General features: G+C 48.7%; 3 protein-coding genes and 2 long non-coding RNA genes across 12 annotated transcripts in view; 3 read left to right on the top strand and 2 right to left on the bottom strand.

Annotated features, from left to right (window-relative positions):
- Window positions 1-13,592, top strand: part of SLAMF8 (SLAM family member 8) — a 24,561-nt gene extending 10,969 nt beyond the window's left edge. Inside the window, exon 6 of one of the 2 annotated variants that reach the window (XR_005215196.1) lies at window positions 11,805-13,592. The gene's annotated coding sequence lies outside the window, so the exon portion shown is untranslated. Of the gene's footprint in view, window positions 498-11,804 lie in introns of those variants that run through there. The other variant, XR_005215195.1, reaches the window with a different exon arrangement.
- Window positions 13,593-15,620: 2,028 nt separating this feature from the next.
- On the bottom strand, window positions 15,621-23,658 carry VSIG8 (V-set and immunoglobulin domain containing 8). The gene is made up of 7 exons (XM_037825607.1): window positions 23,465-23,658; window positions 19,600-19,775; window positions 18,976-19,177; window positions 18,631-18,852; window positions 17,732-17,854; window positions 17,246-17,453; window positions 15,621-16,348 (listed from the first exon to the last, which is right to left on the bottom strand). The coding sequence occupies exons 1-7, from the start codon at window positions 23,511-23,513 to the stop codon at window positions 16,066-16,068; spliced, it is 1,263 nt and encodes a 420-aa protein (XP_037681535.1). The 5' UTR covers window positions 23,514-23,658; the 3' UTR covers window positions 15,621-16,065.
- On the top strand, window positions 17,209-31,536 carry LOC119526487. Of its 3 annotated transcripts, XR_005215193.1 has the most exons (7): window positions 17,209-17,501; window positions 19,286-19,346; window positions 21,650-21,924; window positions 25,296-25,434; window positions 27,015-27,123; window positions 27,492-27,714; window positions 30,880-31,536. It is a non-coding gene; the product is annotated as an uncharacterized LOC119526487 (long non-coding RNA). The 3 variants fall into 3 exon arrangements; XR_005215192.1 differs by lacking the exons at window positions 17,209-17,501; window positions 19,286-19,346; window positions 21,650-21,924 and adding an exon at window positions 21,931-23,169 and having other exon boundaries at window positions 24,713-25,434; window positions 26,987-27,123; XR_005215191.1 differs by lacking the exons at window positions 17,209-17,501; window positions 19,286-19,346; window positions 21,650-21,924; window positions 25,296-25,434 and having other exon boundaries at window positions 25,852-27,123.
- Window positions 29,486-67,220, bottom strand: CFAP45 (cilia and flagella associated protein 45). Of its 5 annotated transcripts, XR_005215190.1 has the most exons (13): window positions 56,667-56,765; window positions 51,421-51,546; window positions 49,020-49,162; window positions 46,948-47,092; window positions 46,422-46,592; window positions 45,025-45,203; window positions 43,218-43,347; window positions 39,435-39,581; window positions 36,864-36,977; window positions 36,084-36,277; window positions 32,661-32,885; window positions 32,220-32,356; window positions 29,486-30,967 (listed from the first exon to the last, which is right to left on the bottom strand). XR_005215190.1 is itself a non-coding variant. In XM_037825604.1 (12 exons), the coding sequence occupies exons 2-12, from the start codon at window positions 51,460-51,462 to the stop codon at window positions 32,278-32,280; spliced, it is 1,569 nt and encodes a 522-aa protein (XP_037681532.1). In that variant the 5' UTR covers window positions 51,463-51,546; window positions 65,746-67,220; the 3' UTR covers window positions 32,154-32,277. The 5 variants fall into 5 exon arrangements, 4 of the variants coding, with proteins under 4 accessions (XP_037681532.1, XP_037681534.1, XP_037681531.1 ...); XM_037825604.1 differs by lacking the exons at window positions 29,486-30,967; window positions 56,667-56,765 and adding an exon at window positions 65,746-67,220 and having other exon boundaries at window positions 32,154-32,356; XM_037825606.1 differs by lacking the exons at window positions 29,486-30,967; window positions 56,667-56,765 and adding an exon at window positions 57,577-57,774 and having other exon boundaries at window positions 32,154-32,356; window positions 51,421-51,496.
- LOC119526488 lies at window positions 49,867-54,499 on the top strand. Its single transcript, XR_005215194.1, has 3 exons — window positions 49,867-50,253; window positions 53,695-53,978; window positions 54,372-54,499. It is a non-coding gene; the product is annotated as an uncharacterized LOC119526488 (long non-coding RNA).
- Window positions 67,221-69,374: the final 2,154 nt, after the last annotated feature.

Raw genomic sequence — 69,374 nt, 5'->3', positions numbered from 1 at the left:
GAGCCCTAAGGAAATGCAAAGGCGCTGAAGCGGGGCATGGTTCGTGTTTACAAAGAATTGTGTGGAGACAAGGTGGCTGGATCAAAACAAGGCAGGAGAGAGCAGAAGGAGCGCTGTCAGGGAGAGAGCACGAGCCTGACTGTACGGGACCTTGCAGTCTTCAGAATGCCCTCTCCTTGGGATCGGGGTGGCAGGAGAGACCCACGTGTCAGATGGAGGACTGGGCCTCGGCTCCTCCTGGGATGGCTGTTGTCGCTGGTAGACTCCACGTGATCAGACTTTAGAACTCTCTCCAGATCTGCTTTTGCTTTTGCTTGTTTTCATTTTGTTTTCCTTGGCAACAGCCTTTGTACCCATCCTTCTGCACAGAGGACAAATACAAGAGCTGCTAGAGCAAAGGGGTCATGTGACGTGATATCAGCAAGAATGAGGAGGGGCACAGCAAGAAAGAAAGGTTAGAGAGGACATTTTTTTTTTCATCGATGAAAATATGAATACCCAGTGCCTTATTAAAAAAAAAAAAAACTACTGCAAACATTAATGAAATCTTCTGTAAAGCTTCCATGTTTATTAAGAAGTAGCACCTGTTCAGTTAATTAGCACTTGGTTACTTACTGGTCCTTTGAGGGAAGTACTATCTCCTTCCAGATTTGACTCCGTGACTCCCTGCATCTGTTCTGCATGTAGCCTGAAAGACTTCTAGAACTGCAAAATACAACCATCCCCAGATTACAGGAAAGCTTTAGTGGGTGCCCCTCCTGGGGCTGTGCATTGGCTAACATGGGTTCCTCTCTCTCAGCCAGGAGGGGCAGGCTGAGCACATGGGTGACTGGTGGGGATACTCCCCGTGCATGAGCAGCCTGCATCCAGTTCTGGGAGCCACACTTCCAGGGACATACTGGAAAATTTGAGTATCCAGAAGAGAGTGACTAGAATGGTGAAAAGTTTGGACATCTTATCCTATGGGAAATGATGAAAGAAACTGGTCATTTTTAGCCCAGAACAAAAACCACAGAGTGGCATAGATCCTTAAATATTTTAAGGCTATCAGGTAAGCCCATATAGCATAACTAGAACCAGTGGAATGTGTCCCCTAGAGGCAGATATTGACTTTTATGAATAACATGATTTGGGAGCTCAAAGGAAAGTTTGTGGTTACTCAGTTCAAGTTTTTCATTTCCCAAGTTGACAAGAGATTGTAATTCCACTAAAATTATATGATTAGTCAATGGCAGGTCATTTAAATCGTCCAGCCCCTTATGCTCAACCATGCCACTGAGGGAGAACTTTCTATCTAACAAAGGGAAAAATCCAAATCTAAAGTAAACTGTTTTAATGGATGTGCTCAATCAGAAACCAACTCAGAGCAATACTATAGATTAGAGATTCCTCAAATTAAGTGGGAGGTTGTATTAAACCAGTAATAACAGATATGTAGCACATATATCCAGACTTCTGTTTTCCAGGACCATGTCAGATGTAGCTAATTAATTATGACACACTTTTCCAAATGAGTCCAGATGTAGCATGACACTCAAGTAACTCCTACCAATCAATTGAAGTTGGGAGCCAAGATGAAATCTATTTGCCATTCCTGCTCTAGATGGTATATAAGATCCTTCCAACATTAAGAATGAATTATAAATTAAAGAATGAATGAGTGAATAAGAGTGGAACAAAAGAGAATGATGAAAGGATTCTGTAAGCATGTCAGAAACAAGGCAGGCTTCCTACAAAAAAGACTCATGCAGGCTTCCTTTCTTCTGCCATTTTCTCAGTGTGTTGCACAGGGAATGTATCAGAACTATAAAAAGAGAGAGATTGATGGGAACTGGTGGTACAATTATCCAGAAACCACAAAACAAAGGATATCAGTCAAATACATGAATCTAATATATATATAGCCATTAACTATCATAATCTTTAGAATATTTCAGAATAGTGGGGAAACACTTGCATCAGTTAAGGTTCTTTGGATGCAACTCAGGTTTTAACTAAAGCCAAAGAAGAAATTTATTGGAAAGTTGTGGGTAGCTCAAAGAACCAAAGAAAATGTTGACAAACCAGGCCTCAGAAAGGACAAAACCAGGTGGTTTGGGGGGTACAGGCCTCAGGACAACCTCCTCAGGCACTGCTGTGGAATAAATCTGTTCTGTTTTCTGTCCCCATCTTGCTCACTGAAGATTCAGATTCCCAACAAACAGAGCTTGTTTGGCCTGGCAGGGATCAAGGACCCTCCTTTTTGGGAAGTGGGGAGAAACTGCAGGATATCCAGTCAGATGAGGCAGTTAGTTTAATACGATAAGGCACCAAAAAAAAGTTTGAACTGGAGCCTGTAAAACAGGAAATTCTTGCATCTGTTCATTCAGTAAGCATTTACTGAACACCTACTGTGTGCCAGCACCAAGTGGGAAACACGCAGTTCCTGCCCTCAAAGAGCTCACAATCTAGTGGGGAGGCAATGTGTCAACAAACAATTCCAGTGAGTAAACAGGGACACAGCCCCCGGGGTGAGCGCAAAGATAGCTCTTGGCCTTTGAGACGCTGTTCCCAAGGAGGGCCAGTGGGAAGGGGGATGGAGGCTCTGGCTGGAAATAAGCTCCAGCTGTCAGGAACTGAAGGAAGTATGGCACGGATGCTGTTTTCCTGGGGCAGGTCTTCCCACAGCAGCACCAGTGTTTCCTTTAACTGTGTTCCCAGAGCACCCAGACCTTTCAGTCTGGAGGTTGTCTTCAGATTCAACTGTAGTTGGTACAGAAAAGGGAGACCAATCCACTCACAAGTGCTGGGGGCTGGTGCCACCCTCCTGGGTGGGGGGTCCTGGCTGGGATGCCTGGGCTGAGTTCTGATCTGCTCAGCCCAGCCCCTCAGCCCACCATATTGGCCTTCAGGCCGGCACCCCTTGGCTGGGGTTGCTGCAACCCCTCAGGAAGCCTTCCAAAGTTAGGAAAAGGGTTCTGCCTACCAGGCCCAGGGATCCATGCCATCCCCTCATCCCACCCACCCACCCACCCGTAAAGCAGCCGCAATCAGCTGTGAGTCTGACACCCTCTCTTCCCTGCTATGCTCTGGGATGACAACAACCTTACAGCCTAACATTCCCAGAAAATCTCTTAACAATTCCCCACACGCCCAGGACATTCGTTTCCTCCTGAGTACTGAGCACAGATCCCCATGCACGGTGGTGCCTTAGAGGGAGAACATGAGAGACGCAGATGGTGGGCGGACTGACCGCAGGCCTGGTCACCACACCTGGTGTCCTGCCACCTGGGCTGTCAGGAGGAGGGAGTAGGGTTCTCATCCATGCCCTCATCTGAGAGGAACTTCTACACCAAGGCCAGAGCTCCCAGCCAGGGTCTCGGCCAACTCCAAGTAGCAGTAAATGGAGAGTTTGCTCTTCTGGAGGCTGTGTCCGAAAAGGAAAACCCCAGCAGGATGTCTGTCAGCATGCCCCGTTACCCCCAGGAAGCCACATATGACAAGGACAGACAGTACCCAATCCTCACACCATGGAAAGACAGCTTCAGCCCTGGGCCCATCTGCTCTGGCTCTCCTCCACAGGCCAAGGAGCCATGGGTATACCCACCTGGAGCTCATTCTCTACCCTCTAGACCACACTCCAGGAATCAGAATCCTGAAACTCCCTGCCTAAATGGGAATTCTGGGGCTTATATGACCCTCTTTCCTGGGGCCATCCTCCAAAGATGGGCCAGACCAGCTATATGTGCACCCCTAGGTCTGAAGGCAGCTTTGGGGGTATGGAAGGAACTTGGAAATGAAGCCAGAATGTGCACATGTGTGTGTGCACAAGATCCTTCACAGTGTGGGACGGGGCTGTCAGTGAGAAGAGAAGGGGTCGGGCCTCAGGCCTGGGCAGGAGCTGGTTCTTCCCATGCTGCCATGTTCTGGTATAAAATTCCAAGAATTCCAATATTCAAACCTAGCCTTCCAGATCATTTTGAAGATATTTTATCTTCAAGGTAGGAAGATAGAACATATTTTATGCCACAGTTTGTTAGCTTGATTTTTAACTAAAAATGTTAAAGGTAGACCTCAATCTGGGACTGCTGTCCCTGGACCTTTTCCTATCATGATTCCTATCTACCCCCTGGACCTGAGACACACACACACACACACACACACACCAATGACTAAGAGCAACCCCCCAGCTCTAACTGCAGCTTAGAAGTAGCACAGTGTAGCGGGTCTCAACTCAAACCAAGGACAATAGTCCCTGATTTTCCTGGTGTACTGAGCTGTCTGCCTTCAACGTTCATTCACTTAGCACGTGTTTAATGAGTGCCAACTACATGCCAGAGACACTGAGAGTACAGCTGCGAATAAGACAGACAGGCCCCTGCACTCATGAGGCTTACAATCCAGTTGGAGGAGACAGACATTAAATAGATGAATACAAATGTTTAATTAAAACTATGCTAAGCTCTATGGAGTAAAATGCATGGAAAGTATGAGAAAAGCAAAGGGAGTGAAATGTAGAGGGTGAGGTGGGGTGGGGCAGAGGGATGATCCTATGGGCCTCTCTGAAGAAGGAACACTAAAGCTAAAACCAGCAGGAAGGGCACGAGTGAGTAAAGCCAAGAGCTGGGAGGGCATGGCATGCTGAGAAATGAACACAGGTGAAAGCCCTTCTGGAAAGATCTTGGCATATGTGGAAGTCTGCAGGATGGACCCCATGGCCAGGGGGTAATGAGCAGGGGGTACTGCAGGAGGAGATAACAGCAGAGGTTGGATCATGCAGGGTCTGGTAGGAGGACATGGTCAGATTTAAATTTTAATTCTAAATGTAAAAGGGAGCTGCAGAGGAGTTTTAAGAGGAGAAATGACATGATCGGACTTGCATTTTTTTTTATTTTTATTTTTTATTTTTTTTAGCTTAAAGCAATGAAAATTTATTTTCTCACTAGTTGTGGAGGTTAGAAGTCCAAAGTCAAAGTGTCATCAGGGCCATGTTCCCTCTGAAACCTGTAGGGGAAAATCCTTCTTGTCTCTTCTTTCTTCTTTCTTTTTTTTTTTTTTTTTTATTAAATTCAGTTTTATTTGAAATACATTCACACACCATACAATCATCCATGGTATACAATCCACTGTCCACAGTATGATCACATAGTTATGCGTTCATCACCACAATCTATCTCTGAACATTTTCCTCACATCAGAAAGAACCAGAACAAGAATAAAAAATAAAAGTGAAAAAAGAACACCTAAATCATCCCCCCTTCCCACCCCATTTGTCCTTTAGTTTTTATCCCCATTTTTCTACTCATCCATACACTAGATAAAGGGGGTGTGATCCACAAGGTCTTCACAATCACACTGTCACCCCTTATAATCTACATTATTATATAATTGTCTTCAGGAGTCCAGACTGCTGGGTTGGAGTTTGGTAGTTTCAGGTATTTACTTCTAGCTATTCCAATACATTAAAGCCTAAGAGGTGTTGTCTATATAGTGCATAAGAATGTCCACCAGAGTGACCTCTCAACTCCATTTGAAATCTCTCAGCCACTGAAACTATTTCGTCTCATTTTGCATCCCCTTTTTGGTCAAGAAGATACTCTCAGTCCCACGATGCCAGGTCCACATTCATCCCCGGGAGTCATACTCTGCATTGCCAGGGAGATTTACACCCCTGGGAGTCGGGTCCCACGTAGGGGGGAGGGCAGCGAGTTCACCTGTTGAGATGGCTCAGAGAGAGAGAGAGGGCCACATCTGAGCAACAAAGAGGTACTCAGGGGGAGACTCTTAGGCACCATTACATGCAAGTTTAGACTCTCCTTTGTGGTAATGAGCTTCATAAGGGCAAGTCCCATGCTCGAGGGCTCAGCACATCAAACCGCCAGTCGGACTTGCATTTTTAAAGGATCACTCTCATGGCTGTATGGGGAATGGATTGAAGGGGGCAAGAGTGAAAGCAGGAAGATGAAGTCATTGCAGTAATCCTAGCAAGAAACTATGAGAGCCTGGGATTAAGGTGGAGGCAGAGGTGGGAAGCTCGAGAAGCAAGTGGATTCAAGAAATATTTTGGAAGTAGAACAGACAAGACTTAGTTTTGGCTATGGAGAAGGTGATGAGGAAGGGGTCAAGGATGACACTGAGGTGTCTGCCCTGAGTAACTAGGTCAATGGAAGTGCTGTTTATTGAAACTGGATATACAAAAAGAAAAGCAAGTCTTAGAGTAAAGGCAAGAGTTCATTGGTCTTTAATTATCAAGGAACAAGGACTTTAAAAGGAACAAATATTTGGAGTCTGAGCAATATATTAGGTTGAACCATATGAAAATACTTAATTTTTAAAATAAAAACTGGCCAACTAAGGTAAATTTCAGATGTCTCAACCTAATAATCTAGATGTAAGTTGATTCAAGGAAGAAAAGCCACCTCTTCTTCTGCCCCCTCCACTCCCACCCAGAGAGCTGAGACACACCTGTGGCCATGTAGCTGTTGGCAGCCCAGGGGGTCATTCAACATGAACTTGAGGATGGAGGGGCCGCAAGACATCCACCATGTGTCCACAGCACCCTTGGCCTGAATTGGTCCAGGCCTATCGTATCCCAGTCGGCTTCCCTGCCAGTTGGCCTGAACCCTACTAGCCAGCTCCAGAAAGCCCCATGACATTCAGGTCCCAAGGTTAATAATGGCAGGGAGCCCCAGAGCTGCCCTGGGAGCCATGATGGGCTCCTTTGGGCTTAACCCAAACCCACTCTGACTCCAACCCACCTCATGCCCACTCCTGCGACATTCAGAGTCCCACCCAGATTATCTGGGTGGAAACTCCAATGCGGTCTCACAGGATCCTTTCAAGGAGTGACTTGGTCAGGTAGACCTGGTCAGACACAGAGCAAAGCACATCAGTTGCTCCGAAGGAGCTGGTGTGTCAGACACTGGGTGACTGAAGGAGTCAGACGTGAGTTGCTCCAGCCAGGTCAGAGTCTCTGGGAACTCTCTCTGCAGCAGCCCTTTGGGGAAAGGACATCAAGAGGACCTGGCTTGGGGTCAGGCTGGCTGGCAAAAGGAGATTCCCATGTGCCCTTGCTGGGCAGTAAAGAGGGTGCAGCTTCCTGGGGTGGAGACTAGCACCTGTGGGAGGCTCTTGGCCACACAGCTGGAGTCAAGCTGAAGCAGATAATGCCTCTGGCTATTCAGCTACTGTGGACTGTAGATGTCCAGTATTCTTCTGAGGACCAATGGATTGCCTGGAGCGGGGGGGCAGACAGCAAAGAGTCAAGACCTTGGGGGTGGTGGACTTCTTAAGCCTGCAGAGAAGGGTGTTAGTGGTTTGTTGGGTTCTATCCCTTGAAGCTTGTGGCCCTCTGGCCATCACTGACCCCAGTAAAGTCCTACCCATTCACTATACAGCTTCCTGTGATTAGAGGTCATCTAATCACCTAGTTTGAGGGACATCCATCACCCCTTTGCCTCAGGGGACCAGCCTGCAATGCTGCCATTAGAGCAGGGCCTCATTCCTGGAAGACTGAGTCAGCCGGGTCTCATGATAAAGAGAAAAGGAGCTGTCATGTACTCTCTGGGTCAGAGAAGTCTGGAGAAGATGGAGAGGAAGCCAGAGCCACCAAAGGATGGGGCCTCATTGGATATTTTTTAGTGGAAGAAAGAAGGGCCCACAGACTGGGGCATGGAGGAGAGAACATCCCCCTTCACCCTCACCCACACCGCCTACTGAGGAGTATTCCAGCTGGCACACACATCTTACATCCCCACTGCCCCTATTTTTGGGGGGCCTTAAGATGGAGAGGACTCAGCACTTAGCGGCCCCAACTCACACCCAAACAGGCCAGCTCTTTTCTGTTCCCGGAACCTGACAAGCTCATGCCCTTTGCACCTTTACCCAGGCATTCCCCTACCTCTCAGCCTGGAATATACCCCTTTACCAATCTTACTCTCCAGTCAAAAGCTTCAAGGCCCAGCCCCAGGCACTCGCAGAAGCTTTCCCTCAAGTGGTTTCATAGCACCCACTCTCCCAATGCCTTGCATGACGCTGAATCCACAATCATGTGCATCATTCTTTAATTTTCCAAATGGGGTTAATGATCTCCCTAGGGAGACTGGGAGCTCCTGGAAGGTTCAGGTATTAATACTTAATGAGAGACATACAAGTGGACAACAAATGACTCTTCTTCAAACATCTCTTCTGCTGAGAAAGCCAAGAGCATGAAGTTTCAGATCGGGAGATTTCATATCTGAATTTCTCACTTTCAGGCAGCTAATCCATTGTCTGGACTCGAAGAACGTTCAGAGGTTGTCCACAAGGAGATCGGCTGTTTCTTACTCACTTCCCACCTTCTGAGGGGCCCTGGGGCAGGAGGTTAACTCCTCCTGCTGCAGTTTGTCTGTCTCCTCCCATCCTCTTTCATTCTTTGAAACAATATTTATTGAGTGTCTACTATATGCCTGGCATTTTTAGGAGCTTAGATACATCGGTGAATAAAACAGATCAGGATCCTTGCCCTTTTGTAGCTTATAGTGTGAGAGAAGAGGGAGATCCAGCAATAATCATAACAAATAAATGATATAGCAAGTTGGAAGGTGTAAGTGCCATGGAGTAAAGAAAAACTAGAGGGGGATAAAAGGAGTATGGAGTACTGGCAGAAGGGAACTGAGAAATAGGTGGCTGTCTTAGTTTGCCAGGGCTGCTCTAACAACTACTACAGACTGACTGGCTTAAACAACAGGAATTTATTGTCTCCTAGTTTGGGGAGCTAGAAGTCCAAAATCAAGGTGTCAATAGGTCCTGCTTTCTCTGAAATCTGTGGCATTCTGGTGGTGGCTTGCTGGCAACCCATAACTCAATCTCTACCTCCATCACATGGCCATCTGTTTTCTTCTGTCTCTCCTCACTCCTACTCTGTGTCCAAATTTCCTCTGCTTATAAGGACTCCAGTCATATTGGATTAAAGCCCACCCTGATTTACTTTGGCCTCACCCTAGGTAAGCTCCTATGTACAAATGAGTTCACATCCACAGGACCAGGGGTTGGGACTTGAAAGTGTCTTCCTAGGGACATGACTCAATCCATAACAGCAGCCACAGTAGACTTCACTGGAAAGGAGACGGTTGAGCAAAGACTTGAAGGAGGTAAGGGATTTAGCTGTTGGGAGAAAAACCATTCCAGGCAAAAAAAAAAAAGAAAACCAATCAGGGCAAAGACCTCAACATGCTCAAGAAGCAGTCCAGACCCATTGTGGCTCAAGTAGAGCGAGCCAAGGGCAGAAGAGTGGTAGATTGGGTCAGAGAGGTGACTGTCAGGCCTGGAGGACCAGAAAAAGGACCTTGACTTTGGCTCTCAGTAAAATGTGGGACCATTTCAGGATTCTGAGCAGAAGAATGATTTAGCTATCACCCTGGCTACTCTGTTGAGAATGAACTGTAGGTGGGCAAGGGAGGAAGCAGGGAGTTGAGTTGGGATGTTATTGGTGTAACCCAGGCAAGAAAGGATGGTGGCTCAGAGCTGGGAGGTAACCGTGGAGGAGGGGAGAGCATTAGATTCTGGATCTATTCTGAAGGATCTCCTGCTGGATTGGATGCGGTGGTGGCTGTGGTGAGAGAAAGAAAGGAACCGAGGAAGGACAGTGTTGCCAACAACCAAGATGGGGGAGGCAGTGGGTAGGGCAGATTTAGGGGAAGACCATGGCAGTGTTTAGGGCATGCTAAATTTCAGGTATCTGTTAAACATCTAAGCAGGAAAATGGGTGCAGAATATATGAGAGAGGTCTGGGCTGGGTGCATATTTCAAGGGATGTTGGCATAGAGGGGTGGGTGTGGGTAGGAGATAATTCTCATCCTCCTGCCTCACTTTCTCAGACTGTGTGCCACATTCCTGGAAAGGCTGATATTTATTGAAAGGAAGGAATCAGATTCTCCTCCAGGAACAATGTTATAATAGCAAGTTAGGCTCCTGACCAAGGACCTGTTTGTTGCTTAATTTTTCAACGGCAGGGATCACAAACACGGCATTTCCTCAAGTCTTTAATGAACTAGGAATGAGAAGCCTGCATGCTGTACAAGTCAGAGCTTTCTAAAGAGCCTATTAGTCAAAGGAACAGGGGCGCCAAGACCTGTCCCACAGAGCCATGGCTGATGTGGCCCATTACGCTGGTCCTGGGAGGTCCAGAGGGCCAGTGAGACTGCTCCAGAGACTGGCCTGACTCTGCTCATGGAGGGCAATTTTTACACATGTGTACACACACACACACATACCTGCATGGACATTCTTTTGAGAAGGATTTGAGGGCATATGTGTGCCTTTTTCCATCACATTTCCCTGAAACGATCACAGGCATTGGTTACAGCCATCATCCCAAATGGGGGAGAAGAGAAGAGTCCCTAGTACAAATTTTATCCATCACACTAATTTTGGGGAAGGTCAGCTGAGGGAGAGCCTCTGGACTCTTATAGGTAGTAGATGCTGAGAAAGGAGAAGACATTGCCCCTGCCCTCAAAAAGTTCCCAGTCTATAAGGGGAGACAGGGCTCTGATGAGGGTGGGAGGGTCACAGGACACAGAAGGAAGTAAACACCATTTTCCCCTTGTCTAGAAGCAGGATAGAGACTGGGATAATGGAATAAGTGTGGCCAGTCTGCCTGCCTGGAGAATGATGCAAGCTGAGAAAGAGGACAAGAAGAGAGAGGAAGGAGGGTTTTATAGGTGAGGGAAACAGTCTGGCAAAGTGGCTGAGATGAGGTGTGACTGGGGTTGGGGCAGAAATTGGGATCCTAAATCCCAACATCCGGAGAGTCATGGGAGGGAGTCAGGTGAGTCACGGCAGGGAGAGGCCGCAAGGCTCCCCCAGCATCCAGGCAGGCAGAGAAGGGGTCGGGAGTGAACCAGAAGGGGGTGTCTGTGGGGACTGACAGGAGGGGACGGTCACTTCTCCAGGCCAGAACTGGCAGGAAGTGGGGTCTGTAGTGGGCTGAAGGAGCTGAGCTCCAAAACTGAGTTGGTTCTCCCAAAAATGTTTATGAAAATCTATGTGACTCCTACCGGGAGTACCCCCTCCTCAGCTTTGGGATTGCTGGAGACGTCCACCTGGAAGGGACTGTCAAAGTCAGTGCTACAGAGGGCACCACAGTGGGCAAAAGACATGGTCCTGAGTGGCAGGAGCTGAGAGAGGGAGACGCACAAGTGAGGTGATTTCATCTAGCCCAGGGAGGCGTCCCTGAGGATTCTGGAGGCTTGTCCCCAAGCCTGACTCTGCTGAGCTTGTGTTTCAGGTGCTTCCTGTTATTACTAGTATCACTATTACTAATGAGGATTGTCCTCAATATTAATAACTGCACATGGATTCCAGGACTCAGAGGCAAGTCCTGGTTTTCCTACTTCTCTACCTGCTGCACCCTGTACTCCTTGCCTCTTCCCCCAAATGGTGAGCCACCTCCAAGGTCAATCCTTAGGCTTTCTTCTCACTCCATCGCCCTTTCTGTGACCTTGCTCTCCCTCCAGCCCAACCTCTGTGTGGTTAGATGTGTGCCTCCAGGGCTGCACTCTTGTGGGAGATGAAATTGCAAACTGGGGAAGTTGGGGGGTTGGGGAGAATCATTTACTGAGCCGCTACTATGTAATGGGCTCTGTGATAGCACTTCATCTGAAATAGCCCTGTTACTCTTCCCATTTTACAGATGAAGAAACTGAGGGCTTGGGAGTTTATTAAATAACTATGAACCCAGATCAGTTGGACTCCAACACTGAGGACTTTTCCCTTTGCATCTGTGAACATGGCTAACTCACAAATATTTATTACAAGTTTTCTTCCTCCATTCTTTTCTCTTTCAGGATGCCCATATAGGGATCCATCGTCACCTGAAACTCAGCTTCTATAAAAATGAGCTCAGTGATTTTGCCTCAGTTTCCCACTCGATGTCCTGCTTTTGTCAAGGGCTTCAGTCGCCTCCCTAGTGCTGGGTGTCCATCCTGCCTGTCCTTCTAAAATGCATCCAAGAAGCTGCTGAGTGCAATGGACACCGAGGGGTGGTAGAAGGCCATCTTGTACACTCCCCACCTGCAGTCCCAGGGACCACTCCCAAGCTCGTCCAGATTTCCTTGCCGGTGCAGTCCCTGGTCTCACACTCTTCCCTTCAGCACATTCTTTGTAATCTAACAACAGTTTTGTTTTCACGCACTAGGAATAAATGAAATAAGTACTCAAGATGTACTGGATGGATAAAGAGTGTAAACTCCAGAGCAGGGGGTTTCCCAGACTCCCACCAAGTGAGGGGAGCAAGCCGTGAGGAGGCTCCATTTCCTAGGAATCTTCTGGGGACAAGGTTAAAGTTCCAATCCAGTCCCCGATCTTCAGGAAAGCCACAGCATAAACCCATACATGTCAAGTAGTTTCATAACCCTGGAAGGACAGTGGTTGGGTAATTCCCAAAACTCCCTTTTTTCCAGTGAGGTGAAAGAACTGATCTCCACCCCCTCAGAGTCACCACACTCTGACTAGACCTAGAGTAATTGAAATGTGTCAGAGCAGCATGCATGCTAGTAGTTATTCCAATCAGAGTACATAAAAGAAAATTCATTGTGACTCCATGCCACTTATGGTCTTGAGAATTAGGGTCTTAAAAGATGATGACTAGAAGATGACTTCCTTAAGCCTGGGAAGGAGGATCAGAGAAGAAACTGAGTCAGTGAGGACTCAGAAGAGTCTCCTGAGGCTGGGTGCCCTCAGAGACAGATTCAGGGAAATTCTACAGATGCCAAGTTAGGTTTCTGATGCCCACTACTACAGTGGCCTAGAACCAAGGAGATATAAATTATCTAACTAATTTTTTGGTAACCAGGAACTAGAAGTCAGCTTCAGCAAGACTGGAAAGAGATGCAAACAGCATAACCAGGAAAAGGAATCGAGACAAACAACTTTGTGATGTTTGTGTCTCTAGGAAAAATAAAGAAAAATCAGGACTGTACTTGTGTTTCCATCTCTTGAGGGAGCCCTTGTGTGCACAGACTTCTTTTGTCTGATGACATGTTCGAACTAAATTTTCCAAGCTGGTTTTTAAATACAGCCATTATTAAAGATTAAATCCTATCAACTTACAATGAAATGAATCATATTAAACACAAAGGTGATAAACACTCAAAACTCCTCATTTCCTATTTATTTGACTACTGTTTACTATTATCTAAGCTCTTGAGTTTATTTCCTTCCATTGTGCCTGTATTACGGAAATACCATACAATGGTGAGCTGCTGCATATTTCTTCCAAGTCAACACCAGACATCATGTCATAGCTTGAAATCAGCCATGATGGGAGTATTTATATCATGGAAATTGGCAAATGCTACAAATCAGGGCTTCCCCTCTCCCTCATCAAAAGCCAACAGTTGTTGATCACCATACTGTGACTGCTAGAAGAATTTCCTTATTCTTGGAAAATACATACTGAAGTATTTATGAGAAAAAGGCCAATAGGTATGCAACTTACTTTCAAATCATTCAGAAAAAAAATAGAGAGAGAGAATAATAAAACAAATGGGATAAAATGTTGATGACAGGAGATTCTGGGTAAAGGGTATATAGTTTTGTTTTGTTTTGTTTTTTTTGTACTATTCTTATTCTTGCAAATTGTAAGAGTTTGAAATTATTTCCAAATAAAAAATATTAAAAAAAAAAAAAAAGCCAACTGTTAAACATTTACCACCACAGGTGTTCTTTCAACATTGGACAAGGATTTCTGCAAGAGACATGAACAAAAAGGACCAGGGTGAACCTGAACCAAAATCATTAGAGCAGAAGCTTCATCACCCTGGGGTGGTGAGTGCAATGATAATGGCTATGATCCCATCTTTGGATTTAGGAATTTCTCTGGTTTCCCTGTTGAGTCACCTTAACAGGAAATTGTTTCCAGAGTCTCTCTGAAATCTCTCTCGCTGCATTTTAACAAGCTTTTCTTGCCAGAGCCTCTGTCCTCCCCCTCCAAGCGAATACTAACTCTGAGCATGGTTCTCTGGTTTGTGGAATGAGGAAGATAATCTTGCAGAGCTAGCTGGCTGCCTCTGTCCCTCCCACCTTGCAGAGGACTGAACTGGAGGCTCCTCAGGCTGGGAGGGCCCTCCCAACATCATCCTATTCAGTCCTCTGCCTTAGGGCAAAAGTGTGCCAGGCCCAGTGCCCTGCTGAAGAGCTAGCTCTCCATCTGTGAACAAGCCACCTTATAGGATGCATGGTTCCTGGAGTTCTCTGCTCCCCTCAGCTGTTTAATCCTCTTACCTCCTGCACTCCCACCATCCCAGAGAAATCCACAGGATGAAAGGGTCCCTTCCCAACTCCCCACCCCGCAAGACAATTTTCTCTGGCTCCCTCTGTCCCACCATCATCTCTCCTTTCTCTTCCCAAGCTCTAACAAGGCAGAGATGGCAATGCCGTCACCCCTTTGCAAATTCCAAGTCAACCAGAAGGGCTTCCTTATTATGCATAACCAAGCAGGGTTTCAGGGCTTCTTCAGTTAGGAAATTTGAAACCCAGATACTTTGAGGCTCATCTATACCCATACCTAACCTGGCCCCAGGATAGGGGCAGGAAGAATTAGGAAGACCAGCTTCTCCTCAAGAGAAAAGAGACAAGTAGAGAAGGAAGAGTCTGCTGAACAGAACAGAGAGACCTTGAACTACTGTGGTCTTCAGACCTCCAGCCCCTAGAGCAGACATGCTTCCAGCTGCATGCCTGTTGCAGCTGTCCTGTATGAAGTATGACCACTCGGTGCACTAAGGGCAGCTGACTTAGAAATGTGATGCTCTGGGTTCTCTAGGAGCAGAACTTGGATCGAAAAGCTATATGGGGAATTGGGCTCAACAGAAAAAATGTGTCTCTGACAGTCAGAGCCAGAATGGACTGCTTTGGAAGGTAGTGAGCTGCCACCAGACGACACCAAGAAGTTGGAAGATCCCTTGTCAGGAATGCTGTAGAAAGAATTCAAATATCAGAGAAACAGCCTGATGTCCTGGAGTCAAGCATGCCTGGATCTTATCTTGAATTACTATTTTTGTGGCTTTGGTCAAGATACCCAATCCCTCTAAGCCTAGTTTCTTCATCTGAATAATGAGGACAATGCACAACCTCACAGGACTGAAATAAAGATTAAATAAGACAAAATATCTGAAAGCATCTAGCACATAGTTGGTGCCCAATAAACGTTAATCCCCTTCCCATAAACAGAAGATGGACCTTAAATGTCTTTCTGCCCCAGAGAGTATGGCTCTGCAATCCTTCTTGGCTGCTGAGAAAGAAGGCATACATACATCTGGGAGAGATAAAGAAGTCAGTGCAGGTAGATGAAGGTTGGAGGAAAGGGGATGCTGAGAATGGTCAGGGAACCATCCCGCACAGCTCCCTCTCCGCTCCTCTGACCTTCTTGAAAGAAAGAGAAAACCAGGATTCCGATATAAAGTTCAGCCTGTGGATTCTGTTTCCCTCTGTACAGTGAAGGAGTAGAATTAGAGTGTCCCTCCCAGCTATGGATCTAAGGAGGGAAGGGAGGAGGTGGTGCCTGGTTGAGGGGGTGCAACAGGAGGGACCTCCCCCATCCCTGAGCAGGGCCCTCCACCCCCGCCCCACGCTCAACCCTCCTTGGAACCTCAGCCACCACAGTCTCAAGTCTTACAGTTTCTTTATTGTGCTAACATTGCAGCCTGGGAGCTCAGATCTCACACACAGAACAATTCACTCCAGATCCCCACCCGTCCGGCCCCTCGGGGCCCTCTGCCTTGGCTGGGGATAACGGGCCTCCGGCCTCAGCAGCTCTCTCACACTCACACCGCTCCTCCTCCCACCCTCCCTCCTCCGGAGCCTCGGGACCCCGGGACTCCGGACAGCCTTTCTCTGCCTTCCCCACCCCCTCCTATTTTAAGGGAGGAAGCGCTACCTCTCTGTGCATTTCCCGAGGGAAATGCCTTCAGCCCCCAGCCGCGGGACGGCTTAGGGCAAGCAAGACCCGCGCGGGCCCGAACGTGTCCGCAGCTGCAGGCAGAGAGCCCCGCGCCCTCCTCCCGGCCGGGGCACAGCCCGGCACAGCCCCGCGCGGCGCGGCGAACGCGCTCACACCAAGAGGCCATCCTTGACCGGCAGCGGCCCCTGGGTGCAGTCGGCGGGCTCGGCGCTCTTGACCTTGACGTAGACCGGGGAGGGGCCCGCTTCGCAGGCGGCAGAGGCGGCGGCGGCGGCGCAGGGCGTCAGGGCCACGTCCTCGGGGCCGCCGCAGGGCGGGGGCGCGTACTTGCGGCGCAGGGAGCGGCTGACGTTCTGCGTCGGGTGCCCCAGGAGGTGGTTGACGCGGCTGCCGCGCCCGCTGGCCTTGCACCCGGGCGCCACGGCGTCCTCTCTGTGGGAAACAACAGGCGGGCGGGTGAGCGGGCTCCTCCGCGGCGCGGCGTGGGCACGGCCTGGGCAGAGCTGGGGGCTCTTGGCAACCTCTCGTCTCCCACGCCTCCCTCCACGTGCCCCTCGCTTCTCTCCCTCGGCCTCGACTGCTCTCCTTTCTGCCCCTTCCTGGGTCTGCGCCCCCGCGGCTGTCCCCGGAGAACCAGCATCCCCAAGCCTTCAGACAGGCTCGGCCACAGCTGTCCGGACCACACTGCAGGCAGCCCCCTCCAGGCGCCCTCCAGATCCTTTCCGATGTTTTCGCGGAATCACCACCTCCAACAGGGAGGGAGCCTTAGAGATCTAGAAGGAGCTGCTTTCCCTTTCCTTCTTTCCTTCACTAACCCTGACCTTGCCCTCTCTTTCTCTCTTCTCACCTCCGTCTTCTCCATCTTTTCCAACATCTCCAAGGCAATGCAGTTATTAGCACTGCTAGTCTTGTTCTATTTTTATTTCTAGTTTATTTCTAATATGTGATTAGCACTACTTAACTCTCTTAAAGAAGCATGTCCAGAGTTCTCACCGGCGCAGTACAGGGAATACAAGGGAAAAACAAAACAAAACAAAACAAAAACACAGGCCCTGCCCTCCAGGAGCTTACAGTCTAGACAAGGCAGATTGACAGAGAAGTGCCTAGACATGGAGGAGCAGAAGTGAAGACTGGGGATGGAGAAGGGGAAAGACACAAAAGCCATGCGACGAGGGGCAGGTCGACATGCTGCGGTCCCAACACTCCGTGGCGATGGCGGGCAGGGTTGGGGTGGGGAGGTCCCAGCCGGCCGGTGGCAGGCAGGGGTGGGGAGAGGCAGGGCGCCGGTCCCCTGCCGCACAGCAGCATGCAGCATGCATCAGGTTTTACCTGATCTCACTAGCCATGTCGCAGACCCCTCCGCCGGCCCCTCTGTCGACCCCGCCGCGGGTGCCGAAGCCGAAGGAGTCGCGGGCGCCGCCAGCCCCGGAGCCCCCGCAGCAGCAGCAGACGAGCCCCCAGATGCCCATCATCACGCAGGCCAGCATGAGCAAAGAGCCCAGCACGGCGCCGATGATCATGCCCACGCGCCTGGTGTCTGTGGGGAGAAGTGGAGGCTGGTCAGGCTTCCCCACAGCCCGGCAAGGTGCCTGAGTACCAGGGCAGGGGATCTGTGGGGAAGAGGGCCAGGCTCCAGGGGGTTATGGGCGGGACACCCAAAGAGGAGGCTGTGGGGAGAGGTGTGCCTATTTCTCCCAGGGCTTCTCAGGCTGTCCTGGGCAGAGGCCTGAGGACTAGTGGCAGTGGGATGGAGGCCCAGGTGCCCCCCATCCAACCCTCCCAGTCAGTGGGGCCCCTTGGGCACACCACACCTACCTGAGACCTTCACCTCCACCACACACACACTGTAGCCCACGTGGTTGGCCACTGTGCACTGGTACAGCCCATCGTCCTCAGGGGAGATGTGCTTCAACAGCAGGTCACCATTGTTCAGGAGGCCTGAAGGGGCATTAGATGGCAGTGATGAGACTGAGGGTCCTGGTCTCAGAGCTCCCACCCCAGCTTAGGTCCCCATGAGTTGGGGGCTGATGACACCCAGTCTGGAAGGAGGGAAGGTATATGTGCACTGCCCCCCCACACACACACCCACATACAGGTCCACTCCATTCTACAGGTGAGTCACCTCCCTAATGAGGCAGAGGCAAGGAAAGGCACCTCAGGAATTAGCAAGACAGAGCCATCATTAATTCATTATGTGACCTTAGGGACACTGTCTTGCTGAACCTAGGTCTCCTTATTCGTACATGGTTAGACCAGAGGAACTCAGGAGCCCTTCTAGTTCTGACATTCTTCACTTGATTGTGAGTACTAATGCAGTTTCTCCATGTCCCAGTTAATCCTCACATGCCCACGGAAGGAAGATATTATTATTCCTTTTTCATAGGAAGAAACCAAGCCACAGAGAGGTTAAGCAACTTGCCTGAGTCTTGGAGCCAGTCAGTGGCTCAGCCAGGATTCAAGCCCAGTTCTGTCTATCTCAGATTGTGCTCTTTCCAAATTAACCAGACTGCTTTCCACTGACTCCTCGCTTTTGTGTGCCTCCTCTTCCCTCAATAGCAACTGCTGGGAAAAGGCCTGGAAGAAGGGTCTCCCACAGGGGTTCCAACAGGCTTGACTTGTTGATGCCAATGACCCGGGGAAGCCCCAGCAGGTCCCTGAGTCCCTGATCTTCATTCCACTCATACCCACTCTCCCTGCCCCAACATCCACCTCACCTTGATTAATGGAGCTGTGAAAAGATTCCTGGTAGGAGAGCTCAGTGTGGAAGCTGTGCTGGGAGTGGTAAGACCCAGCCCGGTAGGGGTGGGTGTGCCCACTGATCTTGGCCCACCTGTAGGAGAGGGGCTGGGAGCCCCCACTGGCAAAACACTTCAGCACCAGGTCATTGCCACGCGTCATATGGCCCTCGCTCCAGCACATGGGCACTGCAGGCCGGGCTGCAGGAAAGCAGGCAGTTGTAAGCCAGGGCCCAGCCAAGAGGCAGAGCCAGGCTCACAGTGGCCCAGCTGCCCCTGGCTCTGAAGTCTGGGGAAGGGTTGCCCAGAGGAGTCTGGCCATACCTTGGACGGTGACAATGACCCTCCGGCTGGCCATGGTGGTCTTCTTGACCCGGCACTCATAGGTGGCTGTGTCAGATACCTGCAGGTCCATGAGGTTAATGGAGGCATCGTACTGGCTGGGGTCCGGGGCTACAAAGCGGACCCTCTGCCGCAGATGGGGGAGGTTGCCATGGTTGATCCGCTTGTCCTGGTAGCTAAGGAACTGGGAAGAAGAAAGGAAAATAGAAGTGAGGCAGGCAGAGCCAAGGAGGGCCGGGTGGGTTGGCTGCCCCAGGCAATTCACTGAACTGCTCTGAAACCATTTTCTCAGCTGGAGAATAGGAGTGATGGTGCCTGATCTGCTGACCTCTTACAGAATGTGTGAAGATCAGGTAAGATCAAGGTCAGGCTGGGAACTTGTAGAGGGCAGGGACCGTTGGACTTCTTCCCTTTGGTCTGGGGTGGGAAGAGGTGAACTGGCTGGCTGGCTTGATTCACGATTGCAGAGTTGTCGTCCCTGTTGCCCCACTCCCTGTGAGGCCTTGGTTTCCTTTTCTGTCCTCCTTCTCCCCACAGGGTGTTGGCTGCCCAACAGGAGAACACCATAAAGTGTAGGAAAAAGGGAATCTTGGGCCCAGCACTCACCACATTCTCCTGATGGGCGGGGTCTGAGTTGACCTGCATCCACTCGATGTCCAACCCATTGGGACCATAGTCCTCTGGGTCCAGGATGTAGGGGCAGCCCAGCCTCACATTATCACCTTCCGCCAGGTACAGAACCTCCTGGCCATCCCCGTTGATCCTCACAGCAGACAGTAGTGCTGGGGGAAGGGCAGGGCAGGTGAGGTGAGGGGAGCAGAACTGGGGTTTGGGTGGTCAGCTCCAGCCTCTCCCTCCCACCATTCTTTATCAGCTGCAACCCAGCTGTATTCAGTGGGGATTCAAAGACAGGAGGGGTTGCTCCTAGTGTGTGGATGTGCTGTATGTGTGTGCATGTGAGTTGGTATATGCATATCTGTGCATACTTGTGTACACTTGTGTATGCACGTACCTGGGTATGCATGAATATTCATGTGCTAGTGTCTGTGCATGCTGGTGTACACATGTAGACTATAATTGTATAAGAATGCATCTAAATACTGTTTGTATGTATATGGCTGTTGTGCATGCTTATATATATATGTGATTTTATTTATGCATGCATGAACATGTACACACATGTGCATTGTATGCTTTTGATTACTGTGACTGCTAAGTGAACTATAAGGATATGCACGCACATGACAAGATAGGGTGTCTTATTTATTTATATGGTAGTGTGGATGTGCTATTGTGTGTCTATGTCTGTGTCTGAAAGCATATGGAGCACAAGGAATTGTTAAATGTCCTAAAGGAAGAGCCTAGCTGGTTAAAAGCAGCCTCTGACTGGGCTGAGTGAGGTGTTCCTGCTCGGAGGCAGGAGGATGGACACAGTGTCCTCTGGGGTCCCTTTCCAGGCTGCAGAGCTGAAGATTGGGTGTATCTGTGTGTACCAGTGTGTGTGACTGTTTGTGTATCTTTGTAGGACAGTGCATGTCTGTGCTGTATGCCTGGGTGTGGTAGTGTGTGATGGTGTAAGACCATGTGTGCCAATGTCTGTGCAAGTGGTCCGAGTGATCGTGCATGCCTGGGCATGGACAGCTGTGACCTGGGTCACAGCCTGGGTGTGTTCGCGTGTGATGGTGAACAGTGGTGCAGACCTAAGACTGAGGCCACACATACGTGTGGGATGTATGAGCCTTGCATAACTGTGTATGGCGATGTGAATTTTGTCCTTCTCGTGTGATTGTGTGGCTCAGGTACAGCCACCCTCATGTGCTCACTCCCATCAGGGTCCCCTCCCACTGCTGCTCCCTAGGAGCTCCCCAGCCACCCTGGCATTGCCATACACCCTCTGGGTGGCACAGACAGCCTCTGTGGGCTTCCTTGGTGGATCAGCAGGCAGCCCCTGGGTGAGGAGCCAGGATCTGGAAGCTCAGGACTGAGCTCCTCAACCCCTACCCTGAAGCCCCAGGCAAGCACAAGCCCCAACCGGTTAGACCTAAGAAGGAAGACCAAGGTGGGGTGTGCCTGTGGCCCCACCCTCAGCATGCAGGGCTCCGCCTTCCATTCTCCAGAACACCTCCCTCCACAGGGCCTGCCCCCACCCTCAGGCCCCTCACCCTGCTAGGCTCACTCTTCTGCACTTTTGGTTAAGGTCAACAAGTTCTTTGGAATCCCAGCCCCAAGTTTCGCAACTCACTGCTTTTTCCTTCTCTGGCTTTCTCCTGAGGCCACATGCACGCTTAGAGAGCGTCTCACACACACAGTTACTCGCTGTCATAGCCAAACAAACTGACACATAGACACACTCTTACAAGCCTTTACAATGTCAAAATACCTATGCAGAGCCCCCTTCCTACATACACAGACACTGTTGGATCCAGACAGTCTGCACACAAACACAGATCTATATGAATCCAAAAGACACACCCATTGTACACTCACATCATTCCCCTGTGTGTGTTTATTCAAAACCAGACACACCTGCAGAAGCCCTGCCTGGCAGGCTTTGCCTGGCCGGGTTCTAGAGAGGCCAGCAGGAGCCCCATCAACACCCCAACACTTGCCCCTCAGAACCCCGGCTCAGCCATCCGCCATGCCCTAACTCCACCAGGCTCCAGGGAGACCCAGAGCACTCTGGCTGGCTGACTGCAGCTCTAACGGGACCTGGTGAGGCCTTACCCAGCCCCAGGCCAGGAGAACACCCTCTCATTCCTGAGATAAGGATCCTGATGCCACTGCCAGATCCTGCGGTGACACAAGGCAAGCCAGGGATGAGCCAGAACCAGCGTAGAGCAGAGTCTACACCCTGGGGAACTGCGGCTGGAAGCAACTCAGAACAAGGAGCACACTCTTCCCCACACCGAGGGGGTTCAGCTGGGCTGGAGGGTAAGTATTCAGAGAAAGGGGCTTGGGGAAGGGGGGACTGAAGCTGGAAGAAAGGTGCCTCCACCCTGCACCTGGCTGAGTGTCTTCAATTGTCCCAGGCCAGGGAGCCGCACCCCAGCTTTTCAGTCTCCTTAGAAGCTTTCACGGTAACCCCCCCCCAAGGTTCCAGCCACTTTCCACCCCCTCACTCTCCTCAGGAAGTTGTTCCTGGTGTCTCACCTTGATTGCTGTGGCACTGAGGAAGTACTTCCAGGGAACGTAAGAGAAGAAAGAAGCTGGAGAGAGAGAAAGCTGGGTGGAGAGAGGGCCCGGGAAGTCCCAATGAGCCACCAAGGAAGAGAACAGTGGGGACTCATTGTCTCAGGAGGGGCTGTCATCTCAATAGTAGTGTCTACTCTCAGCTTGTACCTCCTTTCTAAATTGGTAAACTGCTTCCAGAGCTCCTAACCCCTGGAGAGGAGGGAAGGGGAAGGAAAGAATGGGAGAAAAGGTGGTTCCTACAAGAGGGTATTGGTGCATGGAAACACACAGCACTGAGCGTGTCCTCACACACCCACAGACACACGCCACGCCCATGGAGATGTCCGAGTCCCCACAGCACAGCCAGAACTTCCTAAGTGGGCTCTGCCAGAAGGAATCTCAAACAGAGAGGGTGTCATAGGCAACCACCAAGGATTTAAGCTCATGTGCACACACACGGGCTGCAAATGCTCTCTCCTCCCTGTACTCGTCTCCCATACTCCCTCACCTCAAGTCCCGACCCCAGGAGGGACTCAGAAGCCATTTCCAGCGAGGCTTGCCCAAAACAGCCCTTACTGGGGACTTGTCCCAAGCTGAGTAGGCCGCCACAATGTCCAAACCTGAGCCCGGCCCTCAAGGAGTGTCCCCAGTGGACTGAGGGGGCTCTGGGAGTTGCCGTCCCTGACCCCCTTGGATCTCTCCTGGAGGGGGGTGCTACCTGGTGCTCTCACGGCACAGGGTCCCAGAGCAGAGGTCTCCAGCCTCAGCCCTCACTGGCTGCGATGGAACCAATCTCCCAGATTTATACCATCCCTCATCTCTCGCCCTTCCAAGGCAATCAGCCTCCCTGCTCCTTGGCTCTGGCCTGGGTGGAGGAGGGCGCTCGCACGGGGAGCAGGAACACAGATGATCTAGTGAAACTGATCCTTCCCGGACTCCTCCTCAGCCCCCACCCAGCTCTACTGCTCACCCGGCTCTCTCCTTCCCCACCTCCAGTTCCCACAGGTAACTCCCATTCGCAGGCGTGTGCACGCAGGACACCTGCACATGTGTGAGAGCCCACACAGTGCTCACGGGCTCAGGGGTTAACCACCCAAAGACCTCCACACCCACCAATACGTGCCCCAGTCCTTCAGGCACAGGGCTCCCCTGGGGAGAGGGCCCCCCAGCAGTGCTCCGAACCAGGGTGGCAGCAGGGTGAGGGTGGGAGGTGCCCTGCCAGGGCATCTCAGACCACCTTTGAGGCTCCTCGGTGAGCGCCTCGCTGCCCCTTTCCCTTCCCATCTGGCCAGCCCCATACCTGGGCTCAGGCACACAAGTAGAAGGTGGAGCGCTCCTCGAACTCCCATGTCTCTAGGCTCGGTGTTTCCTCCGCCTGGGCTGGGTGTCCCTGGGGCCGGTGGCCGAGGGGCCAGTGGTGGTGGGTGTGAGGGGGCAGGTGGAGGGAGGGGGAGCTGAGGGCCCACACACTGCCCCGGGGTGGCAGGAAGGTGCAGTGAGTGTCCGGCTGAGGAGCAGCTGGGGTTATTTCTATGGGAGGGAGGGGGCCTGGTCCCCGCCTTGGGGAGGAGTCCCGGGAACCCTAATTACTGGGGTGATGGGGTAGCCTACCCAGGCATTACCCAGCCCTCGCCCAAGCTCTTCCCTATCCCCAGAGTGGTGCATGGTGGCCAGTGGGACTTGTAATTAGGCACCTGTCAAACCAACACTTCCTCCTGGCCCCATCCTTGGAGTAACAACAGTCACCCCATTTTACGGCGTCCACGGAGCTCCCCTCACCACTCATTTGTTGCCTGTTTCCCTTGGGGAAGTGGGGAACAGGAAGGAAAGCCAGGCTTGGGGAGGAAGGGGGGCCGGGCCTTGAGGGGTTAACACTGACCCCAGGATGCAGCCTCTGACACACCCTCCCATGCAGGGGAGAGCATTCTAAATCCTCCCCTCCCTGAACCTCTAGGGGGGCTCAAAAATAAAGCAAGGGTATCCATAGGTTGAGATCTGTGGGAAATGGCACCAGGGAAGGGGGTATTTCCCCACTGCTGGGACCCTGGGGCTGGAGGCCCAGGCAGATAAAAGGGACCCAGGAACGCCCAGCCCACCTTCCCCCTGAGGACTCTGGTCCTTCAAAGGGAGTCACTCCTCTTGAGCTGGAAGAGGGGGAGTTAGGGTGTGGGTGGGAACAGGGTCTTCCCGTGACTGTCCCCTCTGGAACTGCACTCCCCGCCCCAACAAGTGTAGGGGATGCCTGGGAACCAGGAGGTGTTATAGGGGATCTAGCCCCCTCCTCCCACACAGGACCGAAACCAGTTCAGTGAGGCCTGAGAGGAGCATGACCAGGGTGTGCGAGGGGGTGAGGTCAGTGGATGGGGTGGGTGAGGGAACTGTCATGTGTGAGGCAATGACTGAGAGAAGGTGCCAGGAGGACTGGGGAAGCAGTGTGCCTGTGGGAGCGCGTCCACACCGCCTGGGGGGTGTGTGTGTGGGAGGGAGGCGGGGTGTTGCTGCGGCTCTGTTCAGGAGGGCTGAGCCCCTCTTTGTGTATTTCTTCTAGGGATCACTGTGTATCCTTGTTTCTATGCAGAAGAAGGGAGGCCAAGGACCCTCATGACCTGAACTGGTTGTGGTCAGGTTGGAGCAGGCCTGGAGAGGGTCCTGGAGGACAGAGGGAGATGGTGGAGGGCCAGCCCCTCTGGGTTGGTCCAGGGGGTTCCAGAAGAGACCTCTTGCTCCACCTCTGGGCTCCTGGATTGCCCCACACATGGTGGTAGGGATCAGGCCATGAGTGGTCCCGTTCAACAGCTTGACTCCCTCGGGGCCCTCGCCCATGCCCTCCTCCTGGCCTGACATGAGGCACATGAAGGGAAAGGAGAGAAGAGTCTTGGGGAGAGTTATGGGGCTTAGGGATGCTCCCAGGACCCACCCCTCCAGGAAAAATAAGACAGAACAATAGGGAAGCACAAGGAGTCCACGCATCTCTGCGTTCCAAACCCCTCCACCCGCACTCCCGACAATAACAGGGTGCTCTCGGGCCTACCAGATGTACACAATGAGTATCCTTATTTCTTTATTTGTTGTAATGTTTCTGGAGTTGTCCTGCAATCTGGAGAGCAGGGATCATTATCCCCATTTTACAGATGAGGAAACGGAGTCCTGGAGAAACATGGGGATTCAGCTGCAGTGATGCTGCTGGGCCCTGACTGAGTTGGGTAGAACACAGACATCCTGACTTTCAGCCCAGAGTGGTCCAAGAAAAGGGCCCACCCATGAAAAAAGGTTAGTGATGGGTGGAGGAGAGGACAGGTGGGACTAGGAAATGTGAGACTGAAAAGAAAGGCACAAAAGTTGTGGTTCCATTAAACCAAAATGTAGGATTGGGGTTTAATTAGGTTCCAGATGTGAACTAACGTTAGAGCTGGGGTGAAGGCTGGAGCTAGGGTTAAGGTTGAGGTTAGTTGCAATTAGAAATGAGATTGCAGTTAGAGTTGAAGTTGGAATTGGAATTAAGGTTAGGATTAAAATTAGAATTATAGCTATACTGAGGTTAGAGTTTATGGCTGGAATATGTGTTATGGCTATGCTTGGGAATACATTAGAGCTAAATGGGTTGAAATTGATTTAGGATTGGGGTTACAACTGGATTAGAATTGAGTTTGGGGATTTGAGTTAGACTATGGTTAGGATTTGAACGTGGGTTAAATATATAAGGGCGGGAGGGCGGTTAATGAGATCAAAGATGAGGTTTTATTTATTTTAGCTCTGTCTGTTAAATCTGCATTTGGCTAGAATTTTCATCCCTTAACTCAGGAAGAATATCAACAGCACATGTTGATTGGGGTCCCAAGATTTGGGGGAGGGGTCCAAAAGTACCTGAACCCATTTTGGGGGTATAAAGCAACTTAATCCCGTAACATATGAAACTTCTGAAATCCCTCCTGACAACCTAAGCTCATCACCTGGTCTAACTGCATGAAAGGCATTTGGAGAAGGGGATGCAAGGAGTCAATGGCAGTGAGTGGGGCTCTGGCTCCAAAGTGAACTAGAAAACACAGTCCATCAGAGGGAGTCTTACGGGGGTGGGAGGTCTTGGAGATGGGCCTTGGAGGACACTGAAGGCCTTGATGCTCTGAGAACAGCCACTTTGGAGGGCCCCACACTGGTCCTCAAAGCCTGAAGAGCCAGGACACCCTTGTTGCTCCCCCTTGACCCACTGAGGACTAATTGCCACCTCCTTGCAATTTGGGGCCTATAAATGAAGGCTTCCGGCCCTGTGCTCTGAGCCCTGCAGGGATTTTTGGAGGGCCGTGATGGGGTGAGAGCACTGGGATATCAGCATGGTTGTCCTTGCATAGGTCCAGCCCACGGTCCCTCCCTCTGGGATTGGCCCACAGCCTGCATTTCTCCGGATTCCATCCTCTGCAGAGGAAGAGGGCCTCATTCCTGGGAGGTCCCCTACCCTGACTCCTCCCTCTCCTTTTCCCCTCCCAGTCTCTACCCCATTTCTCCACCCACTTCCTTTTCAGGTTCCATAAAGGTCCAGACAGATCCAGGAGACTATTGGGGTACCCTTGTTCCCCATAGAGAGAAAGAAAGAGACTGGGAGAGGTAATGACTAGTAAAGGAGCTGAGAGAGAGACTAGGACAGAGTTAGAAAAACATGACATCCAAATGGCCCATCCAGAGGTTGAGAGAGAGACAGAGGAGGCAGAGGGGCCAGGCCATGGTTGAAGACCCAACCAGCAGATTTCCAGAAGGGCCCCTTTGCTGTTCCCTGAGAAATTTGTAGCTCTCCAGGGAAGGGTGGCCCTTCTTTTATGCACACCTCCAGTTTGGGTGGTATTTGCCACTATTCTAAGACAGAAGATCAAAGACAGAGACCTGGAAAGAAATGAACGGAGACATAGAACAGGAGAGAAGAGGCAGTACAAGAATCCAGAGAAGTCCAGAAGCTGCTTCTGAGATAAGGTGCGGCCCAACTCCAGAACATTTTGGAGTAGGACAGGTAGAGACCTTGGCCTGCCCTACTCTTCCTCTGAAGTACCCTTCACAGCAACTCCATGCAAGCCCCTTGGCCCTACCCTAACCTGCCCAGGGTCCCCCACCCTCCTCCGTGGAGTCAGGCCCAATTTCCCCATCTCTCCCTCCCAAGCTCTGGGACTGCCATTTGGCCCTTTCCAAAACCCTCCCCACAGTGTCGGCAGGTCCCCAACCCCCTCTCCCAAGTCCTCCTGTAGACCCAGGCTCTCTGAGGTGGTTTAGGTTGGCTTATGAGGTAGTGAGCTCCCTGTTACTGAGGCTGTCCAACCATTTGACTAGAGTCCTCCAACACCCAGGAAGGTGAGCAGCAGGCCTGGGGAGTTGCCCTGCAGAGAATACCTCTGAGGATAGTGTCTGGGAGCAGGAGTCATGAACAACCAGGGACAGACAACTTCATACTTATTCTGAAAGGGAACGAACAGAGGCACCACGGAGGCCAACAAAGAAGCCAAGAAGCTGCTGCAGCTCCTGTCATTCCACCCTGCTTTCAGTGAAAGTTTGGGATTGGAGGACTGTCAGGTGAGGCCATGGTTAGGTGGAAAGGGCTGGGGACTTAAAGGTGATAAAGGTGGTATGATAAGAGAGCTTTTCCCTGATGGGAGAAGGTTGAGGTCTGGTAAGGAAGGATTAGATTTACAAATAGAAAGAGGGATGAGTTTAATGCTTGGGGTTGAGTTTGAGGATGTGGGTTGGGGTTAGGGATTGAGGCCTGTATCAGGGCTGGCAGGCAGAAGCTTCAGATACATGTGGCCTGGGGACTCCCTGAGCCCTTTTGCAAACTTCCCAAGCCTCAGTGGTTCCTACTGACCCACCTCAGAAGGAGAGGACCCAGGAAGGAGCCTGGTTATGCCCTAATCTCTCTCATCCAGTGTGACCTGTAGCTGATCCAGATTCTTAAGAACAATCCTGAGATGGTTTGGATTGCCAATGAAGTAACGAGCTCCCTGTCTCTCAGGGTATGCAAGTTCAGGCTGTACAACCATTTGGCCAGAGTTTGCAAAGGAGATTCAAGCACCAGAGGGTCTCTGAGGTCCCTTCTGGCCTTGTGATTCTAGGATTTGATGCTTACCCTAGGGGCCATTTAGAAAGGCTCGTTAGCTCTGGGCAATTTCTTCCTGCCCCCTACTCCCACACACCCTCCTGACTCCCCTTTCCTGGAGTCTCCGGAGAAACCACCCAAAATCTTAACCCTGTCCCTGTCCCAGCCTCAAAGTCATCAATGGGTATTGATGTGATTGCTATTCCCTCTCCCAAGGGGGCAGGAAGAAAAGCTGAGCTTGCACCTCAGGGAGAAGATCCAAGGTGGGAAAGCTATGAGCTATGGGAACTGAGGACAGAGGGAAGGAAGATCTGAGGTACTTAGACCCAAGCAAGTAAAAGACAATTTGGCCTTTTCTGAGGCCCAAGATGTCTATGTTGTTTGAAATGAGATCTTCCAGGTAACTCTGGCATGATTTCCTGGCATATCTCTCAGAGGGAGGAGGAGGGAGAGGAGGGAAAAGGAGGCAGGTCACCTTGGACAGCACCCTAGAATGGGGAGGAGACCTCTGGTCTGGAGTGAGCCACCCCTTACCCCCCACCCCATGCCAGGGCTCCCACTCTGCAGAAGGAGCAGCTGGGAAGGATGAGAGTGGGAAAACTTACCTCCACACTCCTGACCTTTTATGCCCTCTTGACCCAGCCTTCTTGTCTGAGACACCAGTGTCTCCCCATCACAGTCACCTAAACAGCTGCCACCCTTCCTCACCCCAAAACCCCTGTCTTTGAACTCTCTAAGCCCCTTTCATTCCAAGCTTAATCAAAGTGCTTTTACTGAGACCAATTAATACCCGCTGTGGCCTGAGTCACAGATGGGGTACTGAGGCTTTCAAGAGTGGTAGAGGATATCCCAGTACCCCGCTGAGTCAGGGTCAGCCTGGCTCAGCCACCAGGACAGGCTGCTGAGTCATGCCCAACTGGTGCTGCTACTGCAGCAGACACAGAGGTTCTGAGACCGCCTCCAAGGCACAGCAGAGCGTGGCGCGGGCAGCAGGGCATCAGGCACATGTGGGCAGGTAAGGCATGGAGACCAGCCAGGAGCCTGGAGGACACGTGCCCAGGAGGCCCTGCCGGCAGATCTGACTCAGTGCTCCCAGGTGGAGCCCAACCACTTGCTTTTCCAGGCAGGATCAGCCCAGTCTGACACTGCAAGGACTGGAAGACCCAAGGGACAGAGGAAAGAAGGGTTGATAGGTACCTTTAAACATAAAATCATGTTAAAATAAGATACAAAGGAATCAGGTTACCACACAACAAAGTCAATAGCTTTCAGCACTTTTTTTTTTGCAAGCTTCTAAGATGTTGACAAAGACAATGCATCAAGCAGTACTTCCTACACATTTCCAGATTTCCCCAGCACGATTCTTCCCCTTTGCAGCCTCCCAGCCACCCCTGAATTGATTCCGTGGCTTCGAAGGGAAACACAGCTCATTTCTACCTCTGAGCACTGCCCACCCAAAGGTCCAGCCTCTAGCAGCAGGACTGAAGCCGATCATTCCTGAGCCCAGGGCCCATTAGAGTCCTCAAAGAATACAGATTTTCTCTCTTTGTTTCCACCCCCACTCTGCAAGCTGGGTTCACAAAGTCCTCTGTTTGCCCTGGCCCCAGTGCCATATAGTTTGACCCCACCAGCCCCACTTAAAGCCAGGGACTTTCCCCTGTAATTATTCCTACTTCCATTCCTGAGTAAGAGTAGTAGAGGGATAATAGATCCAGATATACTTAGGTAGCTTCAGACCCCAGCTGCCTATCCAGCTCTCAGGATGGTTCCACTTCTAAGAACAAGGTTCCTGCTGATGAGTCAGGCCAGCCATGGAGCCCACAGAAGACTGTACGGGGCTTTTCAGGAATCCTGAGAGAAGAAAGCAAACCCCTCCTCATTTCTCCTGTGATGAGTCAGATGGAGGTGAGCATCAGGGGCCAATTCCAAGACAGAGAATCCATTAAGGGAATGGCGGGAGACAGGATGAACAGGACAGGCATGGCAACACCAGGGACAGAACTCTGGGATTCGCTCCCAGACCATTTTCACCTGCTCAGACACAGCTATATGCTCCTTTCACCAAAGCCAGACATCTATTCACATAACCGATAACTGCCTATGTCCAAGCCTGTCAGACGGTCTTACTTTTAGGCCTTGGGAACTGCCAGGTCCCCAGACCTGCATTTTCACCAGCAGAGTTCTGACCAAATGTTTGCTTTGCTTTCAACCTGTCAACTTGGCTCATTTTTCTTTCCAGGGGCTTGGAGGTTAGGAATGGTCATAGAACCCCCTTTCTTCTTGATCTGCATTCCAGAGCTGATCATTCCTCCCAGGCCTGAGATGAATGACTTTGGTATGGAGTTGGGTAAACTCCAAGTGCCCTAGGTTCTTTCTGGCTTTCCTGGAAAAGCGGGACCCCTGAAATAAGGACTCACTCCTTGGTCCCTGCAGGTTTAACTGAGCAACAGGTGGTGTTCAGATAGAACCTGAGCCAGTGTGCCAGCTGCGGAAGGGGGCCAGCCGCCTCAGTGCCATTGCTGGGTCTTCTCTCTCATCCTAGGCAGGCTATCAGGTCTTCCAGAGAGGCAGGTACCAGGCAGGTATCAGTTTCCATAGGGAGGAGGCTTGCTGTTACTGGCACTGACATTGTCCTCCCAACGCAGCTGGTGGGGCCGCCCACCGGGCTGGGCAGGGCAGCGGCCTTCACTGGTGGGGAAGGTGGAGAAGATGCCTGGGGAAGCTGTGGCTGTCCTGAGGAAGAGGAAACACAGGAAACAGCTTGCTGACTCTCCTGGACCCTGTGAAAGGAGGACTCTTGCCCGAAGCCCTTGTAACCTGGCATTGTAAACACCAAAGACGCACCCAGCTGCAGTCCTCTGCCTCCGTAGGACCCATCAAGGGACACAAGACCAGACTCAGGATTTGAGAAATAGAACACCAAGGTGGTGGGGTGAGGAGGTGAGGGGGGTGGAAGGAGGCCTCCTTTCCCCCCAAGTCATACAAAAACTGGGAAGTGGCTCCATCCCTGGTAGCTGTGTTATCAGGGTTCTTGTCACAAGTACAAGAAGTTTGTTCAGGAGCAGCTGGGGGCAGAAAGCAGGAACAGGCTGGCACGAATGAGAAGTTTCCATGAGGGTAGAACCAGGTCTGCTGTATTCACTAAGTGCCTGTAAGTTACCTGGCACGTGGAAAGCACTCAATAAATATTTAAATGACTGAACAAATGAATAAAGAGCAGTTTGGGACAAAGTAAAGAAAGCTAAAACAAATAAAAATAGCTTTGGAGAGCCACACTTATTGCAATGAAGTAGACTGAGGAGAATCCGGCTCTTTGGGTGTGTTTGGAAGGGGCCAGCTGGGTTGGGGTGAGGGAACTGAGAGGGCAGGATGAGGAGGGCTGGGCCCTGGGCGTGCCCTGATCAGGCGGTGAGGCAGGTGTCTGTTGCGGCACAGTATGGAGTTGAAAGAGCTCCTGCAGAAGAGGGCTGGGACAAGAGGCATGAGCCCTAGGTTCAAACCCCACCCCCTCCAGAGATGTGGTCTGAGTCAAGGCGTGAGCCCTGGAACCAGGCCCTGGTACCTCCTTCCCCAGCTCCACCCAGCCCAGCCCTTGCACCAGCCCATCCCTGAGAGACTCTCTAGCTCCTTGCCTCAGTGTCCTGAATTGCCCCTGATTCGGGCGGGGCAGACACTGTGCTGGAAGTGGACATGAAAGCAGCCTCCCAAGGGATCACAGAAAGGCCAGGAGGCACTTGGACAAAGGGGCACCTCGCTTATGAGGGGCGATCTTGAGAGTGACTCCTCCCAGAAGTGTGCTCCAGCACCACTCCCTGCCGCTGAGCGTCACCCTGCCACTGCCTGGGCCTCTCATTCCCAGTTTAGCTCCACACCAGTACCCAGTAGCAGCCAGTTGCCCACAAAAAAGCTAGGCTGTTCCTTAGAGAAGTAGAATAGATTTAATATGTGACTATGAAACATCTAGGTTAGCAGCAAATATAAACACCGAGAAACTGGGCAGAATCTGTCCCCCAAAGGCATCCCCAGGGCTCAGAGGCTCCCCGTCATTTCACAGAGGTGGCTGGCAGGATGTTAGCTTTGCGCTCAGCTTCAAGGCAGTACTTCTCAGGAAGGCCAGTGGCTCTGCAGGGGAAACACGGGGCAAGTTTAAGAAAGGAGATGTCGAACCAGAAGGGGAGCAGCAGGAAGTCAGTACTGCTCCTATAGTCCATCCCCCAGCATCCCACCAAGAAGCTCCCAGAGAGCCAGGAAGACCAGATGGCCCAGTCTCAGAACCTTCTGCTGGAGCTGCTCGGCAGGCAACAGCCCATGGGAACCTCAACACGAGAGCACGGGCCCTCCTCCCTGAGCACCTTGGTCACGGTCCCTCCCAGCCTCAGAATCCCACACTTCCCAGCCTTGGGAAGAGGAAGAGATGCCAGCGCACCTCAGCTCTTCAATCTTTTTCTTCTTGATGTCATCGATGCGCTCACGCCGCTTCTGGGCCTCCTCTTTGAGGCGCCGGCCCTCCTCGAAAATAGCGATGCGGTCCTGCACCTCCTTCTGCTGGTTCTCGCGCACCTGGCGCCGGAGCTCATTGGCATGCTGTAAGCGCTGGGCAGCCTTTTTGTCCTTGTCCTGCCGCTCCTTCTCAATCTGCTCTCGCTGGGCCCTGCAGGAGGGACACAGGGAATCGAGTGGGCTAGGCTGAGCTGGTGCAGCCAGGGAAAGGCACTGGAGGAGCCCCCTTGGTGGGCAACCCCACAGGACGTGCTTCACAGACCACAGCTCACCGTGCTCCAGCCCTCTTTTTCTATGGCTCAGAGATCATCTCAAAACTGCCTGCCCTTCTTGGCAGCCACCATGCACACTCCCCCTCCCACCCAGCCAGGGCTGGCTTCGTGGGTGGCTGTGCAGCCTGCGCCGTCACACAGGCCCCGGTGATTAGAAGGGTCCCAGGTTTGGTTTAATGCTCTGCTGTAACCAGTTTGAAATTCTTAATAACTTTTAAACAAGAGACCCCACATTGCCATTTTGTACTGGGCCCTGTAAATTATGTAGCTTGTCCTGCATCCTGCGTTTCACCCACTAGGAGCCAGTTTCTACTCTCCTTCTCTGTTGTAACAACACATTACTCCTTTCCAGCTGTTCTGAGATTTATTGTATGCTTGCTTGCTTGCTTGCTTGCCCTACTAACAAAAACAAAAACATTAACAAAACCAATAAAGACAGATTTGAAAAGTGGTAAAGTCTGCAATACTAGCTCTCGATTGCTGGAAGAAGGAAGGAGCAAGGCCTGACAGCTCTTAGTGCTCTTATTGAACCATGCCTCCTAGTTCCCCTTGGTAGCCAAGATCCCTCATGGACCCTGAGATTAGGGAGAAAATTGCTAATGGTGACCAAATAAAGCTCAGAAAAACACAAATGAAATGTATTCACATCCCAGAGGAAATGCAGTCATAGGCCATCTTGAGCTAGTATCTTAATTCCCGTCTCAAAGTAATGAAACACAAAAGCAAAATGTAAAATCGTCTTAGGCAAGGATCTTCCACCTGTCCTTCTCCCCTTGGCTCACTTGTACCCCAATAAAGTTACTGAAAGCACTGCTTCACTTGCTCATTTCCCTCTAGCCATCTTCCAGAATCCACCACATGTGGGATATCCTCTGAACTCCAGCAACTCTTTTCCATCATTCAACCGTATCCTAAAATTCTACATTTTCTGCAGAGCCTTCCTGATTTATCAGAAGAGAACTGCTGGCTTCCTTGTCCCTCCATATTTAGACCCAAATCCCCACTGCTCAGACACATCTATGATAGCAGGAAGACCCTCCTCTTTGTTTTGTCATTGTTTTCCTATGAGTAGACCAGTTTTCTGTTATTTCACATCCTGCTGGGTGGAGGGGTAAGGATGGAAATGGGGGACCTGTATGTGCCACTAGAAAGCCACTGGGGTGGCAGGTGGTTGAAATTATGAAGGAGGAAGAAGCCTGGTCATCCCGCAGGATGAGGACAGTGATCATGGAGCCTGGATACATATTACAATCATATTAGAATACTGATGCCTGGGCTTCACCCCAGACCAATTAAATCAGAAACTGTGGAGGTAGAGCCTTGTCTTCAGCTCTGTGGCATTTCTGTGAACCACTGGGTAATGTAGATTGGCTATCTCGGCTTGGTCAATGGGCCAAGATTGAAAAGTCACCCCTCGTTCCAGAAGCAGGAAGCCCATATATAAGCTACACAGAAAGACATGCTTCTGAAGTAGGAAAAGTTGGATTGCTGGCTGTGGCAGAGATGCTCCTAGAGAAAAGACACTCACCACAGCAGTCACATGGCCCTGGAGACACTAGATCTAGAGGCTAACCTAGAACAACAGGCAAAGTTGAACTTCTCCAAAGGGCTGGCCTATTTTTAATCACTGGCTAGTGTGTATATGCTTCAGGCAAACAAAACAAAGAAGAGACAAATGGGTCAGCAGCAAAAGTAGGACTTTAATTCCATTCCATCAACATTCATTAGTGCCTGCTAATGGCAACACAGATGTCCAAGGACACAGAGGCCTGGGAGGGAAGGGGAGACATCTGAAAGATAGTCTAGAGCCCAGGGGCAGAATCTCCAGGGCCATTTACTTCTTATCATGTGTCCAGAGACTATAGCCTGACCCTTAAGGGCAAGAAAAACTACAGAGCCAAAGGGCTTTGTGGATATAGGCTAAGGGCCCACAGTCCAATAAAAGATCAGGAATCTGGTTCTGGCAAGGACTGATATTCCTATAGCTCTGCTCTGCCTCTGGCTAGGGGTCTGGGTGGCCTGGTCTGCCATGTGACTAACGGAGGTAGCACCAAGAAGGGGGTCCTAGAGAGTGCAGACCAAGAGAGCTGGGCCATACTGTCCAATCTTCACTTGTCTGAAGCATAATTTAAGTACTTTTGTATCCTCACCCTGCCCCAATTTAAATTTTGTTTGGTTTGTTTCCCTTTGAAAAATTCTGATCTTATAGAGTCTGAACCAAAGCAAGAAGGGAGTCATTCCTAGTAAGGCAAGAACACTTAAAGCAAGTGGAGCACCCCCAGAAGCCAGCTTTGGTAGTGGCAGATCTGGCTGGTAAAAGGTAGAGCGGAGAGGAAAACCAATGGCGCTGTGCCTGCTAACTAGTTACCTAGCTCCCTTGCAGGGATGGGGGGAGTGAGGACCAGTGAGGGATGTGAACGCTTAGCTTCTACTTGTGTGCTGGAAATATCACTGAGCCACAAGAAAGAACAAAAATGAAAAAGAACAAAAATGAAACGCTAAAGCTGGCAAGGAAGGAAGAAAATATGAGTAAATATAGATGAGGCCCATCCAAATATGGGTCTTCAACATCCTTCCTGCATGAATGGGTATGGGCAGTGCTTTATTTAACTCCAATATCTCCCATAGCATACAGCACAGAGCCTGAAATCTATGTGCTTAATATATATTTGTTGTATGAATGGCAAAGACCTCTTTTGAAGACCTCATAACTCTCAGTGTCTGAATTTCTGTCTCTCCTAAACCTCACCTACTGCAGTTTCATGCCTAACTTGTGTGTGTTGTGGAGTGGGAATGGAGGGTTACGTCTACACCATCACTTGTATCATGACGGCTCCAGGATAAATAATTCCAGTAAACCCCAATTCCTTTAACATTTCCAGCTGCTATTTTCCAATTCTCTAATCTTAAAATTCTTGGCTCAAGTGGCCTTGAAGTATTTTAGCCATCCATCTAGGTAGAAGGCGGCCAGTCAAGACGGATGAGCACCTGTCTGTAAACATGTGAGAAGGTCCGATATGGACCACCCCTGCTGCAGTCCAAGGGAAGAGAAGCCAAGGCCCCCAGGCCCCTCCTACCGAAGAATCCTCTCGAACTCATCCCGGTCCCGTTGCACCTGAACGGCCAGAGTGTGCTCCTTGAAAGCCACCTGTTCTAGCCGACTTTTCCGCAGCTCGGCCTCGGTTTCCATCTTCTTCTGTGCATTTTCCTTTTCCTTTCTGCGCCACTCTCTGTCTGCAACCTCCTGGTTGCGCTTGGCCCGCAAGGCATCCTGGGGAAGGACAGACCAGTGAGGCTGCAAAACAACCTCAGGCGCCAACCAGGTGTCTTTAGGAAGACACCTACTTACAGACTGACATATTCTGCTTGAGAAGCACCGTGAAATTCTCTGGCAGTAAGTTATTCTAGGAAAAAATAAATGGAATCCTGTCACAGTCTTTTCAGGCTGGAAGATACCCTGCGGGGTCATCTTGTCCTTCCACCTCACTCATCCGGATTCTTTCCCTGTACCTCAAACGCCTCCAGGCAGCCCTGCGATGGCTTCTAATTTTAAAAACTGCTAGTGATGGGGATGCTGCAGTTTCCTCTCATGATAGACTTCAGTGGTTAAGGTCTAAAGTCCTTCAAGTAGTTTCCAAAAACCTTCTCTTGAACCTAAGTACCTAATGCATTGCTCAGTCCTTGCTGCCACAGACACTGGGAGCAGGCCCACCGCATAGCTCTCAAACTACTGAAGTTTAGATAACTTGCATCTTTTCTTCTATATCTCCTCTCTGGAGGCCATTTAATGAGCTGTCAAATAGTTATGGGGTTGGAAGAGGCTAAGGGAAGCTGAGATGATGAGATGAAGTGGGTACCTGTTCTGCCCGGTAATCTTGGACCTTCTCCTGCATGGCCCTCAGGCGGGTGATCTCCTTCTCCTTCTCTCTCCGGGTTCTCTCCTGCTCAGCCTCAAACTCTGCTTCTCGAGCCTGGCAGGAAGAAAAAGCCTTATAGAAAAGCTCCCATTACCCCAGCCTTCCAGAGATCAAGTCCCTGCAAAGGTCTTTCCGATATCTCCTCTACCACTTCCTGACTCCTTTTAAGCTAGGGCAAAAACGCATAAACATAAAAACAATTAACATTTGTAAAATGCTTCACTTTTCACAACAATGTATTATATCAGAGGGTCCTCACAACATCTCATAAGATAGATATTATAGATGAGGAAACTCACGTTCATAGAGCTCAAGGGTCTTGCCCAAGATTACACAGCTAGGAAGCTACCAAACAGGATTTGAACACAGTTGCCCTGAGCCAGATTCCATGCTCCTTCCACTACCTCACACACAATTTCCAAGTTGCAAGGCTACTGGGCCACATTTCTAGAAGTGACACCTGTGGCTCCCTTCCTGGCTTGTAAAGCACAGCAGGTAGAAGTTATCTCATTAGTCCCCAGGCAAACGGCTAACCATACTTTGGGCACTCCCACAGCATTTAGCAGACACCTAGGAAGTGAGCCGTCAAAATCAGCTCCCTTTACCACTTCTCTAAAAGAACATGCATGTCTCTAAAAGCTTCCCAAACCCACCTTCCCAGCTACCATTCTTGGGCAATCATAGACTAGTGGAGCAGATTTGGGTGGAAATCTCCCAATTCCATAAAGAACGCTCCTTTCACCCTTGTTCTACCTGCCCAGACTTTTGTGTAGCGCAGTGAGTTGCCTGGTTGTGCATGGCTGTGGCTTGAGCTGGCCCCTCTTCCACTTTGCCCTAGATGGCAGGGCCGGGAAGTCTAGATGCTTCTATAACCAAACCCTGCCTGTAATGTTGAAGCAGCAGCCCCAGTGGAACAGAGAAGACAGTGAGATTGGGGAAGGGCCTCTGATACATTTGGATACTTACAGTGGGCTGTGGCCATGCCCAAGTGCCTGATCCTTTTGCCAGTCTCCAGCTCTCCCAGCTCCACCCCACCAATGTCCTTTCCATGTTCCAAAACAAGACACATTCTTCTGCTCAGAAATCTATAAAGATTGGTCAAGGTTTGAGGCCTCTCCCAAAATTGCTCAAGGTTTGAGGCCTCTCCCAAAATTGCTCTCAGCTCTGTCATCTCACCACCCTCACTGCTTATCATGCCCCCCACAGACTGCTGTAGTCAGCAAGCCTGCTCACCAGCTCCAACACATTACTGGGTTATCACCACCCTCACCCAGTCAGGGAAATAGTTACTGAGTGCCGTACAATCTACATAACCATTACTGAGCTCTCTGGAAAATGAGGATGGTGGAATTCTTACCTAGTCTGATACTGGACACACATTGAAACATTCTAGGTATTTTGAATCAATAATGATGACTTCATATGGTTGTAGGGATTAAATGAGATAACCCATGTAAAGCTCTTAGTAGAAAGCCTGTGCACAGACCAGGAGCTCAATAAGTGGTACTTATGTAATTGTTATTATGCACGGAGCATCTATGTCCCCAGTCTTGCTTTTTCATTCTGTTGCCTGCATATCACTCCCATCCAATAAGAAAGCCAACCAAAATAACAGCATTGTTGAGCTTTATTTTCTGTGGTTTGTATTTGTAATAAACAGGTATAGCAAATAAGCCTTTCCGAACTATACCCACACCCTCCCCCTGCTTCATTCAGAATTGCCACTATAGAGGTGCATAAGGAAGTGTGCTGTAGTTTCTGTCGTCATGGAACTTCAAAATTAGTGGGACAGACAGGATTGATGCATGAATGGTTTAATACCTTTCCCATCACCTTGAGAGCTTTCTCCTCTCTAAGTAAATCCCTATCCACTCCTAAAATGTGCCTAAAAACTCATCTTCTTTTAACCTCCATTTCCCACCTAACCCAATCATTTCATTACTGAATTTTGCCTCAGAATGCGTCTACATATTCATGAGTTACATTTCTGTGTACATGTTGGTGGGTACTGCTCTCTGCTCCACAGGGCTTTGTTAGGTCCTACAGTGGGGGGTGGGAAAGGGATTTATTTTCTGAGTCTAGCACCCAATACAGGATGCCCAATATGGGAGTTTTCACAAGAAATTCATGAGGCAGCTGATTCATGAATACTGGGGATACAATTATCCAGGTCATGAGGAATCCACAAAAACTTTACTTTCACCAATAGTTTTAATTTTCTTCCCTGTCTGTACATGATCCTCATCTCAACTTCTAATCAAAGGTGTTACTGAGGATAATAAAACACTAATTTGGCTGTCCTTTCTAGGCCTCTCTCTGTTAAGTAGCAAGTGGACTGGCCAAGATGAAGAGAAAAAGAAGCCAGGCTCTTGAACTAAGGATGTGAATTTGAGAATGAAGACATTACTGCCATTCTGTTGGAGTTTCCTTAGTTCTCAGGCCAGCCTCTCCCTGTGACAGATATTCCACTCCTGACCAGAAATCTCATGGCATGAGCAACCAGTTCCCTACCATCTTCTTCTTGGTGAACTCCATCACCATCTGGTCTGCCAGCTTCTCCTGAGCCAGCATCTCTGCTTTCCGTTTCTGGTTCTCGTCATTGATGCGCTTAATCTCAGCTTGCATCTTCAATTTATCCTGGTGCCTTCGTTCCATGTCCTGCCAGAAAAAGGAAGAGAGGCTCAGAGCAGAGGGAGACAAGATGGCAAGATACTGGCATCTGGGGATAGGGACCCTGAGAGAGGCAGTGAGACAAATGTACTGCCTGCAGTCTGGCTGTTCTTTCAAGGGTTGTCAATGAACTCTTCTAACTAAATGGCCTCTTTCCAGTCACCATCCAACTTGACTTCTTGGCAGCACCCAACGCTGTTGACATCTACATACTTTCAGGAAGTGGAGACTCTTAAAATTCTACTCAATGTCCCCCACATCTGCTAAGTCCTATCCTTGCTTTTTTCATGCTGCCTTCCTCCTGCCTTAAATTCCCTTCTCCTATTTAGTTTCCATTCAGTAGTGATGATTAAAATAACAAGTATTTTCCTAATTGAGTACTTTCAGACCATTGGGCACTTTACATATACCTAATACCTAAATACAACCAAAATCCTGAAAGGCAGGCCTTCTTTCTCTCTTGTCCAAGTGCGGAGACTGAGCCCCAGAGTTTATGTAACTTGCTTAGGGCAACTAATAAACTCCAGAGCCTGAATTTTGAAACGTTGTCTGTCTAACTTAAAGCTCCAACCTCCCTGAAAGTTTCACTTGACTACTCCAACTTTCATCTCTCCACCGTGGATTCCCGCTGTGCTTGAGTTGGTGCCACCCCTTCTCCCATCCCCATCCCTGATATTTGATTATATACTCTCTTGCAGGTCTCCACTCTTTTCGTATGTGCACACTCTGTCCTGGCTGGAGGACATATATCACACTTCCTCTCTTCCCCAATAGCACGTAGCCCAGTGTGAGGAAAACAGCAAATACTCAATAAACTTCTACCACATGAGGCAAGGAAGGTGGGGCCAATATGAGTGGCATGTGAGAAAGAGAAAAAAGAGGTCTTAGACACAAAGAAACACAATGACAGACGGCAATCAGAGTACCAGTGTGACCCCAAGTGACAAGATCCCTCTTAGGGAAGGAGCCCCTGCCTTTCCCAGCCCCCAAACTTGGGAAGCTCGAAGTGATCAGACCCCTTCTGAGCCCAATCACATGCTCAGATCACAATGTGAATGGGCATTCATTCTTGTATAGCTGACCTCCCTATCACCTCCATATCCAACTCGCAGTTCTTGCTTCAAACTCCTTTATCAATTGACTCATCCCACTCCCACAATGTTTCCAGCTCCCTCCGTTTCTCCAAAGACTAAATCCCTCTCTGGTCTCCCAGCTCCTCCCCAGCCCAGCTTTCTGCCCTGTTTTATCAGCCAAGGTGACTCTGCTGTGTCTTCCTCTTGGGCACACTCCCCACCCCATCCCCACCCCCACATTGGCTCACTACCTAGTTCAGACCTCCTTCCTCCAGGAAGCCTTCTGAGCTAGATCAGCACTGCACTATATGCTTCTTAGCTGGGTCTATATAAGTTTGAACTTCTTCCCTAGGAGGAGGCAAGAAGGCAGTCTATGGTGCATTAGTCACAGCCACCGGCATTCCACCTCTCACCATACTTACTTCTTTGTTCACTCTGCTTCCCCCCTTTTGCCACTCCAAGTCTCACTCCTTCTTATCCCTTGGTGTGCTATTAGTACCCCAGACATTGTTTAGTCCCACTGACCTTCAAAAGAATCTGCTGACCTCTGACCTAATACATACCCAATCACGCGTTTATTTACTTCTTTATTTTTTTTATTTGTTGGTTTTATTAGGTGCTTGTTGTTGCTATTTTGGTTCATTTCATTTCCAAGAAACCAAAAGACTTCCTGTTTCTCATCTTTGAAGCCCTTCCAAAGCAAGCCCAAACTCCCTCCAATCTTCTCCACCTTGCTAGCAAGGTAGGAAGTGAAGGGAAACTTGACCTTGCAACACCTGAGATGATAAGGCAAATCAAAAGATAAGGAGGAACAGATCTCTATCTTAAGATTGCCTGATACCTCCTGAAGACTCAGGGAGTGCCTGTTTGAAGGACATCAAAAGGACAATGACACAACATCAGTTGAGATTTGGAACTTTCTCCTGGGAGTTTCAGTGAGCCCACCAATTCCCACTCTCCACAATCTAGCTGGAGTTTCCAGTCATCATTTCTCACCCCCTTCCCTGCATATTTGCCCTCTGCCTCTACTTCCTGGCATTTTCCCCCTCTCTCCTAAGCCAGAAACTGAATTGGCATGGCCCAACTTCTCTGTCTTTTGGCCCTATTAGTCCCGTTCTCAAGCCGTGCTTCCTCTCCTTCCTTAATTATCCAAGTGACCTCTAACACCTCGCATCACAGGTGCTCCGAGAAGCATCCATAATTACAAGTCTGCCCACCTGTGAGACCCCAGGGCACCCCACCCCTTGTCACTCACCACCATCAAATGCTGATGACAAAGCAATCATCCATAAACATGGGGAAGGGGGAGAAAAAGAAAAGTATTTACACAGTAAATGGCACCATGAGGAAAAAGACAAATGGAGAGTGTGGCATATTCTTCAAGGCAACTAGCCTCGTGCCTCAAAATAAAAAAATAAAAAAAATCAGTGTTGTAAACATAAACAAATGAGGGAACGCTTCTGGATCAAAACAGATTAAAGAGACTTAACTGAATGCAATGTGTGAATCTTGATTTGATCCTAGTTTGGAAAAAAGAAAACAAGCTGAAAAGACCTTCTTGGAATGTTTGGGAACATTTGAATGTAGAATGAATGAATAGTGGATGATATTATAGAATCATTGGATTCGATTTATTTGGAAAGGGGGTATGATGATATTGTTGACTTGGATGAGAATGTCCTTGTTCTACAGAAATGCAGGCTAAAGCATTTAGTGGTAAAGTGTCATGATGTCTGTAACTTATTTTCAGATAGTTTAACAACAACCAAATATGTATACATGTCTAGAAAGAAACAAGCATCTAAGGCAAATTGTTAACAATTGTTAAGTCTAGGTGAAGGGTTTATGGGTTTGGTACAATTCTTTCAACTTTCTTTGTGTATGCATGAAAATTTTCAAGATAAAAAGTTAGGGGGACATAAAACGAATAAATGCTCCAAATGACTGCCACATCCCACACTGTGTTAGGGGCTTTTGTATGCTGCAGCAGACCAACTAAGGCAAAGAGAAGAGGTTTTTTAAAGTCTATTTAGTTTGAGCAGGTATGTAATCATTTATTTTGCAATGATCTGTCTACTAATTTTATTTAGGCTAAGAGGAAAAAAAGGTTGGCTTCTCAACACAATTAATAACATTGGAATGCTACCAAATTTGAATGAGGTAGCAGCAGGGAGCCTAGAACTAAGACACTGCTTCTGTTCACCTATACTATCCCTAGTCAATTGAGGGAAGACTATAAAACATCCATATAATTATTTATGCAAAGCAGCAGCCATAGATTTCCTTTCTGTGTCCTTCCACACTGATATGTCGGTCTCAAACTCCAAGTCCCGGGGAGGCAGGACCAGTATCTTTAAATCGCGGCTCATCCCCCTGCATGGCGCCACGGACAAATAAATGTTTAACATGGCAATAAAAAGTTGATGGTGGTGATGTTGTGAAATGAGTATGTGCCTGACACAAAATCAGTCCACACCCTGGAACCCCAAAATCTTGGAAGGCTTTGTCACCATGCCGGTGGAACTCGGCATCATTTGTCCAGCTCTGTTACCCTTAGATCCTCCTCTTGGAGCTGCTCCATATATTCTAGCATCTGTTCTTTCTCCTGCTCCCGCTGCTCAGCAAGCAGAGATCGCTCCTCCTGGTTCTTTTCCATCTGTTTCACAATGTGCCGTCTTCCTCTGGGAGGGAACAATGCCACAGTGTCTTAGAAACCAACCTCCATCCAAATAAGCCCCAAGATGGGGTGCATCCTGAGAATAATTTGACAAATACCCCCTGGGGGGACCACTCTCTCTTCTGAACCCCTGGTTCTGGCGCTCACTATTTCCTGAAATTCCTTTCCTTCATGAGTTTGCACAAAACTGCACCCCACATCACGATATACCTTCTGCCTTCCAGCGTGTAAAGAGCTCCTGAAAGCCTACCCCCTCCCAAGTCTTCCCAGAGTAATCATAGCCGCCCTGCTAGTTAAAAAATCCAGGAATTCTAATTCCTCCAGGGCTTCTGCTCTCACCCAATTTAACTATTCTTCCCACCCCTCCTCCCTAGTTTGGTGACTGTCTCTCTTATATCCTATCTCCGTCAGCTGCTGGTGGACAGGGGCTGAGTCTAAGGAAGTCTCTCCACCCAGCACACCACACAGTGCCCTGGCCCAAACCAGGTTCTAGAATCGGTGTTGCTGTGATTTCCTATGTGTTGCTGGGGGATGTCAGTAAACATGGAAGTATCCAGAGGAGATAAGATTCCATGATATATGGGTAAATGAGAGAAGACACATAGGGTAGGAAACAAGGGGAAGGAGGATGAAATTCTCACTCAGGTAGAGTACCTGAATGGCCTCAGGACTCCAGAAGAAATAAATGGGATGAATGAGTAAAAGTTACATGGAAGCAGACTTGGATTCAATATAAGTATCAGTTCAAGTCATTAGAGCTGCCTAGTGAGGCAGAGACTTTCCCATCACTGTTCTTGTTTAGACAGAAGATGGACAGTCACTTAGTCACTAAATAAACTTTTATTAAGATCCTACTATAGTCTACAAGTATCTGGCTAGAGTTACAGGGATGAATGGGACAAGAGAACACGAATATAGGTGAGGAGAAAGAAAAGCCATCCAAAAGGGAACAAGAAGTATCTATAGAGGTAATTCATGTACGTTATGGTTGGTGTTCTAAATCCAGAATACGATTCTATAATTTCCCTTCCCTGGGACTTGTCCTCTCCTGCAAAATGGAGGGGACTGAATTTATTCATTCTAGCATTTATTAAGCACCTACTACAGGCCAAACACTGTGCTAGGCTCTGGAGCTACAGAAATGAATGAGACCTTGTCCACAATCAGGGTCAGGGATGCCCATGTAAAGAGATGCAAGACAGTGCAGGAAGTGGTGTGCCGGAGTGTAAACACCATGTGTCAGGGACAGAGGAGGGAGCCACCAACCCTATCTGGTGAGCTTAGGGAGGTTTCTCAGGGGGGTGACAGCAAAGCTACAGAATAATGGAAGAGACAGCATTTTCCAGAGAGAAGAAAGAGAAGGGTATCAAAGCAAAGGAAACAGCAAAGGTCATGAACTTGTGACAAGGCCTGGAATATTGGGGGCATGTTATGGCAGGAAGAGTGAGAAACGAGGCTGAACTGGGGTCAACTTGTAAAGCACCTGTTATGATCTTGGTAATCATCTCTAAGGGTTTACCCTCAAGCATTAAAAAAGTTCTGTGATTTGCAAATGACTTCATAAAGGTTTTGAGATGGTAGGAATGATAGTTTCTCATCTCTTCCCTCTCTGCCTGTCTACCTGGACCTAAAGGTTCATGGAAATGATTTAGAGAGGAAGATCCTATGACTGCCTCTTTACCGGATTCTTTCCTCCCTCCTCTTCCTGTCCAACTCCTCCTGCCTTTGAATGGATTTCTGCCGCTCTACTTCCATCATCTGATCCAAACGCTTCTCTTCTGTTTCCAGTTCTTTTTGGATCAGTTGCTTCTCCAGAATTTGGGCATCCCGAATGGCATGGCACTTGGCATTGAGGATGATCTAGGAAGTGGAAATGAAATTGTGGCATTAGAGCTAGGGGTGAGAATAGGGAGGGATGCTCTAAGGAAGTATGGAAGGTCGAGAGGGCAGAATACTATTGAGTGTGCTGAAAGTGTGCATGGCTGCTCAGAAGCCCAGAAAGCAAAAGCATTCTTATATTCACAGTTTCACTTAAACATTCACTGAGCTCCAACTGGGTGCTAGCACCCAGGCAAGGAGAGGCCCAGAATAGCATCATTCAGGGCATTGGGTCTTGGTGTTTTGGGGGTCATGGATCACTTTTTGGGAATCTGATGAAAATTAAGTGTCCTCTCCTCCAAAAATTATTCATATATATATACACACACACACAAAATTTCCATAAAACTTCAGAGGTTCATGGTCCCCCTTGGGGATCCATGAACCCCAAGTTAAGACCCCCTACTTCTACTCCTCAGGGAAACTAAGACATCCTTGCAGAGGCCAAGCCACTAGATTTTTAAGCTGGAAGAGCCCCATATGATGCAAAAGAAGATGAAAAACCATGGACCCATCAATAAGAACCAAGAATTAAAAGCTTTGGAAAATAAATGGAGGTATAGGTAGAGAAGATTTAAATCTGAGAGACAGAAATTGGAGATGAAGAGGTTGGAGAGTCAGCACTTTTCATTTGGTCTGGAAATGAACCACATGCAAATGAGTTCAATAGAATTCAAATCTTCCTCTGGTCTTAATGCTCTTGACTAAGGGAAAAACTTGGGGCACTTTAGAGAGAATTCAATTGCCTGGACTACCACGTATGGCTAGAATTGAACGAGCAGGATAAAAATAATAAAAGTATTACTAAGGATAAAAATTAATACCTTCATATTTATTTATCAATCCACAGTTCACAAGGGCTTTCCCCTATATTAGCTTATTTAATCCCACCAAGAATTCGAAGTAGTTTTTCCATCCTCATTTACAAATGAAGGAATTGAGGTTCAGAGAAGGCAATTGACTTGCTCAGGGTCACACAGCTAGCAAGTGGAAGAGCCAGTCCTCCCTCTGATCCCAGCAACTACCATGGCAGGTTCAGGTCTCACTCACCAGTCCCTCACCTCTCACCTTTCCATGCCCCATTTCCAGATGGGGCCAAAGCTATGCGATCAGTGTGAGAGTAAGAGGAGGTAAGCATCAGGGAGGGAAGAATGAGAGGCAGCAAGTCACAGAGGGAGGGAACAAAGGCAAAGCACGCACCTTGCTCATGTCCTTGAGCTCCTCCTCCTGCTCCATCCGCAGCTTGTTGGCTCTCTGCAGGAGGTTCTGTGCCCTCTCTTTTGCCACCTCCTCCAGGTCACTGAGCTTCTTGTTGTTCTTCCACACCATTTCTTTCTGCTTCATGATCTTCTTGCACGTTGTCACTGCATCCTAAGGGAGACTGGCCTGGATGAGTGGGACATTATTCCCTGTGCTCTGCGCCCTGGGTGTTAGCCTGGCTATCGCAGGTGACCCAATATGATTTTCACCTTAGCCCGTCATGCCATCAAAACCCAGAAAATGACAGTCTGCCTTCATTCTCACCCCTCCCTTTGCCCTTCAGTTGCTGCCACATCTCAGCTATTTCTCTCTGACATCAATCAGCAACATTTCTTCCCTAAGTACACACTCACTCCTTGCTTCCCCCCAGCTGGAGTTTCTGTCTGTGTGAAAAGCTGAGCTCTCCCCAGCACATGTCTATTCTGCCATGCACCTGTAGGGATCAGGGCTTAGGGAGGTTAGCTACCATGATGGCTTCCTTCTCCTTCTTGAAGGCCTGCTCTTTGGCCTCGAGTTCTTCACTGGTCAGGACGTGGGATGCCCATTTGATTCGCTCAAACTCCTCAGGGGTGATGACGAGGGATTCCCCAGAAGGATCTTCTGTGGGAACACTGACACAAGGAATGGGCAAAGTTAGGGAGAGAACACTTCAGCCCCGCACTTCAGGCTTCTCTGCTTCTCTACCCTCCCCTCAGCATTGCCAACCCTCTGGCGCGGACTCAGCCAAGGGCAGGAGAAGCTGCCAACCACACTATGGGTCCACCAGCCATAAGGGGTCCCAGATGAGGGTAAGGTAGCACCAGAGGTTTAAAAGAAGCATGTTAAGTACTTTTTCTATGATATTCCACTCCTATGTTACCTTCTTTATGTAGCTGTGCATGACGCTCCCCCACAGACCCAATACATCGCCTCCTCTGAGCCGCCACTGCTCTTAGTTCTCACTGCCTGATCTATGGCCAATCGTGCGGCATCTGCTCTCCCGGTAGAATACAAGCCCCTTCAATACACAGACTGTCTTTACCACATAAGTAGCTTAGTCTCTGGTACAATGTGTGGCACAGAGAGAGAACTCAAAATAAAGCTGTTGGATTAGATTTTTTAAATAGATTATTTCTCAAGGATGACATAAAAAGGGCAAGGGACGCCAGACAAGGTTGAAATGGATGCCAGCAGGAAACCTAAACATCCCTGTCCATCCAGCCCAGAGAGAAGCTTTGTACCCTAAATATTAATTAAAATCTCTGATCAACAACTGTTGGAGACATGTCTATAGACCTCTCCTTTCTAGCTGCCCAATGCATTCAACAAACCAATAGCTAATTATAATCATTACAAACAAATGACATACATTAAAGATGGGGGAGGGAGTAGTTGGTGGGGGTGGTGATAAAGCTGCTTCTGGGTGAGGCAATTTAACAGGTATATGGCAACAAGACGCAGAAAGTCTGAGGCAGGAAGTGAAGCTTCATCTAATAAAGCTAGTGGGGGGTGGGGGAGAGATTCCATTCCAGGAGGCAGACAGAATGAGTGAGTGCATCTGGGGCTTAGCCAAGATCTTGTAGTTCACTGAGTGGCGTGGCCCAAAATAGCCTTTAGATCTGAAATGACTGGGAATAATCTGAATCTGAAACAGCTTTCAACAGCCCTGAAAAACAACCAGCAACTTCACTTCTGATTTGTTTTCAAGACTGAACCACTCCAAGAAGGAACTTTTTTCTCAGGCCCCTGGGGTTGCCACAGGGCTGCTGACCAAGTCTGGCGGCCTCTTGATGCCAGAGTTGACCAGATGGTGCTCAACGAGGGCTTCGGTCAAGCCCGGCTCCCAGACCCGTGCCCCAGCTGTGCCTCCCTGGCTCATGGCACAGGCAACATTTCCTGGGAATCCAAGCTTCTAGCAGGGGGAGCCAGACTAGGGAGAACGGTTCCAGAGTTCAGTCCTGGCAGTGTTGGCTCATTTCGCACTGCTGAGCTAGGCCTAAACCCCACAGGAGGGGGCCCAAGCCATGGGGCAGCTCCATTCAGGAAGTGGTGCTGAGCTAATCCCAAAGCACCCAAGGAGCCCTTATGAATTTTCTCTTATGGCCTTAGAGTCTGGGAAGAAGCCGGGCAGCTAATTAGGCAGCTGGTCAGTTTCCCTTTGCTTCAGATTCTTCATGCAGCAGAAAGGTTCTGACTCATCCGGATCATTTCCTTTGACCCAGTGCACTGATGGGGGGAGGGAAGACTTAGGGAGAGGATCAACTAAGCACCTCCCTTCTACCAGCCCTGCATACCCTACAGTCAGCCAAAAGAGAGGACAAAGAGGCTGGATCTAAAGGGCAGCCTCAAAAATAGATTCAAGATGGGGAGAAACAAGAGAGGCCAAGATGGAGAAGAAAGGAGAACCAGGAAACAGAAATGGAAGAAATGAGTAGGAAAGGAGTAGGGCTGGGGACTGACAGAATGAAACCAGGTGGGTTTTCCATTTCCCTGCAAATTCCCTCACCAGAAGGGCAGTTTGAGCAAGGGAGGGCGGGGGACCTTACCCTCCATACTCACATGAGCTCCCGGACCATGTCCCGGGTGATGAGCTGGATGGTCTCTGGCTTGCGGTCCAGGCCCAGGGCAGTGGGAGTTTTCTGAATGGTATGCTTATCCCGGAGCAGCACGATGGGGCTGTCACTGTGGGCCTGTGTCAGGGGCTGTGAGGTAAGGTGGGGAAGGGCAGCTTAATAGCTAGCCACCCCACTTCCTGCCTTGCCCAGTCTGGGACTTCCACCCCAACCAGTAGCCAGGGGAGGCTGGCTGGGGCCCAGACTGCAGATGCATCAAGAGCAGCCAGGGCACTGAGAAAGCAGCCTGGGGCTCTGCATCTGAACCTGGCTGAAGTGTCCTGGACTGACCTGCTCTTCTGAGAACAAGGCCTGTCTGATAAGATGGACACTCCTGGTGAGATGGGGGCTGAGGGTTGCCAGAGTGAGCTTATCCCTAGTCTAAAACCATTAGGAATGAAAAATAAATTTCCAGTCTCTAGGTTCTCCTCGTCCATGATTTATGAAAGATGAAATCATTCTCTCTCCGGGACCCCACTGTGGGTTTGAAGCAATGCAATTTGTTACTGACTAATCCCACCTGTGATGCTGGTTATTTTTAATCCTTTCTGGTGATTCATTTACTTTGATCCCCCTAACACCTCCAAAAAAAAGAGCCATCTTAAGGGAGTTAGAAATGGCTAAATGACCTAGTGAAGACCTGCCCTTAAAATTCTTGTATGATGAGGAAGTCAGTGAGTTAGAATTCAGCAAGAAGAGTGCAGAAAGATCTATGATTTTTTCACATTTTTCTGACAGTGAAGGAGTTGGCTAACAAGAAAAGGAAATCACATGTTTCAGGAAATTTTCTGGCACCACAGAAATTGCGTTTGTCATTAATACTGTAATATTGTGATTGGAGGCAGGGGGGTGGCCTCAATGGAGGTCCCTTCCTGCCCCCAAGAACCTCACTTTGCACAGATGGCTCCCCGGAGCGCTGCTGCCACCTGGTGCCCAGCCTGTGCTTCCGGCGGGCACGGCTCAGTCATGCCACAGGGCACTTCTGCCCCCTGCTGCCGGCTGAGAGCCTTCCTTGACTCTCCGCCAGCGAGAAGGCCCAAGAAACTGGACCAGGGATGGGCAATTTGCTGACCGCCCGCTTCTGCTAGCCAGCACGATTACTCCTGGAAAACTCGGCCATTTCCAAATCTATCTTTGCTTCGACTACAAAGCTCCCCGTGGACCCATACCAAAAACAGTCTGTAAGTGAAATTGCATTCCTTTGATGTTTCTCCCTTATCAATAAAATTGCTGCAGAGTGAGAGTCTTCTAAATGGAGAAAGGTGTGCATCTGGAGACCTCTGGAAAGTCCTTTTCAATTCATAATGAGGATGGTGAGGAGGGCGGTAAGGAGCAGGAGCCAACATCAACTCTCCTCCCCACAAACCCATCCAGCTCGCTGTCAGAAATAGTCACACCACCCCTGGCAGCTCTTTCTCTTTTCATTCTCCCTGAAGTCTCTCATGGTCCTGCTTTTTCTCTCCTTCCCTTTCTTCTTCTCACCTACTGAAATTTATATGTACTAAAATTACTTAAAGTAACTCTCTATCTCTCCTTGACTAAACTAAAGGGATTGTCAACCTCTTAGTTTAGGTGACACTTGCAAATAAAGATCTGCCAATTCCCCCAAAGTTAAGTAATTATTTTAGTTGAGTACATGGGAAAGGAAGATGAGTTTGTGTTTTACTTTGATGCTATTCTTGGGCAGAGGGGAGAATATATTGCTTTGTGTCTTCAAGATTGGCCCAAGTCTCCCTCAAAAGTTTTTATCATAGCGCTCTCACTCAGCAGCTATTGAGCTCCCTGCAGCTAAGTCTCCCTTTAAAATATATATATATATTTTTTTTAATTGTGGTAATGTATATACAGCATAACATTTCCCATTTTACCCACTTCCAAGAATACAATTCAGTGATGTTAATTACATTCACACTGTTGTGCTGCCATCACCAGCATCTATCACCAAACCTTTTCTGTTAACTCCCCATTTCTCACCCCTGGTATCTTGTAATCAACTTTCTGTCTCTATGAATTTGCATTTTCTAGTGCTTCGGTTTTTTTTTTCATATAAGTGAGGTCACACAATATTTGTCCTTTTGTGCTTTCCTTCTGACATTACAACAGCTTGTAAATGCTGTGAAAACGTGAGGATTTCAAGGGTGGAAGAAGCCAGTTGCCTTTGTTTACACCGATCCCACTAGATGTCAGAGCTCTGCGGCTCGGCACTCAGAACATCCCTTTGTCTTTGGTCTGAGAGCTACCTGTGAGAGAGGGCTGATGTGCCCAGTGCTGGCTTTATCCCCGAGCAGCACTAGTCTGGGCCCCTGCCTCCAGGTGGCAGCTACCTGGAGAGGCTTGGTGAGGGTTACCTTGCTCGCTCCGAAGAGGCTCTCATCCACCTCAGAGCTCATGGCTTTGGTCCGATAGCAGGTCCTATTCCTTGACCTGTTGGAAGTGGTAGAAGAGGAGCTCAGGACGCCAGTTGTGCTTAACGGCTGGAGGAAGAGGCACAAAGTTTTGGGTCATCAGCACTGAGAGACTTCTCCAGCCCCTGCTAGAGGGAAGTAGGCAGGGGTGTGGACAAACCACTTAGGGAAAGCATCTGGGTAAACCCTGAAATGCAGGGGGCAAAGGGCAACAGGTGGACAGCAACCCCACAGAAGCAGAGGGGTTTTTGGGTAGGGGCAAGGCACACCAGCTCTACCAGAGGAAGCATTTCTGTAGTCCCTGAAGCTAAGGGAGGCCAAATCAGTCACATGGCAAGAAGGAAATGGAGGTGGCAGGTGGAGTGGAGCAACAACTTCACCATATTTTCTGCCCAGTCCTAGTTCCCCAAATTGCAAGGCAATTTGGACTTGCGTACCCAGAAATGTATAGTGTCCTTTTTGTCTCCTACCTTCCTGGCCTGGAGAAGCCCCTTTCACAGATTTCACTCCTATTTGGCCACCTTCCTGTCTCAAAAGATTATGTTAGGGACAGAGGGTTAAAGGATAGAAAAGCACCTTGCCCACTGCTTGGCATGTGCTTGGCACATAATAAACTTCAGTGGGTGGATGTTGAATGATGACCAGCTACAATTAGGCAAATCAGATCATAATGTCCACTATGTGGCTCTTTTACTCCCATGACACCTTTAGTGGGCATTATTCATTTTCTTATACATCCAGTATTGTCCTGTGTGTGCTCACCCCTGACTAAAGAAGCTAAAAACACCAGATATTTGACTTCCCAGCCTGGGCAAGGGACCTAGGCTTAGCCAATCAGGTCACCCTGCCCTGACAGTGAATAGGGAACTAGTGATGCAAAAAAGCAGGAACAAGGAAAACCTTTCTGGCAGTTGTAGCAGTGGGAGCCATACAGTGTCTGGGCAACAATGTTATCAAGCAGCAGCATCCCAGGTCCAAAGCTGGCAATGTGGGTGGTGCAACTGTGCATCAAGGATCCTTTCCAGGCCAGTTGTAGGCTGTGATTTTGGCCTTGGTTCCAGCTGTAGAGCCTCCCTTTTTTCCTGCCTGTATTCCAAGCCTAATTTTCCAGCTTTGGTACAAAGTCTGTGAGCAATCCAAAATCCTCTTAATACAGTCCCTTCTGCGTAAATTGGAGTTCTGGCTCTGTTGCTAATAACCAAGAAGTCTGACTAATACAACTTCCATTCCCAAAGTTCAGTCCAGCTTCAGCTCAGCCCCAAGAATAGAAGTCCATCTCCAGGAGATAGTTTCTGCAAGGACTACTGGAAAACTTGAGGCTCAATGTAAAGTTGATTTAAAACTCACTTTGCAGGAACCCATCTCCCACAGCTCTTTAGGCTACGCTATCTTAGGGGAGTGGGCTAGACACATTGGGTCTCCCCAAAGCCTGGGAATCAGGAGCCATCATGAGGACAGGTAGACAGGGAAACAAACCATGCATTCCAGGTCACTAAATACTGGACAATGTTTTGAAACATCTCTTAGTGATCTATTATCCCAAGCAGACACCCCAGCACCTGTTCCACCTGTATCAAGTTTTCACAGTAAATTGGGAGATTATTCTCCAGTTGGCTCTGGCTCTGCCATCAGCACTGTTGCATGTGCCCTTTCCCCATTGCCTTCCACAGCCAGCAAAAGACTTAGCCTCCCTATACATCCCCAGTCAGCCCCAACTGATCAGAAAAGCTTGGATTTATTAAAAGGTAAATATAGCAGCCCTGAAGATGCCTAATAACAGACTCTGAAGTGTTATTATATGGTGGGTGGTGAGCAACTGCTCCCCTTTCCACTGAAAATAGAATAAGAGAAAATGGGATTGTAGATGGGATTGAAGCTAAGCTATGGGAAAAGGTGGAAAACATTAGATCATGAAAGACAATATGAGTTCTGTGTATAATTAAGGGAAAAGGCACAGTGCCTAGCACGTAATAGGAGCTCAATAAGCACTCGATGAAGAATGAATGAATGAATGAAACCCAGAAAGATGACCTCTCAGGGGCTGTAGATGGAAGACTTTTCTGAATCCACCTGCCCAACTCCAGGTCACTGCACCACTCCACATTTTCCAAACCATGTATATGGTTAGCACTGTGGAAAATAATGTATGTGAAAGGGCTTTGACATACAAATGGAAAGTATATTATTGTTTTGCACTTCTTTTCCTGTTCTTTTCAGGGCTCCTGCAGGTTTTCCCTTGGGTTCTGCCAGACTGCAGGTCTTTCCAGGGCTGAGCCTGCATCTCCTCTTTGCCGTGCCCTTGGTGCCCAGGTCAAGGGGAAGTCACAACAAGAGACACTCATCTGCCTGAGCCTAGAAGTCAGAACAGAGGAAGGAAAGCAGATGACCACAGAAAAGTGACCACTGGGCAGGGCAGAAGGAAGCACTGAGTCCAGGGTTGAGTGGTTGAGAAACCTTATTTGGGAAATGCTGACTTTAAAGCCACAGGCCTTTACACCAAGGTTAGAATAACCAGTTTTGCCAAGAGTAACAAGGAAGAGTAGGGGGAGGTCACTGTACAAATACTAGAAAAAAAGAAGAACCAAGCAGAAATGGAATGTTAGTGACCGCTGGACAGAAACAGTAACTAGAAGGTTCTGTATCGAGGTAGATGGTCGGTTTTGTTTCTTGTGTGACCAAATAAATATCCTCAAGAAGCTGATCCCAGAGAGAAGTGAGCCTTCAGGGGGAGACAGCTGTTGCAGGGAACGAAGAGAAACAAATAAAAACTGGTGGTTATAGCTGAGGATGCAAAGGGGGTTGGAGAAGATAGAGATCGGGGACAGATAAAGATGCCATCCCTGCTTTCATGTTTTCAACTTGGTGACCCAGCTGACTCTTTCTCTCTTCATTAGCCATTCCATCCCAGGAGCACAAGAATTCAGCCACATATTGTACTCGGCAAGAGACTCTGATGCAGAAAGATTAGCTGGTCAAGTGGATGATGACTTCAACTTCTAGCCATTTATATTGAATGATCTCCATAACATATTAAAGTTTAAAGAAAGCAGGTTATAAGAAATACATTAAGTATTCCTGTGAAAACATTCATATGGAGGGTATGCTCCCAGGATGCATTACTGAAAGAATTTTTGTGAAAATGTTTAACAATAATTTCAGGTAAGTTTTACCATCTTAAGATGTGTACTAAATTGAATACCTTTCTGCAATGAGTAGGTAAGTACTTTTATGATCAGAAAAAAAAGTAAAACTATTTTTATTTAAAAACAAAACAAAATAACAAGCCAGTGGGCCTGGTGTCCTGACTCTGAAGTCAGAAGCATCCACCTCTCAAAAGGACACAGTATTGTACATCCAGTGATCCAGGAGGTTTAGCTCAAATCCAGCAAGACAAAGCAGGATCAGGGCTGGAATAGGTGGGTGTGAAGTTTCCCTGACGTAACTGCAACACCTGTCGACTGAACAAAGACATGTCTTTCACTGGACGCTCTCTCCACCCTGAGATCTAGTTCCTCTTTCGCATACAGCATCCACCACAGGCTGGCAATTTCAGGCTTCAAACTCTTGGCCTGATTCTACTTCTCTTTCTGTGGGCTTTAGTTCCTTAGAAGGCAGGGATTCCCGTGCACCAGGCCCCTTGCCTTTCATCCGGAGGGATCCACTCAAGTTAACACTTTCATTTCCCGGGACTGTGTTGGCCATCTGTGGGATGCCATCTTCAGATGACATCCTAGTCAGCACTTTGCTCCCCAACTGCCTTCTGGAGGATGCTGTTATTCGTTGCTTTTGTGAGAGTCCCGGAAATCTGTCTAGTTATGAGCTTTCCCCTACCACAACCTCTCCTCTCCTTGAAACACAAATCCCTGATCTGCCAGAAAAGTAGGTCACTAACTTGACCCACTGCTTCTCAAAGGTGCCTCTGTGTCCATTCTTGTCTGAGGGACTTCAGAAGGATTCCATCAGACAGCTAAACCCCTGCCCAGAATGGCTCCTGGGTGGGGAATCCCTCATCTGGGTGCTCTGCTGTCCATAAGTCTATACCAGGAGGAACTCACTGATTAACAAGGGCTTGGGAATATGAGATGTTTAGAACACAAGTCAAAAGGAACTAACATTTACTATATGCCCTGTGGTGCCAGGCATGATGCTAGGCCCCTCACATCCATCTACTACTGCTCCTGGAAAGCAGCTGGGGAAGGTGGGGATGCTAATGCAAATAAAACGCATAATTGAAAAGGGACCCCTATTATAACACTGCAGGGAGCCCTCAAAAGTTGGGATCTGCTAATTAACAAAGCTTTTCTGAAATCCCCATTTAAAGACCCTGAATTTGAACCGTGGAGCCCCAGAAAAGCAGTGCAACCTCAGGGCATGAAGGGTGTCCACAAGGACACCCAAGTAGCCACCACTGCCAGCTGGTGTGCCGCCAGAAATTCCGAGTTTTTTCCCAATAACCCAAGGCTTCAACACTTATTCTCCACCCCTCTCCCCATCAGCCCCTTCCTAGCTTCTCCCAGGCCTCATTGTCATTCTCAATCCTCATGACGTAATCATTCTCCCCATCCCAAGGAACCCCAGACCTGCCTGTCATGTCCCAATCCCAATCCCCAATCCTTCTTCCTGGCCTTGAAAACCTGGTACTATCTTCATTCATTCAACCATTCATTCATGCAGTGGCATATGTTTATTGAGTAGCTACTGAGCAACCAAAAGCCCAGCTAACAGAAGGGAAATACTGAGGCTCAGGGACATCAGAGGACTTTCCCATGGTCACCCTGCTAGTTAGTGGCAGAACAGATACTATAACCCGTTATCTGGCCTATTACCAGTGTTTTTTCCACACCATATCCCACAATCCTCAGTCCAAGGAGGGCCCCGGCCTGACAGGGAGGCAGAGTGGCAGAGAGGGTTAGGACCTGCCTTTCTCTCCGATTCCCGGACACCACCCTCCCCTCTCCTTTCCAATCCCTATCGACCCGACCCCTAATTCCTCTTTTGGACCCCCCTCAGGTCTTCCCTAGATTCTTCATACCAGTGCCCTCCCGGCTCCTGGGCCTTCCTGGCCCTCAGACCCAGAGCCAACTTCTGCCCGCCCTCGGCTCCACGCCTTGCCTGCTCAGACCCCCAACCCAATTCAGGGCGTACGAGGCCCACCCGTCCGAGGTTCTCCTCTACCACCCGGGCCTCACCATCTCGGCCACACGCCCTGACACCAGGCCTCCGCCGCCTCGGCCGCCGGCGCCGCCACCAAGGCTTTGGGTGTTGACGCGTTACCACAGCAACCAAGAGCCCGCGTCCTCTGGCCAGGCCCCGCCCCCGCCCCGCCCGGCTCCCGCCGGCGGGAAGTTGCTGCGAACGGGTTGCTTTTAGGGAGGCAAACCCCTCGGGTTAGTCATTCCTGCTGGCGTTGGAGAAGGCACCGTGGCTCTGATCTACTGACCCGTCCCAGCGCGCCCCACTCTTAACTATGGCTGAGCTTTGGAGTTGGGATCCGGATCCCAAAAGCCGAGAATGGGCCCAGTGGGTCTAACTCCGGTGGCCCCTCCAGGGACAGGGTCACGGTTTTCCTCAGACTCGCCACCAAGGTTACCGTGGTTACTGTTGCCCAGTGCCCATCAGGTGCCCAGCCAAACCCTGATGAGCGTTTAGTCTGCAGAGAATCAACCAGGATCAGACGAAACAGTTTTCAGGAAAACTGGAAAGTAGGAGTCTGGTTAGCCCAAAGAAAGAATTTCCAGCCGTGAGGATGTGTATTTGGTCTCCGGAACAGTTCATTAAAATGTGGGCCTCAAACTCCACTCAGAATCTCCTAGAAAGCTTACTAAAAAAACTGAAATGTAGTCTCTACATTAAACTACTAAACCAAAATCTACAGAAATGACTTGAGAGAAACTGCCTATCAGTCAGCTTCCCAGCTTATTTGTATGTACTGTTATGGAAGGTTTTTAGGATTTTTATGATTTTCCCAATTTGGTTTGGCCTCTATGCTCCCAACCTTCAGAGGTAAAATTAAACTGACCCCAGCAGCTTGCCTGCCCCAAGCCTCACAAAACCTTCCCACCCTACCAAGCAGATTTTTCTTCCTCTAGTGCTTATTACCTGAACTCTTGGGTCAAAAAGAAGTGGTCACGCTGCGATTCTGTGCACTACTTTCCCGCTTCCAAACCTCTCTCCAAACCCAATGAAGTTCACTCCAACTTCATTGTTGTGCTTCAAAGTCAATCACCACATCCTGAGACATACTTTGTGCTGAAGGGTTGGCTGCAGAGCTAGGGGCCTCTTGGGTTGGGGACAAGCCTGGGGAGAATGGAGGAAAGGGGACAGGGTCACCTTCTGCTTCTTTTTTAAGTACTTAACTCCAATAGGTTTCACATTCCTTCCCTAGATTTGCCAGCCCTTATCTCTTTTGGCATCCTCAAGAGGATAAGATTGTGTCTCCCAAGCCCCAGGCCCAAAGTATTAGAGGTTGGCTAAGAAGGAGGGAGAGGAGAGAGCAGCTACTATACAGGGTCAGGCCTAAGCTCAGTCCCTGGGTGGCTTGGAAGTGAGCAGAAGGGCTTTTCTGTCCCTGACACACTTCCTTTCCCAACCTTGGCCTCATAACCCCCTCTTCCCTGCAGCCCACAGAAAAAGGAAGTCAAAGTACCTAGCCCACTGTAGATCAGATACTTCCTACCAGTTTTTCACCCAATCCACACAGCCCTGTCTCTATGAGGTGAATAGTTATTACCCCCTGAACAAAGAAGAAACCAAGGCCCAGAGAGGTAACTGTCCAAACTCAAAGTCAGTGTTCTGTTCTAAACCCAGCCTGTCTCTCTGAAGGAAAGGTGTAAGATTGAAGCAGAAGGAGGGAGGTGACAGGGTGCAGTATAGGGACATGCCTCCCAGGGTTTTCTTGGAAATCACCTCAAAGCCAGCAATGCTTAAGTTTCAGGCCCCACATTTGCAAGAATCCCTTTCAAAGCCCAGGCAGGGCCCCTATTAGTGTGTCTACTTGCTCATGTATTTTTGTAAATTTGCAAAAGTAAGTAAATTGAGTTAAGGATACATTTATTTGGGGGTTTAGTAACACATATTTGTGTGGTTCTCCATTCACTTGCATGCAAAGTTAGGTAATTGCCTACTGTCCTGGTGTAGGAACAGCTTACTGGAACACTCTTTCCACCAGTCCAATATGCCAACTCACCTGACATCCAGAGAAGAAAGTGCCAACCTTATCCTCAATGTGAATATGTGCTACATTGCCCAACACCAAAAGTATTTGTGAAGTGGAAGAGAAAGCAAGATTTGGGATGTACAAAGCCAGAAGCCAGTCTGTGAAAAAACAATTATTCTAACCCTAATTTATGTAAAACTGACAGTGAGAATTCTGTTCTTGTCAATGCCTAGTCAACACTGAAGTTCTCTAGAGCCAAGAAGAGACAACAATGCAGCACATATCATTATAAATACATCATCTACTCATCAGAGATAAAGCTGCTTCCAGAGGACTTATAGTTGACTACTTCCATTTTCCCAATGGTTACATATTTTTCTTTTTGCATTCCTCTCATAAATGGAGTATTTCATGTACACATGTGTTCTTGAATTTTTGTAAGTATAATGAGATGGTCTTCCTTTTATAAAGCTGTGTAAACCTTGTGAATCAGTTTTCTGTTGCCCTAGTAACAAATTACCACAAACTTCGCAGCTTAAAACAACATAAATTTCTTATCTTTATAGTTCGAGAGGTCAGAGTTCAATAGGGGTCTCACTGTGCGAAAATCAAGGTGTCAGCAGAGCCAGTTCTTTTGTGGAGGCTCTAGGGAGAATCCATTTCCTTGCCTTGTTCAGCTTCTAGAAGCCACCCATATCCCATGGCTTATGGCCCTAGTCCATCTTCAAAGTCACCAACATTGCATCTCTCTAACCATGCTTCCACAATCCTACAGCTGGGAGAGGTTCTCCAATTTTAAGGAACCATGTAATCAGATTGGGCCAATTTAGCTAAAACAGGGTAATCTCTTTATCTCAAGTTCCTTGATTTAACCACATTTGCAAAATCTTTTTTGCCTTGTAAGGTAAATATTCACAGGTATTGGTGATTAGGATGTAGACATTTGGGGGAGGCTAATATTCTGCCTACCTTGTCATACAACATAAGAGCAATGATATTTGAGGACTCTGTAATGTATTTTCAAACCCTAAGAAGAGAAATACAAACAAGTTTGCAAAGCCTCTTTGAAGGTTTTGATAAAACAGGTGAGACCTAACAGACTTCTGATTTGGACATATATCAAGAGACCTTCTTTTATCACTTTTGAATTTATGTTTAAAGAAAATTCAGATTAATGTGTTATGAAAATATGAATGGATTATGAAACAAAAGTGATAAAGATAAGCCATAAAATCAGTAGAAATTGTTTTGAAATTGAGAAGCAAATTGTAACAAAATGTTAAATTATACCAAAAAGTAATTCAATGAAAAGAATAAATGAATTTTGAATAGAAGAAACAGGCATTTGCATTGTTTGATCATCCAATTAATAAGAAGAAAATAATATGGACACATTGGAAAATATTAAATTTCTTATTTATTTGACATAGATATTAGCACTGACCATGACTGCATAATACTCATAATAGCACACTACAGTGAGGATATGTGACAAACTGGTTAATGAGTGTCATCAATTCAAAGAACATCTAAGATTAGTTGTGAACAGTACCCTGAAATCCTACCCGGAGAAGGAAGAAATTTAGTGCAGATTTTCCCAAATTTGACAAAAATCATAAAAACTGTCATGATTTTACCAATAACAAGCTATGAAATGAAATAAATATCCTAAACTACCAGTAATAATAATAAAAGTGTTAATCAATCCATGCCAGAGAAAAGACTGAATTATCTTTCTATTTTCTCTATAGGAAATAATATTATAAAACCCTTGTCATACGAAGAGGTATCCCAAGAGTACATAGCCAAAAAAGGTAGGGGTAAAAAACTATTTTAGAGTTGTTTCAGGTAGTCAATTCATACAAATATTATGTTCCTCTTCTAAATTCTATTGTCTTTGTTATATGTCACTTTTTAAAATTTGTAATATGTTGTGATTTATTTTATTATTCTAAATAAATATTTACTATCTAATTAATTTTGTGTTAATAATTTTGCATTATTCTTCTTAAATGGGACCTCCAAAATTGTATAAGCTTCAGGCCTCACAAAATCTGTTTCCACCCTGATAAGTAAGGAGGCAACCTTTTCCTTCTGCTAAAAACTTGGCTCAATAGCACAGCCATATCTGGTGGGGCTGGAGCACCCTTACTCTCACCTCCCAGCTCTGCCCTCACTCTCCCCATTCCTTTCCACCTTCTACTATATGCCTTTCCTTTCCTTCCTCTCATTTCTACTTGCTGTGCATCTTTGGAGTCTTCTTCCTTCTGCCTTGATCCCTGAGCTCTCATTTCACTCTGCTTTGCTCTGTCCTATTTTCAACCCATTCTCACTGCCCAGCAAGCCAAGGAAGACTGGGGAAGGTTTAAGAGGCTAAAGATGCCTGAGGAAGAGGGCAGATCCCGAGCCCCCAACCCCTGACTCCACCTCCGGCTGCCTGGCCCTTCCTACCAAGTCACCACTTCTCAGAATTAGCCCTGGCTTGCAGGCCAGGCCTGGGAGCCCAGAGCCAGGAGAGGAGCTGGGAGCCAAGGAGCAGGGATGAGAGTCCAGCAATCCTGGGCTGGACTTGGTCCCGGAGTCTCCCCTCCACCCCCACTGGGCCTTGGAGCCATCCTGGGCGCCTGGACAATCAGGCACTGACCCCGATTCCACCGGCCCTGCTATGGTACTCCCTGCCCTGGCTGGGCCAAGAGCAGTAGAAACTTTGACTCAGTGATGAATAAGCACTTTTAAATGGGAGGAGCCTGGGAGACAAGACCCAGAGGAGCCATTTGGTTAAAGTGAAAAGTCTGGCTGCTCATTTGAGCATGTCTCCTGTCCAAGAACAAAGAGAAAGGAGACCAGTTCCTGCTTCTCTCTCTCCTCCACCCCTCAGAAATGCATTTAGGAAACTGCACCTTGGAGCACAGGAATCAGAGCTGCTGAGGCTGGCAGCTGAGATGTAGAAGAGCGGGTAGGAGGTGGGATGAGGGAACAGGGCCATTTTGCTACTTAGAGTGGGCAAGAGAGGTAGGATTTCCACATTCCTGTGACAGAGTTTGTGCTAAGTGCGTGTATCTCTGTTAGTGATGGTCTACATCTCTCATGTTTCTCTGAACTCCTTCTCTACACGTGTCCTGGGAATTCTTCCAGGTAGGGGACACCACCACCTTTGTCCCCATTGCCCTGCACATCTTCTACTCCTATTTGGGAGGCAATTGACCACCCATGAAGGGAATTCCAGGGTGCTTATTTGGTTCCCAATAAAGTATCATTTCCTCTAGGCTTAGTTCATAGCCAAGAATTCCATCTAGAAGAGCCTGGAAGAAGCTCTCCCGGGATCTGTTTTCCCTGGGGCAGCACAATGAAGAAGGAAGGGAGTGACTACTTTTGGAGCCAGTCTAGCCAAGTTTGAACCCTGACTCAGCCCTCACAGCAGAGAGTTGTCTAACTGCCTGGGCCTCCTTTCCTCATCTGTGAGATGGGGTAATAGCCCTAAAGTGAGGAGTTGTGAAGATAAGAGCAGGCTGGAAAATCAATTTGCACAGTGTCTGGCTGTTTTCTTCCCTTTTCCTTCTCCCAGAGGCTGTGGATTTGGGAGCGAGTCTTTGTCCTTGATGTAGCATAAACATGATCAGGAATGGGATCATAAATTCTTTAACTTGCACAGACGCCTGAGAGGCTATCTCGCTATCCCCCTGCTTCCTGAAATATTTGAACTCTCAAAACTGCCTTAAATTCTTCCTAAAACTACTTTGTTTAAAACATAAATAAATACTTAAATGCATGAATTATTTTACTCCAATTCAGCTGCCTTCCCTCTTTGTCAACGACTCTCTTACTCTTTGGCATTTGTGAACACTGTTAGACCTTCATAGCAGGCTGAGAATGGTGTGGGGTGGGGGAGTCTGAAGGGGAAAGATTTGGGGTGGAGTGGAGATGTGGTAAGTGGTGAGAATGGGTGCAGCTGGAGGCTGTGGGGTCACCCCCTGGGGTAAAGAGTCAGGGGCAGGGAGGGAAGAAAGAAAAGGACACAGGGCAGAACCTGAACAGAAGGGTACAGTGATATTTGTGAGGACCCCCCCACCTCCACCCCACCGGGGGGAGAAATGAAAGAGGAGCTGAATGAACAGGATGACGGAGAAGAGCTTCAAGCTGGTTGCAGCTGCCCCCCTCCCCCATACTCCCTCTGGGCAGTTATCCCCCAAGTCCTCAGGAAAAAACTAACAAATTTGCGGCCTCCAGCCTTCTTCAGAACCACATCTCCACCCTCCCACCCCAAGTGCTTGGGCCAGCGGTTGCCCCGGGCACGCCTCCATGTGCCTGGCACCAGCTTCTCCTCCTACATGACCAGCAGAGGCCCTGGACTGGGTGGCGGATGCTGAGATAAGGCCAAGGAGGGGAAAACCACCAGAGCCAGGAAGTTGCACGGCCGGGTTCCCCTGGCAACGCAGCCACAGTCCCCAAACAGTGCAGGGTGGGGGGCAGGGATAACTCCTGTTCAGTGGCACTCTCTTCCTCAGAGAAGGCCCTAGGCCAGGTTCCCTCCCAGATCTCAATTTTCTTCTTGGAGAAACTTTCCTCTGAACCTCACAGGGCAATGCTGCATCAGAATTATAGGAGAAGACTGTTTAAAATGCAAATTCAAGACACCATCCCCTACCACCTCCACCACCACAGATAGTCTGTAGGTCTGGTCGGTTTAACGGGAATCTGTATTTCTAACAAGCATCCCAGGTGATTCCAACGCTAGCAGTCTGCAAACCTCACTCAAAGAACAGGCAAAGTTCCAAGGCTTTGCGACTCTGTGTGGCAGGATTGGGGGCGGATAGAGCATGGGGCCTGGGCACCCCACGTTGTTTTGTACCCTCTGGAATCCACAGCCCACTCTATCCCCAGGGTCCTTGAATTTGGGTATTTCCAATATCCAGAGAGTTGCCAGGAGCCCAGAGACCCAAATTCTAGTACATGCAGAACCAATTCAAAACCACGAACTTTGAGTGAGCTCTGTCTGTGCCAGGCACAGTCTGTGCTGAGAACCGTGGGCTATACAAGTAGACATGAAGTTTGCTATCCACTTTCAAGGACCCTCAGTCACTGGGCAAATCACTTAAAATCTCTAGGTCTCAGTTTTCTCTTCCCTCTGAAGGATATAATAATACCAAAGCTTTACGGAGACCTGACAAGGCTCCCTGGAGTTAATAATGGCTGTGCAAGTGCCGGAAGTGTAGCTCCTTGTGGTTGTGATAGCTTTTACTGTGAAGCTAAAAGTAGGGCATTCTGAGGGGGTTTGAAAAGGTCAGAAAGCTTAAGGACAGAAATCCTAGGGAGCAGGACCTCAGCCTCTCCATCAGTTCCTTTCTGAAGCTGTCAGTGCTTCCTCTGCCTTGGAGGGGTGGTTGCTACAGAGCTGAACTTCCTGAACCTCTTGCCCAGGCCTAACCTCTCCCTCAGCTGTCACTGTGGCCTCCACCCACAGTAAAACCTCAGCTCACTAGGGCTGCAGGCTGAACCTTCCCCAAAGGAGAGAGAGGGCGAGCAGATAGCTTAGATTTCTTTTGTCATAAGTTTATATCCCAGTTCTGCCACTAGCTGGGAAGTTCAGCAAGTTTCTTCTGTTCTCTTAGCCTCAGTTCCTTTATGTAAAATGGAAGAGAATAATATTTTAATGTGTTGCTACGCTTCTTCTCCTGGATTACCTGTCTCAGTGAGACACTACCATTTGCTTAGTTGCTATAAAGACTGCAAAAATTTCAATCAACAGCTACAAATAGTGCAGTAGATCAGTTGAGTCAATTCCGGTTAGGCCTGACTCCACAGGGTAAGGAAGGGCAATCCTCTACAAGACTGCCCTTCAAGGAACCAGTTGCAAGTTCAGAGGCCCAACCCACCTCCACTTCTGATCAGCTGGCTAAATATTTGTGGGTTTCCTACCACCCCACAGGGTTTGATAATTCACTGGGAAAATCTCACAGAACTCACTGAAATTGCTAAACTTATGACTGCTATAATGAAAGGATACAAATAAGAAGCCAAAAGAAGAGATGCATCGGGTGAGGTCTGGGAGTGTCTCAAAGGTCAGCTTCTGTGTCCTCTCCACGTGGAGTCAGAAGTCTATCACACTCCGGGTACAGCAATGTCTATATCAGTTATGGAAGCTCACCTGAGCTTTGCATGTCCTGAGTTCATCTGGGGTTTCATTACTTAGGCATGGTGGATGGAATCAGTGCCCACATGGTCGAACTCAATCTCCTGCCCACCTTCACTATGACATGATGCGCTTCCAAGCCCCAAGTCCCTAATCTCACAGTTGGTCCTTCTGGTGTGGCCAGCTCCCCAACACCCTGAGACTGCTGGTGAAGCTGGCCACTTCCTGTCACCTCATTAGCATGGAAACCACAGGTAGGAGCCTGGGCCCACCAAGAATAACCAGAGACACTCAAATAACCAGGAATAGCCAAAAGATTTAGAGGTTATCTCCCAGGAGCAGGGTCAAAGACCAGACCTTATTTTAGAGGCCAAATTCATGACTACACAGTTGCTGAGGCCATAAGGCTGTCTTTCTTGACCCCTCTCCTCTTCACATTTCATTTGAGGTCAGTCAGAAAGTACTAAAACAACTTTTAAACCCATCCCCTTCTTTCCATTCCTACTGACCCTCCCTTAATTCAGGCCACTCTCACATTAGCCTGGACTCCTGACTGCAGCAGTCTCCTAAATTCTCCCTGCCTTAGTCTCCCCTCAACCCAAGACTGTTCTCTCTCCTGCAGCCACCAGAAACATTCTAAAACACAATTTGCATCTTCTGCTCCCACTGTTTAAAATCCTTCAGTGGCTCCCCACACCCCAATGAAATGGCCAAAACGGTTACTTGACTTTGAAGCCCTGTTGATGATCTGGCCCTGACTCCTTTTCAATCGCGTTTCTCAGCATCCCACCTCTCGTGCCTCTAGACACAACACCTACATTCTACAGTCCAGGCATTCTGCACAGTCTCACCTCCAGCCCATACACATGCTGCACCCCCTGCCTAGGACACCCCTTCCTCCTCCTCGCCATCAACTGCCCGCCCCTTCTTGCTTCTAATTATCCTTAAGTCCTCAGTTCAGACTTTGCCATCTTCCAGATACCTTCACCGATGCTCCTCCTACAAGGCTGGACCCTCCTGTGGGTCCTCATAGCACCCGGACTCCCCTGGTTATGCCACATTTTATTAGAAATGCCTCTTTGCTTGCCTAGCTCCTCCCAGGAGGGCATGAACTATATTTACCTTTCTAACTGCTGTTTCCCCCAGCATCCAGGCAATGTCTCACCCTGAATAGGTGCTTGAGAAATATTTTTTGAAATAAGGAAAGAGCAAACACAAAACATAAGTAAAGCACCTAGCACCGCGACTAGCAGGAAAATGGTAGTATTACCACCATCATCATTATGATTCATTCCCACACTAAACCATACTTCTTGAATAGAAAAACAGTTCAACATTCCAGGTCTTGGCAGCAGTGATGGGAAATGGGGAAAAGCCTCAGTATCTGAGACTTTTGCAGAACCCCTCTCCCAGTGAGGTTGATCTGCCCTGAGTCCCACCCAATCCCAGGTTCTCACCCTGACTCGGGCCTGTTTACCCAACCCCACTCCACAGAGCCAGGGATGGCTCCTTTTTCCTGGCAGGGCAGGGGAGAGGATCCGTGTGATGGATGGCCCTAAATCCCCCGATATCAGCACCCGCCACCACTCAGGGAGTTATTCAGGGCTGCAGGAGGTTGGTGAGCGATGCTCCCACAGAGCCGTATTTGCTTCTCTCCAGAGGCATTTATCCTTGGCTCCCTGAATTATCGTGGCTCCCTGAATTATCGTGGCTCCCATCCACGTTTTCTCTCTCCTACAGGACTAGCCCTCCTTGAGCAAAGAAATCATGTACTAATAATCTTCATATCCCCCATACAGCCTGAATGGAGTAGAACCTCAATAATTGTTGAATGAATGAGCACGTGAATGAAAAAAATGGGTGCATGTATGAGCCTGCCCAGGCAGAGCTATCCTTTTTCCACCTTAAGATGATGCAATTCGTCCTTTTATTGAAGACATTCCTCCTGAAGAGGATCATTTTTCCTTGTCTTACCTAAAATTCTCTAGTTACCACTATGGTACATTTTATTCTAATCCATTTCCCTGGCCACTGGGACTAAAACCCATTTCTTTACAAAGAGACAGTTACTAATTTAACTTTTAGCCTTCTCCTCAGCAGATTTAATCCCGGACCCTTTATTGTTCTCTCCCCGGGGCCTGATAATCCAGTCCTTTCCCTGTTCCCCTGCTCCTCCGGCCTTCTGCCAAGCTCTCAAGGCCTCCCTCAGGAGAGGCAGGAATGGGACATATTGTTCTCCACAGAGCCATGTACAAACACACAGAGGCTAACACTTCTGCCTACGCATGCAGAATGCGCACCTCTCTCCTCTTTGCCCTTAGTCCCCAATCCTTGGTAAAGAAATAAGCAGGCCTCCACACACGGTCACAGGTCCATCTCCTCCCACCCTCCGCCCCCACCCCAGAGCCCTACTTCTGTGAATTCTCACACACCTGTATGCACACTCACACACACCTGAATGCTTTTAACCAAACTCAGTGGTGCCTCCAAAACTCTCTTCCTCCTCCTCCTCCTTCCCCTCCTCCTTCTCTGCCCGCTCCTCCTCCTCCTCCTCTGCCGGCTCCTCCCTGCCTTCCTTCCCCAACTCTCCTCTCCATTGGCCACCAAAGGCCAAGCCACTTTCTCTCCACCTCCACAGTGATTTTCCACTTCAAGGCTGAAGGCAAGGAGTAAATGAACTGAAGTTAGCTCCTCTTTCTTCCCCTGCCCTCCTCCCATTCCTTTTTCCCAGATCTGCTATGCACCTTCCACGTGCCCAGAGCAGACTCACCATCTCCATCCTCTTTCTAATCTTCACCTTTCTGGCTACACGGAGCAGAGCTTCTCAGGTTTTTACCTTTTGGAAATGAATACTAAGGAAGCACTGGAAGCTGACAGATGAGCTGGGCTCCATCTCAGATCTAGTGACAGGCTGGGTTGCTGGGCTCCTGGGCTGAGTGGTCACCTTGTTGCCAAGTGTGCCAGTTTGAAGCTGTTATGGACCCCAGAAGAGCCATGATCTTTTAATGTAATCTTCTGGGGTGGGACCTTTTGATTGAGTGTTTCTATGGAGGTGTGACCCACCCAATTGTGGATGAGAACTTTTAATTCAATTATTTCCTTGGAGGTATGAACTTGCTCATTCAAGGTGGGTCTTGATTAGTTCACTGGAGTCCTTTAAAAGAGCTCATGGAGAGAAGGAGCTCAGAGAAGCTGAGAGAGACATTTTGGAGAGAGGCTAAAATACATAATCCAGATTTTGCCCCTGGGAGAAGCTAAGAGCTGACACAGGCTCAGATGCTTGGAAATGTAGACAGAAAGACATTTGGAGATGCTAAGAGTTGAAGCTCAGAGTTTGCCCTGGAGAAGCTAAGAGAGGACTCCCAGACACTTAGACAGAAACGCCCTGGGAGAACAAGCAAGGATGCACAGGAGCTGAGAGAGAGAAGCTAAGAGAGACAGGAGCCCAGAGATATTTTGGAGAAAGCCATTTTGAAACCAGAACCCAGAAGCAAAGGACCAGCAGATGCCAGCCACGTGCCTTCCCAGCTAAAAGAGATGTTCTGGATGCTATCGGCCTTTCTTCAGTTAAGTATCCTTGTGTTGATGCCTTAGGTAGGACACTATTATGACTTTGGAACTGTAAGTTTGTAACCTAATAAATCCCATTTATAAAAACCAATCCATTTCCGGTATTTTGCATAACAGCAGCTTTAGCAACCAGAACACCAAGCCAGGGGACTCAGAAGCATGGTATCTTCCAGGCAACTGGAATGTGATAGCCATTCATTCATTCAGCAAATATTTACCTGACACTTACAACATGCCAGACATTATTTCCCATGTGCAAAACCAACAAAAATCTTGCCCTTGTATAATGTACATTATATGGGTGGAGGCAAAATAAAGAAGCAAAATGTATTGTGTGTCAGGTGGTGATAAAATAAAGCAAGAAAGAAGGATGGGGTGTGGGCTAGGGGTGGGGAGGTCAAGCTAAGCCTTGCTTTGAAGGTGACATTTGAGTAAAGACTTGAAGGAGATTTGAATAAAGATCTCCGCCATGTGGCAATCTGGAAGGAGAATGATCCAGGCATCAGAAACAATCCTGCAAGTGCAGGGTGTCACGAAACACCACTGCAGAGGGCCATGGGGAAGGGGGGAAGGAGATGGCACAAAGATGGAAGGCATGCTAAGGAGCTCTTCTTCCTGACCCCAGGGCTGGAACACATTCTGGGTTCCAAGAACTGAAGAGGTGCCAGGAGAGAGGAGAGAGGCCAAATTTGGAATGAAACTGTGACTTCAGATGGAACAAAATGCTAAAAAGCAAACAAAAAACAAAACAAAATTTTGAGGTGTCAGTGGAGGCCAGTTCCAAGGAAAGGAGCTAAGCCTGCAGGGCCATGGATTAAGCAGAGACCTCAAGATTCCTAACAGAGCTTCTTGGTAAGTTGTGGTTGGTCACAGCCAAAAGGGAAGCCAGCCCACAACTGAGGTAGGTATTTGGCTTCAAGTTATTCCAGGGAGTGGAGGACAGGGCTGCTTAGGCCATCTGTGGACAGTGGTGAAGGCTCATGGTGCTGCTGGGTATCCTCTCTCCCAGCTTAGTGTCCACATAAACTGCCACTTCTCTCT

This window comes from Choloepus didactylus, chromosome 2, assembly GCF_015220235.1.
Source record: "Choloepus didactylus isolate mChoDid1 chromosome 2, mChoDid1.pri, whole genome shotgun sequence".
NCBI classification, from domain to species: Eukaryota; Metazoa; Chordata; class Mammalia; order Pilosa; family Megalonychidae; genus Choloepus; species Choloepus didactylus.
Note: the sequence above shows the minus strand (reverse complement) of the source record. Positions and strands in the feature narration are given on the sequence as shown.

Excerpts from the sequence above, each read along its gene's own strand:
- VSIG8 (XM_037825607.1), bottom strand. The coding sequence starts at position 23,513 with ATGGGAGTTCGAGGAGCGCTCCACCTTCTACTTGTGTGCCTGAGCCCA. Across the intron at positions 18,853-18,975 it reads GGTCATTGTCACCGTCCAAG|CCCGGCCTGCAGTGCCCATG; the intron begins GTATGGCCAGAC and ends GCTTTCCTGCAG. Across the intron at positions 17,454-17,731 it reads GGTGGAGGTGAAGGTCTCAG|ACACCAGGCGCGTGGGCATG; the intron begins GTAGGTGTGGTG and ends TTCTCCCCACAG.
- CFAP45 (XM_037825603.1), bottom strand. Across the intron at positions 49,163-51,420 it reads GCCTCTTCGGAGCGAGCAAG|CCCCTGACACAGGCCCACAG; the intron begins GTAACCCTCACC and ends CTTACCTCACAG. Across the intron at positions 36,278-36,863 it reads AAGATTACCGGGCAGAACAG|GATGCCTTGCGGGCCAAGCG; the intron begins GTACCCACTTCA and ends GTCCTTCCCCAG.